Genomic DNA, 72,089 nt, shown 5'->3' with positions numbered 1-72,089 from the left:
GGTATTAGTAAAAAAAAAAGTATAACATGCATACAATATGAGATCACATGTTCGCATATGTAATAAAAAGTCTAGCAAATTCATTCAGCCACAAGTTTTCAAATCTTTTTTTATTTGCTTCCAATCCAGGATATAAAACCTGAAGGAAAAAAACCACAAAATCGAGTTTGCTCCTATATATATATATATCAAAGAAAGATTGCCCTTGTCAGTAAATGGGGATTATAGAGTCAAAACACAAATTAGTTTGGGATTATTTGGTATCAGATAGTCAAAGCCTTACCAGAATTATGAAAATCACATGGCTTAACTGTTAGCAAGGAATCAGTCTTATAAAGCAACAAATGCCATAGTTTAAAAAAGTGATCTACCCATAAGCATTATTTTAGTGCAAACACATGCCTACTCAATTGTATATTAATTTAATCTTAAATTGACTAAATTAAATTAGTTAACTAGTCAACTTGGCTTGGTATTTTTAGGACTATGTATGAAGAAAATTAATATTGTTCATTATCAATGGAGTGTCACCTGTAATAAAATTGAAAAAATGAAAAGGAAAGAGATTCCTTAGATGGAAATGCTATGGTGCATTGGTTCAAAACAACATGAAGTCACACTTGGATAAAGCTAGATGAGGTCTAAAAACAAAACCTTTGAGAGTAAATCTTAACCAAGAAAGTGAGTAGCAACACAAACTACCAAATCTCTCTTCATACTGTTATATGATGTGGTAGGTTAAACAAATTTTATGGTGTTAATAAATAAATTAAAACATGGATAACATTAATGTTAAATATTTTCCCAAACCCTTGCATAGGCATCTTTTTGGGATTCAGACTGACTCAAAGCCTAGGCTCTGCATAGGGCATGTACTAGACCAACAAAGGCCTAAAGTGTTGGAGAAACTAGCATAGGGAGTGTGGGACATGGTAGCCAACTATGTCAAGCCCTATACGTGTGTTTAAGGTTGTATGCGACCTAGGAATGCATTGTATTACAAGTTTTCATCTAGGGTCAGTTCCATGATCTGAATGGCACATCGAAATCTGTTAAGAGGCTATTGGAAACTAAAGAAATTTTGCAGAAAGATTTTCTTCTCTAGAGAGAATTATTGATGTCAGAGGAACATGTTATATGAGCTGGGTTTTTTTTTTTAAAACCAGTATTAAGAGAGGAGTCTAGGAAGTGTTGACAACTTTTATACAAGAAGTAGGCGAAGGTTTCTCTAGGCTCTTTGCACTTTTAACGAGCTAGCATTCTGGTAAGACTTATGTTTAATCATGTTATATCGCTCATGTTCCTTTTCTTTTGTGTCCATTGGTTTTAATCACATTGTGTTCTATCCTTGGTAACATTGCCACACAAGGTATTTGATGTATTACTTATACCATAAAATACATTTTGTTGTGTGGCTTCATGGTGCGGGTGATTTATGCATTTAAGGTAAATCAATGTCAATTTAAGGATGACCCAAAGTGGAAGATTACAACACCTTCCTCTGGGTAGATCCTACTTGTGGTATCTAAATAATGTTGATTCCAACCATGAGAGTTAAAATGATGATATGGAACTTAAGATCTTACAACCCAAACAGACCTAAGCAATCTAGAGTTTAAGTAGGATCTGAATTAGGCTAGAATCTTGTGAGCTTGTGATTCAATCCTATATTTCCTCATGGTTGCTACATAGGATCTCAATCCCAATAGCCTTGACCAGATGGAATAACTTCGCTTTCTACTACAAGTACATAACATTCTTCAAGTCATATCATTTAAGAAAAAGTTTCAATTGTATGAGATTATTTAGCTCCAAACTAAAAGGAGACCATTTTAACTTGTTCCTTTGTCATCCATCATATATTATTCAACCATCCTAGATAAATGCAGCTAGTTACCCTCAAATTTTCTGACTAGTTCATACTCTTGCTAATATTCACATTGCAGTACAAGCTAAAATCTTTATTTTCCATTAAAAAACAAGCAAGCATAGACTTCTCATGACCATGGTTTTTAGGGAACATACGTCATTGAAAATTATAGGAATTGCATAGCAACAAAGGATGATTAAGAAAGTAGAAGACCAAGTACCTCATGCCGAGGGAGAGCGCATCGTGGAGGCGCCGACGGACAGTAAGGAGATGATCGCTGATCTAAGTGGCTCTCAATCGGTCAGCCTAAGTTGACAGCAAGACCTCAAGACAATCTATCTTGTCTTTGGTGAATTAGAGATATAATTAAGCTCGAAAGCTATAGAATTAAGACAGAAAACTGAAACAGGAAGCTAGAAGCCAGACAAACAAAACATACGAAAACAAAAAAAGGCAAAGGCATGAGCTTTTAGTGGTAACCTGTAGCTTGTTATTATCCGCCCTCAGTTGCTCTAAAGTTCTCCGCCAGTTTTCCATCTCCTTCACCATTTTATATAGCAAATAACCCATGAATTCGAAGGAAGAAGCAAATGATCAAAGGATCATCATAAAGATAAATTGGAAGGGATTGTTTTTTTTCTTAACAAAAACAGTGAAGATCAGAGGCTTGAATATGCATATGCATCAGTATCTTGAAGATGATGTGGATGGAGCTGTTCTTACTTGTATGAATATTTGGGCACTCTAGAAACAGACACAAGATGCTTCCTCTTGGTTCCTTCAGTCCATAAGGAAGGATTTTCTTCTTCAAAGTCATTGTGCTTCGGTGACTCTTGATCCATGGTAGAGTCTGATTGTATTGAAGAAGCATCAACTCCATTGGCACGCATGGGGACAGTTGATGCTCTCCTTGAGCTGGTGATCCTTATCTGAGCACGCTTCTTCTGGAATCTGATACAAAGCAGAGCACCTATAGCTAGGAAGATTCTAATCAGTACTCCTGTTGTCACTCCTAAAATCAGTACCCATGATGGCACACCATTCATCTCCCCAATACACCGGTAATAGTAGCTGTCGGAGGTCCACTCCATAATATCTCCTGCAAGAAAACCCCTTTAATCTCATCGAATAGAACCAATTGAAAATCTTTTAAGCATGAAAAACAAAACTATGTCGTGTCACGGACACGACTATTCTAATATGAATCACCGGTGCATAAAGGTCAATATCAGTTGGCTAAAGACAAGAAGCAGAAGTAGATTGTTGTGACACGGATACCAAATGGATGTTCAAACAAAACGATCTTGGCCACTGAAATATATAAAAGTTAAACCCCAATCAGGATCATTCATAGAAAAATGTGGAACTAGACCAACAAAGAATCTTTGAATCTTCAATCAACCTCGAGATAGAAAAATACACTGCAACCTTACAAACGAAACCTACGATTAGAGAAGATGGCGATGTTTCACTTCATACCTAAAATTACAAAATTATGTCCTCTTTCTAGTATCATACATGAGGACAGAACACACATGAAAACCAAAATCTAAGAAATCATGAAAAGAAGTAGACAAAAGATCAAACAGAAAGGAACAAAGCAGGGGAGTAGAAAAGGAGCTTCATTCAGCAGGGGAGTAGGAAAGCAGTAATTTTTCCTACGAAAAACAAAATGAACCGGGAATGCCATCTTCCATAGAGGGCACGAGAATGGACCAGCCAAAAAAAAAATGTTTTGCCCAATAATCACAAAACCAAAGATTGAGCTTCAAGAAACCCTCGAATCCTTGCGTGGATTGAGACAAAAGCAACCTCGAGGCAAAGGTGAAATGACTAATTCATAAAGAAGATCCACCGAAGCGAAGCGATCTAACCTGTCTGGGCGAAACGAGCACGCCGCAATGACGGATCGAGCAAAGGAATCGTAGAGCTATGCCACAGATCTCATCTAAGGTTCTCTCCTCTCCCTCATTTGCTTTCCCCTTCGTCAACGCGAGCGAGGTCTTCTCCAGATGGGATGATGGTGGGCACCTACCCATCGTTCGGCCTATCCCATCGATTAAGAGGGTCAACGTTTCTCCAGTGTCTTCGTGACCGGCGAAGGGGAGGTTGGTGCAATGCAGATGGCGCTGGTTGCCCCAGCTACGAGTGGGGAAAATAAAGTTATGCAGCTTCCAGGATGACGACAGTGTGGTTGGACGAACAAGCAAGGGCTCCATGTTGATCCTGATCGGGAGAGGAAGAGGCGTCGATCTAGGAAGGGGAAGAGGGAGATGAGGCTGAGAGAGATGGTCGGACGGCCAACGGCGAGGAGGAAAGTGATGGTGACAGCGCGATATAGGTTTAGGTTTGGAGGGAAGAGTGAATTGTTGTAAATTTTGGCTAAGTATTGGTGGAAAAATTATATTATTTTATTTTGATTCATAGACATCGGATTTTAAAAACCGCTGTTAAAATCGGTGTCTATTAACAAAAAAAAAGGTGCTCATAGACATCGGCTAAAAAACCGATGTCTATGAGCGAAAATCTGCGCTCATAGACATCGATTTTTGGAAAAACCGATGTAAAATACTCAAAGACATTGAAATTTGCTTAAAATCGTTGTTGTTTTACCGATGTCTATGAGGATTTTTCTTATAGTGATTGTAGGGGTTCCAAGAAACTCGTCGACTATAATTGAAGGAGAGATAACCGTCTACATGGGCAATGCTACTAAGGTTGCGGCTATTACAGTGGGAGACATCTACTTATCTTTTGATAGGAATAGAAGTTTGGTTTTAAGAAATTGTCTTGATGTACCCAGTTTCAGAAAGAATTTAATTTCAGTTTCTAAACTGTATTTGGATGGATATTCTATTTCTTTTAATAACAATGTGGTTACAAAGAGAAATAGGGTTATTATCTATTCTGGTGCATTAGTTGGCAATTTATATACTTTAAATCCAATTTCTCCCACAAAGCAACAAATGGAAATTAAGAACACATCTTCTAATTCTAATAAGAGAAAGGAACCTTCAGAAATGAACCAAACATATCTTTGGCATTTAAGGCTTGGTCATATTAACTTAAGTAGGATTCAAAGGCTTATAGCTGATGGACTCTTGGGTTCATTAGAGTTGGAAAACTTTTCAACTTGTGAATCCTACTTGGAAGGTAAAATGACAAAGAGACCTTTTAAGGCCAAGGGGTATAGAGCCAAAGATGTGTTAGAACTGGTTCATTCTGATTTGTGTGGTCCTATGTCTATCCAGGCAAGAGGTGGTTTCGAATATTTTGTCTCTTTTATAGATGATTATTTGAGAAACGGATACATTTACTTGATGCGCCGTAAGTCTGAGTGCTTTGATAAGTTCGAAGAGTATAGGGTTGATGTGGAGAAATGTCATGGTAAAAGTATCAAGATACTACGGTCTGATCGTGGTGGCGAATACCTCTTAGGAGAGTTTAGGAATTACTTATCAGAGGCTGGGATTCAATCTCAATTGTCCGCACCTGGTACACCCCAACAGAATAGTATGACAGAACGAAGGAATAGGACTCTTATGGAAATGGTTAGATCGATGATGAGTTATTCAAAATTACCAAATTCATTTTGGGGATATGCTCTGGAAACAGCAGCGCACATTCTGAACTTGGTACCTTCTAAATCAGTACCCTCTACTCCTACAGAATTGTGGAATGGGTGAAAGCCCAGTCTGAGACATATTAGGATTTGGGGTAGTCCAGCACATATGCTAAAAGCAAATGCTGATAAGTTGGAATCTTCATTAGACAAGAAAAATTAAGTAGATGATTTGGGTTATTATGAAGAAAGAAAAGAAAACTAGCAAGAAACTAAAAACTTAAATGAAAATAAGAAAGAACTTGGATTGTCTCCCAAGAATCACTTGTTTTAGGTCATTATTTTGACCCCTTATATGGGCTTTTCAAAATATCGCTCTGACCAGAGTAAGAAACTTCTAGACTTTTCTTCCAATCATCTATTTTATTATAGAGAGAGTTTTCGTCATACGATCAATATAGTGTAGCATCGCTCTCTCCATCTTCATCTTCTTGTGAGTTCTTTCTAGAGGGCAAAGATGATTCAATGTGAGTTTCCAAATCCCAGCCTCATGAAAACCTACACACCAATAGGAAAAATATACCTCCCATAAGCATACTATATAAAATAGAACTATAACCATATTAAATTTGATGAAGCATGTATCGAAAATTGAATCACATTCAACAAAATCAATTATAGGTACCTCTATGAAATTTTCTAAAAGATCACAAGAAATAATAATCATATATTACTAAAAGGCACCTAAAAGTTCTAAACAAGTGGATGTGACTTCTTAGAAATCAAATGATGGTTCTAGCTCTAGCTCAGGTGGTAGTGTAACTAAAGGTGATGATTCTTGGGGCTTTGTTATCTCTGCATATGTCCCTATACTTATATCTATAACTTGTTCAATTCTTACAACTCTCATAGTATCAAGTGGTTGTGGGATCAAAGGAGGTGATTCTTAGGGTGTTGCTTCCGTAGTGCAAGACCCTACACTTTTATCCGCCCCATCATTATCATAAGTGGCGAAGAGTTCACTAACATCAATATCATCAACTAAGGATTGACAACTTCATTAGAAATTTTAAACTAATTATCCTCATCAGAAAATTCATCATCATTCAGTATTTCAATAAAATTACAAGTGGCTAATATCAGAAAATTCATCATCTTAAATTACATTAATAAATTTGCATGCAACTAAATTATCATCACAGAATTTGTTAATTTTTTCTTCACTCATATTTGTCACTTGCTTTTGATGGAAAGGGATTAGTGGTACAAAAGCATTCTGTTGTGTCATTAGAATGGATTTCTGATTCCTATCCACATTTTCCTTGTAATTAAGTAGCGGAGGTTCAAATTGCTTGTCTAGATTTGATTACATAAGCCACTTAGGGAATGGTACCAATGGCCTATAGATCTCTACTAGAGGGATGGAGGTTAGATTTTCTGATTCTCTTTTGTATTTCTCGTTGAATTCATACCCATCATTTTCCAAAAAAGTATTGGAATTCTAGTCACTTCTCAACTTGAAAACATTATAATGTTATTAGTCTTTAGTTGGGTGAAAGGGAGGCATTGTTTGAACCATTTTGAAGTCAAGCTTTCTAACTTAGCCTCTGATTGTTTGAACCTCTCATTCTGTAACTCATAATTTTAAAGTTCTTGGGTAGTTGTACTGCATCTTGTTCAACATACACACTTGCATTCATGGCTCGTACTTCTAGAATTATCAAGGAAGATGTCATTAAAGTTTTCACTTAATCATTCCTAGAGGTTCATCATCACTATATCAATTAATATATATGCTTCATCCAAACTTTTGTTCATCAAAGAACATTTTGCAGCTGAATCTAAAAGTCTCTTACTCAAAAAAGTAATCCTAATATATAAGATGTACACTATCAACCATTTATCTAAGTCATGATGAGGGCATTGTCTTAATAAACTTTTGAATCTATCCTATGCTTTAAATAGTGATTCTCTATCTACCTAAGTAAAATTTGTGATACAATTCTTCATGTACACTATTTTGCTTGGAGGGAAAAAAATAATTCAGAAATCACTGCTTTCATTGTTTCGATCCCAACTTGTAATGCTTTATGGACAAAGAGAATAAAACCAAGTCTTTGCTCTATCTTTGGTGCTAAAAGGAAATGCAATCAACTGAATAGCATCAGTAGAGACTCCCTCACATTATACCATGTTGCAATATTCAAGAAATGCTTCAAGGTGCAAGTATGGATTTTATAAAACTTCTCCTCCAAATTTGTGATCTTGTATTATAGTAATTCTGAGTCTAGTTGGAACTTGCTGCTTCGATATGAGGATCCACAATAGGAGAAAGTTTTCTTGCAAAAAAGGGTATAATAAAGTCTCTTAAAGGCCTATTGGACGTGTTAGTGTTCATTGTATCTAAAAAAAATTATAAGGAAAAAATAAAAATGTAGAATTAAAGACAAAAAGAAAAATGTATAATGAAAAACAAGAAAGAAAAAGAAAAATATCTAAAGTAACTCATATGTTAATCAACTAATATTAATCAAAAACAGTCTCTGGTAATGGTGTCAAAAATTTATCGTACAATCTGCAAACATATGGTCATCATTAAGTAATAAAAATTATTGATCTCATAGGGATTGTTGATTAAGCACTAGTTAGTTTCACACAGTGAATTATCTAGACAATCACATGGTGGTTTTTAGTCACTAACACTTGAAAAGGAAAGGAGAGAAGAGAGAGAGAGAGTGCAAGTGAGCAAAGAGGTGAAGGTGAAGTTGGTTCGGGAGTGATTCTAGGATTTCAATTTCATACTAGTTAATGTCCTTATGAATTGTTCATATATCTAACTCCATAATTACACTCTTGTAGAGATTCTAACTAAAGTCTGACACAATCCCGTACAGGTCACACAACAAAGTTAGCATCAGTCCTAGCGTTAATAAGTAAAAAAATAACTCTAGAAAGTCCGGTTAAAGGGATATCCTAAGACCCCCTGGTCATACATGTAAGGATCTAGTGCACTAAATACACAGAAGGTGTAGCAGAAAAACTAATTAGATCCTTTCAGAAGATTTATGTGAAGGAGAAAAATCATATATTAAGTTTGATGAGAGGGAGTTATACCTTTATTGTGTACACCTTTTGTTCTTGGCCAAATTACCCTAACTCTTTCTATTGCATCTTTTGGGGGAAAAAAATCCATCTTAGTCATTGGTTGATTGACCCTCTTATGTCATTTTCTCCGAATTCCCAACAAAAGTTTCAGATTAGGGACCCGGAGAAACAACTTGTACCCTTGACTCTCATTCTTCTTCCATCTCCAATGATGGCCTCACCTTCTTTGGACATGCTACCAAATTGTTATTGTACTTGTCGCATTCGAAGAAGATATTGTGTAAGTTTCTATACTAAATGCCTTACACAATCTTCCTCTACTTGAAGATCGGGGTGAGGTTAGCCTTCCAATCAACTCCAACACTTTATCTACCAAATTATCTCTTTCGCCGTCATCCTCCTGCTTATCATGGTTAGCAAACTATCTCTCATTGGATCATTTTCAAGATATGTCTCCCTCCTCTTGATAGCAATTAGAGAAACATAAAGATATTTTAATGTTTTTTTACAATATATTAAGTTTGAGAACTTAAACTCATGTTTTGCTAAATAAGAAAATCATTATATTATATATACAAATAAGATCCAAATTGATTTATATATACTTTGTTTTCAATGCTAAGAGCTGATCATTTGACAAAAGTTAATTGGGAAACATAAAAAAAGATAGACAACTCCATTCTCGATTGAAGGTTCTATATTAAGAACAACAAATACATAAATTACAAAAATGATAGGGTATGACCCAAATGTAGATATGTATGTATTATATTGCCGCAAAGTTTCTTGATATTTGGGCACTTTGCAACTATTACACACAAACGATCAATTTGAAGTTTAGCTATAATATTCCTTCTATATAGAAGACGACTCATATATCGTCTTTTTAGTGACTAAATTCTTACATGCATGTTGATGCCAAGGAGAAACTATATCAAAGCCCCAAAACAAGCCATGATTCTTTATATTTATTGTTTATATGATCCAATGACAGACAATAAGTGGTGGTTCACATGCTTCTGATCATTTAAGTAGTTGGCAAAGTCAACTAAGCTCAAGTTTAATTTAAAAGTTTGAATTATATATTGCTTCATGTGATATATGGTGCTTAGTCTACTTCAAGCTAATACAAAATACTCTTCCTTGGGTGATTGGAAGAACATGATGGGGCTTAGAAATTGGATTCGATTCGATTATCAAGCAAATCCATATTCATTTGAGTCGATTGATCATGATTTAAGCCATATGGACATCCTACAAGATTAGATGGTTAAGTCTATTTTTTTTAAGCTTCTTCTATTAAGAACCCATAATGCTTTGGTTCCTAGGTGAAGTTCAAAGCTGACAAGGAACCTACAAAAAAAAATATTGTTTGAATAATGATGATATTTAAAATATTATCTGTCTAAGTTTAGAATATCAATTAAGTAATCATGCATTAATAATTTATTAATTATCGATTAATTGCTCAATTAGTTAATAATTATTTACTGCCGCACGCATACATTAATTATACTTAATTTCAATTAATTAATGTGCCGCATGCATTAGTCAATTAATTAATATTTTTTTGCTGCCTCATTAGATAATTAATCCTCATATTAATTAATTGATCAATTACTTAATCGATCAATAATTATTATGTGCCTCATACATTGCTTAATTTCAATTAATTAACGTGCCTCACATCAATCTTTTAATTAATCAATTAATCTTTTTTCAATTAATCAATTGAGTTATTTTTACAGTCAAATTTTTAGAATTAATTTCGATTTCTTCATTAACCTTAAAATAAAAAACTTACAAAAATAGGAAAATAACAAAGGAAATAAAAATAAGAACAAATACAAAATATAATAAACAAATAAATAATAAAAATTTAGCAAAGGAAAACCCTAACTGTGGTTAAGTAAAGAAAAGTCTAAATGGGCCAAGGGGGACCACACGTTGATAAAGTAAAGTTCTAACTGCATTGAGGCAATAGGAAAATACAAGTGGGTCATGGAGGATCGCACTTGGTGATCAGAAATTCAACGGAAAGTTGGTAAATTCCAAGTGGGTCAAAAGGTTGACTGGACACTTAATAGAAAAGTCCTAACATGTCACAGTTGATTAGAAGTTGGGCAAGAGAACCCTGAACTCAGGTTAAGTGAGATAGAGCTGGACAATCGATTAGGTAATTGATTATGTCAAAGCTAATTAATCAGTTGATCGATTGGAAGCATGTCTTCGCGAAGTAGATAGGGCTCAAATAGATTGGGTAATCAATAAAGGTCAAACTCAATCGATCAAGGGAGAAGAAGTTTGTGAAACAGAAGGTGGTTGGATCGATTATTTAATCAATCAAGATTTGCACCAATCGATCAAGTATCGATTGGGCGCGTATCTTCATGACAAATAATAGCTTTTTGATTGATCAACTGATCGATCGGGAGGAGTTTTTCACAAAGCACGATAGCTTCCTAGTGAGAGCATGATTGACTTGATAATCGATTGGGAGAAACTCGTAAGTGAACAGTGAGCTTCGTAATCGATTAAGAAGGCCCATAATCGATTGGCTAATTGATTAAGTGACAAAGAAAAGAGCCATTGCAAGGTTTGGATGGCTGGATGCACTCGGATATGATGTAGCAATCAATTACGGGTAAGGTCAATCGATTGGGAGCCTTAATCCACGGGATATAAAGTTGTCAATGAAGATTCAAACGCAACACTACTTCTCCACTTTTCATTGCCGAGCTTTGAGCTTTGGAAGATAAGTGTTGCTATACTTTTCAACCGATCAAGAGGCGTTTACAAGCTATAAAAAAATAAACAAGGTTTTCATTTATATTATGTATTTTCTTCTTGTTTGCATTATTTTTGTTGTGTGTGAACTTGTACGAGATTTCTCCACCTCCAGAGTATTTCTCGAGAAGAATTATTTTTTTAATGGAGAATGTACTCTGTGTGGATCTTTGGATTAGTCATCTCGTTGAGATGGATACTAAGTCAATCTGGATATTAGTATTGCTTCGAGTGTTTTCTACTACAACTCATCTTTGAAAAAGATATTGGAGCTAATCAGCCCCCTCTAGCTCGTCGGAGTGTCCTAACACATACAATATATGCTCAAGGATGAGCATATGATGTAATGAAAGGTATAAGACTTCCATTGAGTTACTTTGACCAAATTAACTCTCAAGGAAAGTTTTTTTATGTATGTCAAAGGAGGAGAAAATGTGGGATTTAAGTTAGAAACTCACATTCATACTTTAACATGGGATGAATAATGGAGTTGAGCTAATATAGGTTAACTTAACTTAAACATATTATCAAACATCAAAAAGGGGGGATTATTGGGAGATTGTTGGTGCAATTATCCTCAGGTCAAGATTAACTAGTTTGACTAAGCTCAAGTGGATTCGAGTTTGAGTTTCGATGTTTGAACAATATGTGGAACAATATGTGAGAAGAAGTCAAGTAGGTCATGGAGAACCAAATACTTAACTAGATAAGTCCTAACTTGAGGTTAGATAAAGGAAAATCCTAACTACGATTAGGTAAAGGAAAATTCAAGTGTGTCAAAAAAGATCGAACGTTGGCAAAAGGAAAGCTCTAACTATAGTTAGGCATGACGAAAATCCGAGTTAAGGAGGACCGCACTTAGTGATCGGAGGTCCAATGAGAAGTTGACAAAATCCAAGTGAGCCAAAGGTTGATCAGACACTTAGTGGGTAAATCCCAACAAGTCACGATTGACCGGATGTTAGGCAAGGTAATCCTAGACTTGGATTAAGTAAGTTAGGGTTAGAAAATTGATTATCCCTTAATTGATTAGGAGATTCTTGTGAGATCACAGAAAGGACCCGAATCGATTGGTCAATCGATTGGGCTGAGTTTAATCGATTATACCAATTGATTAAAACCCGGAGATTCGCAAAGAGGAATTTGCAAAAACAAAGCTGAATCTATTGACCCAATCGATTCAGTTACTACTAATCAATTAGACAGTGCTTTATCACAAGAAGAAAGAATTGATTGAGACAATCAATTAAGAAGGCTTAATCGATTAAGACTTTTTACAAGTAAACAGAAAGTTATGGAATCAATTAGGTAATAGATTAAGGCTCTCTGAATCGATTGAGATAACTCACAAATTGATTAGGATTCAAAAAAAAAAAATCATTCTGTAGGTGTTGGACGGTCGATTGATGTGACAATCCATTAGAGACGTCAAGTGAACCCTAGAAAAAGATTTTTTGCAAAGGCTTGCATATAGCTCTCACACGCATTCTTCCGCCAGTGCTTGAAGTTGTGGAAGACAAGTGATGCTACACTTTCTAAGTTTTAAGAGGCATATACAAGAAACAAGATATCAAGCAAGCAAGGTTTTTATTGTATTGTGTATTTACTTCATTGTTTTCATTGTATTCTTGTTGTAAGTTTGTACAAGGCTTCTTCGTCTCAGGATTATTTCTAAGAAAGCGTGATTTCATAGTGGATGAGATCATGAGAAAAATAAATTCTTGGATTAATCATCTCATAGACATAAATATCAAGTAAAATATAAATGTTAGCATTGATGAATCTTTAAATATCTAAATTATCATTAATAAAATGATCGAATCTATTCCCCCTCTTCTGACTCCCAAACATCCTAACAGGTAAGTGAGTCGAAAGGAATATGGTTAGTATTGTAATTTCAGTGAGATCAAATACAAGTGCCAGATTCCCAAATGATGAATGCAAGATCGTCTCAGATATCTTCGAGATCTTAAAAAAAAACAGTCTTTTAATATATTATTAAAAATAAATAAATATTCACCCATCTTTTTTCATCCGAATTGGGATTGGTTGGTTTTAAAAAAAAAAATTTAATAATTTTTATATAAAATTTAATTTTTTTACTATAAAAATTATTAATTAAATTTTTTATTAAGCTTTGATATTAGTTTTTAATTAATAAAATTGTTAAATTATTAAATCTTAACTTCTGAATATTGTTAAACTTTATTAATTTTAGTTTTGAAAAAACTTATTTCCGTCCAAGCTATACCAACTATCTCAATTGCAAAACCTAAATTTTACATTAAAAATCATGAAGAGAATATAAAAGTCGTCATTTTTTATTTATGCGAAAAAAGAAATTACTTTGATATTTATAAAGACTAGCACTCTCAAATGGACAAGAAACTTCTATTTCTTGTCCATTTGAGATCAACGGGGTAAAAAAAAATTGATTATATTTCTAAAATATATAATTAACAAATCTATAACAATAAAAAATAAAATTGATTTTAAAAAAATAAAACTAAATATAAATAATATTAAAATATTAAAAATCATGGTCCCAATTTATTGAGATTTTAGACCTAAGTCTGGTAGCCTAAGCCTTAATGGTGGAGTGCACTCCACGTCAAATTTATTTTGAAGAATATTTTTCTTCAAAAAAAAAAAAAAAATGACCTTTCCTGGAACCCATCAATTATATATTCAAAGCGTCCATGTTAAGGCTTTATCCTCCCTTTCTTCTCTTTTAATTTACGTAGCCATCCTCATTTCTTCCTGAATAATGCACGCATCACTGATTTTTATTTATAATTATATATTCTTCTTTACTACCAGACAAAATAAATCACTTAAAAACAAATAAAAATTCATCAGATGTTAGTTTAAAAATTAGAACAGCGCATTTTATCATTTGTTAATATTTTTATTCGAATACTGTTATACCAAACATAGAGTAATTGTTATAATATATTAAAATAAATTCGTTTAATTTTTTATTAACTTAATTAAAATTATTTTAAAATAATTAAAAAACTATTGTACAAGCTAGTTAATAAGCACAAGTAACTACATACTGTGATATGACAGTAGGTGTCCCAAGCTACGGTGCAAGGGTGTCACATTTAGGTATATAGATCCCTAGTAAACGTACAAGAGTTTTTTTTTTTAAATGTAATAAGTTATCATGGAATATTAGACTTCTAAAAAAAATTTACTTGATGAGTAATATGTTTATTATTTCAAATTAATTTTGATTAATTTAATAAAAAATACTTTAATAAAAATAGTATACATTAATTATTTTTGAATTAAAAATAATTATCTTTAATATGCTATAATAACATAAAAATATGAATATTTTAAAATGGAAAATATAAATAAAAACACTATTTTATTATAAAAGTGATATTTTAACTAAAATAAAAATTAAGAATGCTTACCCATAAATACTAATTGATATATGATGTTTTGAGAAAAATTAAAAGGATGAACTTTTTTTATATCCTTTTTTATTGTAATAGTAAAAAGACTTACTTCTTTATTTATTATCAAATAACACCTCAATTTCATTCAGTTTATTTTATCAAATCCACTCTCAATTACGTAGTTATTACAATTATTTAACAGCTATAATTAATTTAATTGTCACAATATAATATTAATGTCCATAAAAATATTTACATCAATTTCTCTGATATTTTTTTTTTCAAATTTAAATAAATCGTCCATTTTATTAAATTTAGATAATTATTTTTCATTATACACTATATAAACTATTCTAAAAATTTTATTATATTTATTTTGTTATTATTTTTCTCTCTCCTCATATAATATCTACTTTTTCATTATTCAATTCATTCCTTTTATTTTTTTTTCTCTCTCAAATTAATAGTATTTTAATATTTAAGGAATGAATTTTATTTTCTTAATTTAAAGAAGTACTATTTATAAAATTTAAATTTATAGAATGAATAAAATAATTGATGTTAAACTTATTTTTTATATTAAATTTAAGATGAATTTTATGTTTAGGAAGGCCAAGTAATTATGATTTATAATTGTATTATCATTGTCAAATAAAAATATTTTTGAAAATAAAAATAGATTGAAGTGAGATAAGACATGATGCTATTTTGATAATAAATAAAAATAAGATATTATTTTTTTTAAAAAAGGCTTCAATAAATTCACATGGGAAAGTGAAAAACCACCGAGGACATCTTCTGACCCCACTTCCCTCTTCTCCGGCTATGAAGACGGGTGTATCCTTTCGCGTACGAATACGGAGAATTGTTTATTTCTTTTCATCATCGTTGGGTTCCATCTTCCGACGTAATTGGCCAATATTTTGTATCCTGTGTGGCCACGGCCATCCCATCACACCATCCTTCCTCTTTCCGTTCGGCTGACCGGAACCTGTCGACTTCGCGCACCTCCTCGCTCGTTCCTCTGCGATCCTTCTCCCTCACGTCGCCACTGCGTGCTCCGTCTCCCCGTCTACAAATACTCATCAATCGTTGATTTCTTAGCTTCCAAGAACCTCACAGATTTTCTCTCTCCGCCCGAAATGCCTCCGGAGGCAAGTAATTTTCAAGCATAATCCCCACTACTTGGTGCTTTCCCATCGCAGGCCGCCCACCTCCGTCCGCAGGTAACTTCGTCATTGCTTTGCTTCTTTTCCGCCCCTTCTTTTTTTCAGTTCTTAATCCTTCTCAAGCCAATGATTTGCCTGGCTTGTGTGTTTCTGAATCACATTGTATTTATTTTATGTGCTGCTGATCTAGCCCCCCACCCCCCCTTCTTGGCCGCCTTCTGTTGGACTGTAGTTTTGTTTTTAAAGTTTTTAATGAAGTTCGTGGGCGGCTGCTGATCTTTAAAGCTTGGGAATTTGGAATTCGGTGAGTTGGATCTCAGCAGCGAGGAAAGATCGGTTTTTGATAAGGATGATTGGGAGGAGGAACATCGGCAAGGCGTCTCCATTGTTCTTGCTGCTGCTGGGGTTTGGATTTTTCGTCGCTACCTATAATCTGGTGACGATGGTCATCCATTACCAGCAGCGAGAGTCCGTGAACAAGCTTCCTGTTGACGATTTAGGCACGGAGATGCCTAAGATTAGGCGATTGGGCGTTCAGAGGCAACTGTTTCACGTTGTGGTGACTGCGACTGATGCGGCATATAGCAGGTGGCAGTGCCGGATAATGTACTACTGGTACAAGAGGATGAAGGACGGCGAGGGGTCGGAGATGGGAGGGTTCACCAGAGTGCTCCACTCTGGGAAGCCTGATAGCCTGATGGATGAGATCCCAACTTTTGTTGTGGATCCACTCCCAGACGGTGTGGATCGGGTAAGATTTTTCTAGTGGTTTAATTTATTTTCTTTGTTCCTGTCACTTTCATTATTCTACAATGTTTGTTTAGCTTGCATGCCTTAAAACATGTTTGAATGACCAATCATAGAATTTATTAGTGCAATTCCCCATATACAAAGATTGGTAGATGATCTTGTAGGCAATAGGTTGGTGGGCAGGCTTATCTTCGTTAAAGTAATATTAAACTAAAGAAAATCAGTAAATCAAATTAAGAATGACTAAAATTTGATTATATATGAAACCTGTACTTTTAATAATCAAAATAAGTTTAAAATCACAAATGAAGTTATAATTGATAAGGAAACACTAAATACACAACAACAACTAGACCCATCTAAACTGCTTTGGCGGACTGTTTGGCAATGAAGAGTACCTAAGCGGCCCCCCTAATCTACTTTTTAACAAAAGCGGCCCGTTGGTGAATATCCTAGACCTTTTAGAACTATGTCTATATAAAATACTGGTTTTGGTTCCATCTGTTGTTAAAATTTGGTTTGCCTATGTTAACCTGTTTTACTTTTCTTAATTTCCTGTGTGGTAACTAAAAATAAAAGACGTGCATGTAGTGATTTGTTAAGAAGCCTAAGTTACTTGTGGTTGTTTTATGCAAAATCTATCCCACATAACTTACTCATATGCAATATATAGAGGACTTACAAAAACTTCTCAAGTTTATTTGCAGTTCATCTTCAAGAGGTGTAAGAATGGCATGCTAAGTGCCACTGACAAATAGTTGCTAGCTCTTTATTATTATTATTTTTTGTCACTTGGCTCATTGCAAATTTGCCATTAATGTAATTATAGTTGTTTTAAAATCAAATAAAATTTTCAACTGGAAATCATGTACACAACAGTCTCATTCACCATAAAATGCTACTTGTCTGACAGTATCTGATGAATGGTTGTAACTTCTTCTCTATTGAACTAATTATGGCTGCTCTTGTATTGCTTTAATCATTCTGAATGTGTTCTTGTGTACAACTTTTTGCAAATTTTTTTCCAATGAAGAATATAATTTCTTACTGCTTCATTGATGTGGTTCTAGGGGTACATTGTCCTAAACAGACCTTGGGCCTTTGTGCAATGGCTGGACAAAGCAACTATCGAGGAGGAGTAATCTATTTTCCCTTTAGAACATTGTGCCATTGACTTTATCTTGGTTACTTTATGAGAAAAAAGAGCTATCTGCGTTGAATGTGAAAAACTGCAGGTATATATTAATGGCAGAACCAGATCATATTTTTGTCAAACCGTTGCCAAACTTGGCTCGTGAAGATTATCCTGCAGGCTTTCCATTCTTCTACATTAAACCAACTGAACATGTAGAGATTGTGAGGAAGTTTTTTCCAGAAGAAAAAGGTCCTGTAACTAACATTGATCCTATTGGCAATTCCCCTGTGATAATTAAAAAGGTAAGTCATGACTCATTTGTTCATCAGTTTTTGTAACATGTATTTATGTTTTACACAGACGCTTATGCTTCAACAATCTTCTTTTGAACTCGATATTTGTGCCATTTATTGTATGTTAAATTCTTCTTCAACAATCTTCTTGGAACAATCTAACAAGTTTTTCATCCCTGTTTGTCTCACTCAGTCCATACTAGAGAAGATTGCTCCTACTTGGATGAACATTTCTTTGAATATGAAAGAGGATCCAGAGACCGACAAAGCTTTTGGATGGGTGTTGGAAATGTGAGTCCTAATATGTTATATTTTATAATTTAGTAATAGATTTTGATTGGCGTTGATATTCTAATTCCTTTTAAGCTCTAAAATAGGTATGCTTATGCCATTGCAAGTGCATTGCATGGTGTGCAACATGTTCTTCATAAAAATTTCATGATACAAGTATTTCCTCATTCTTTCTCTTCTTTGTGTGTTATTATATTTGCTATTGTATATAAAAAGTATATCTATGTTATTTATATTGTAATACTACTTTTGAGTTGTTTGACTACAGCCCCCTTGGGATTTGAAGTTGGGGAACACTTACATTTTACATTTTACTTATGGATGTGACTATACATTGAAGGTAATTTTCTATGCCAATTCATATATACATATTTTCCTCATGACAATTTATACGTGACATTCCTTACCATGAAGATGGATATGAGTTATGGCAATGCTTGTTTGTGTACTTAGTAGATCTGTTTTCATACTCATTGTTTCATGTACAATGCCAGGGTGAACTAACTTATGGTAAAATTGGAGAATGGCGCTTTGACAAAAGATTATATCTTCGTGGTCCACCACCAAGGAACCTAACTTTACCCCCGGCAGGAGTTCCTGAAAGTGTGGTATGTACTCACATTCACTAGATGTTGTTCTTTTGGTGTTACTATCATAATTTTACTATTTGCGATTCGAAGATGTAATTATTGGCCTATCTAAGTGTCTTCTATTTTGGAATTTTCAAAAAGAAAAAAAAACAAAATGTTGGACTAGTGTATACTTTTGCTTGGTTTAGAGTTTCCTTGTTCTTTCATTTACCTAGGATATTTTATGTTCTTAAAGAATCTATTAGTATATCAAATCCTTATACAGTTATATGCCATTCCAAATATATTAGTATATCAAATCCTTATACAGTTATATGGCAAAAAGTGGCATTCCTTTCATTTAGTTATAACACTTATGATAGTTTACTCTTCAGCTCTTGTAAGCTCTCATACCTTCATTGTTTCTAAATGCATTATTGCCAAGATGACGTTTAGATAAAATTTTAAAACTATTTTGGTTATGAATATGCAATAAGCAAATATTAATGATTAATCTAATCTCAGAAGCATATGGACCCCATGCAATTTAGTGGAAATGAATCTGTTAACTTGTGAATTCTTATCTGAGTTTCTATGGGCCCGCATGATCTGAACTCTGGAGATTAGTGGCAGGATAAGATTTATAGTTCTTGCAAAATGGGTGGATGTGTTGGTTATCTGACTAGCTGAGCTTGTAAAAACCTTGTGTAACATATCCGTTATCTTGTCATAAAATCTCATATTCACAAATTACATTTCCCAAAAAATGAAAATTAAAAGTTAAAACTAAAAATAAATTTTTTTTAAAAAAATCATATAATAGGTTGTGAAGGGAAAATTGAAAGGTTAATGCCTTGGATTTGTGTTCTTGTCAATTTATGGTGTTGCTGGTTGACATTGTATTTTGGGAGGAACTGAATGGTGCAACCATGTACTGTCTGGAAAGCATGCTCATTCCCATCCATTAACATGTATTACTAATTATTAGGAGCTTTTTTTGGTGATCCCAATTTTTTTTGCTTGATTTGAAGTCTTTCTAGAATCAAGTGGGAAATCATGGAGATGAAACCTTGGGCCTGTTTGCTCTATTACCTCAAGGTATTCATCAATGTGCAGTTCCTTTTTAGACCATATTGTTTTTGGAAAACAATACGATTAGCCTTGAACACGTTTTGTGATGCAGTTCCACAGTAAACATACTGGAAATGAGTGTACACTGCAGATTATATCACAAAGTGTGAAACTTTATATTAGGACAACTGATTACATGTGATAAATGATGGAGTGATGTGCTCAATTTCCTGAAGCAGCGGAATGAGCAGAAAGACGAGTTTAAATGAGCAGATAGCTAGTTAGCACAATAACAAAAAAGAGCATCTAAAAATTTGAAATTCAATATAGAGTAGCAAAAGGAAAACATTAAGAATCTGCTTGGACAATTGATATGCTTATTTAGGTAATAGTGGTTGCTATATGGAGCTTTCTACTACTTATATTGTTAGTGTGTGTGCATCTGTGAATATGCACATGACACAATAGCAAAAAAGAGCATCTTAAAATTGAACTATAAAATCCAATACAGAGTAGCAAAAGAAAAACATTATGAATCTGCTGGGGCAATTGATATGCTTATTTAGGCAATAATGGTTGCTATACAGAGCTTTCCAGTACTTATCGTTAGTATGTGTGCATTTGTGAGCATGCACATGATATAAGGTAGGCAGTCTGACAATTTTGAGCTATATCAAGGAGACTCCAGACAATTACTAGATTTTCAACAGGTTGGATTATGAGACTGGAAACAATATTGTAAATGATTGAGATATTTACTCATCCAGGAACATCACACATCTTTGGTTGTAGTTGATATGCCATAGCCAAGACATGGCCATCCATTTTTTCTCTTTCATAGTGATTGTTGCTTAACAATATTTACACTAGAATGATCTTCGTTTTTTACTTTCTCTTCTCCCATGTTTATTTTATAAAATTCCAGAATAGCTTCTATTTGAACTAATAAATGTGAATCTCTATAGTTCTTCTCCTAGTTATGGTAACACTTAGTCTTTATCCTTGTCATGAAAAGGACATAATTGCTCTTAGCAGGGTAGCCTGGATTGACAACTAGATGTTATCCTTTTCTGTAGTTATATGAAATTATCATCTCAATGGATAAGTTGCATGCTATTTATAAGCATAAGTCAGTTATAGTATTTCTTCTTTCACTCATCCACAAATACCCATGACTTTGCACTTCCAACCCTAAAGCATCTTGATTGCATAGTGACCCTCTGCTCTAACATTCCTGATTCTAAGTTTGTTGCAATAAAGAAATGGTGTGATAAAAAGAAAAAGAATGGAAATATAAGGAAGATGAATGTTGAATCTGAATAGCTGAGGCTATTAAGCTCACTTTAATTTTGAGTGTGAACTTATACCAATTTGAGCTGCTGTTTGTTGACTTTTAACACAGAGGAACAATGGGGAAGTAATAGCATAGAAATGGATATAGCTTGACATCCATAGTGCCTGGAACATGAGAAGGATGCTTATAGTACGTAACCAAATTTGATGACTGATGGCTCCTATTCTGAGAATCAACTTATTTGGTGTCAAGTAGTATTACAAAATAAAGGAAGAATCTAGTTATGTATCAAATTCACAAGTGGCTATACTGTCATGCAGATTTATTCCTATTCCAGTCATACTGGAAAATAAGAAATGGTTAACGTGCTTCTCCTAATCAACTTGTTTAAAATATATTTCCTCATAGGACCTCAAATATAATGATCTGTACTTCATCAGCAATAACAAATATGGAAAGCAGAAAATTGTTTCATAGGATCTCAGATATAATGGTTATTGGGTACTCCACATTTAAATATGATTCTTTTCTGCTGGAGACTCCAGCATCTGTTTAATCCTACTAAATATTAAATCATAGGAGATTTTATTCATGGACTTGATTATATAAAGCAAAAAGACAACTTTGAAATCATTAAAGTAAGCATGGAAGCTGAATTTTTTTACTTGCAAGAAATTTTAACTAGTTCAGAAGTCCCATGTTTCTGGAAGAAGCTAAAAGTAAAACGGAGAGAACTAATAACATGCATGAGCTAGAAATAATAATCCATGCTAAAACTCCTACAGAACCAATTAGCTTATCTTAAAGTAGTCTAGGTTCACGTAGTTGATGTAAAACCCTTAGTTTAATACAATAGTGTGAGTTGGATGCTAATGAAGAGCATCTCGGCTAATCATTTTGGGCTAGTGATTTGTGACAATTAGTATCTTAGGAGGCCTAATCTTAGGCTTGTTGTGTTGGAAATAGCTGTTCATATGATAGCAGGGCACCACTAAGGAACCTCGTATAGCAATTAATTAGGGGTGATTCTAGATTATGATTAGGTGTTAGATCTTGCTGAGGATGTCAAGCCTTAAATGGGGCATTATGATTCCCTAATCTAGTTTTACAAAGCGAATTGTGAGTTAAATAAATAAAATTTATAAAGCCTAGATAGGGAAGCTATCATTAAGTTGGGCTCATACATTTTGGCCAGTGTGACATGTTAATAGATTAGTTCTTTCATTTAGGTGGATCATTATAGTGGAAGTCGTCTATTAGGGGAAAAAAAAGGTTGATGGAGGCTTAGGCAAGATGGTAACACTACTCATTTTTAACATTAGTGTCTGAACCGTGTTTTTTTCGTGGGGAAATCAGATTATTTTCATTTTATTTTTCTAGAAAATAGAATTTAAAAATTGAAAATAAATAAAAATACTTATCATCATCTTTTGACACCTTTGAGATTTATTAAATGTGAATTGGTGTCAAAATGTAGCGACATATATTTGTTTCCTAGCATTTAGGCAGACCCAGAAGTATATTATCACTTCAACCATTTTTTTCCCCATGATCTAAATGAGCATATTTAAGAAACAAAGTATGGAGTTTCTGTATAGAGTTACTAGGTCCTAAATGATATTGGCTTTTCAAATGAATAAGGGCTATAAGTTTGGACAAGTTACAGATGTTAAATTTAAAACATTAAAATAGGAAATACTAATGGAACCAAAAGGATAAGTTAAAGCAGGACTTAGCTGCTTTAAAGGTAGCACTGGCTCAATGAAGCGACTGGAAGAAGACTGAAGTATTATGTTGCTAAACATGGTCAGCCATTCTTCACTGTAGCATCCACCATATAACCAATAGCTGCCATTGCACTTTTGTTCTTTCCTTTTATAGCTTGTGGTTGCTGGGATAATGCCAAACCTTGGATAAACACTCAAAAATTGGTTTTTCTCTTTATATTTCCCTTTTCTTTCTCCATGAATGTGGCCACTGTCAGTTCATTGTGTTTACTTATGCAACCTGCCTTGTAGGAGAGTACTCTTGTTATATGCATTAGAAGTACCAACCTTGTCATTCTTCAGCTTGCTAGCTAGATCACAATATTGAATACTCGGTACAGGTAACACTGGTGAGGATGGTAAACGAGGCTACGAATAACATCCCTGGGTGGGATGAAGGAAGATAGCCAGACCTAATTTCCTTCAGCTAACGTTGACAAGTACAGAAAGGAGAGCAAAAACACATACAACTCATAAAGCATTGAAGTTTTGTTAGAAGAAACAGAGATTTCCCTCTTGAAGACTAAAAGTTCATCAATGTCCATTCCTTGGCAGACTGTGGGTGCATACCATTCGTCCTCATGGACTTCATGATCTTCTAAAGCACACTGCTGTGACTCGAATAATTCTGCACTAGATAAGTTATAAACACTTTCATCCATTGTGCTGGTCTTTGTTTGCAATTTAAGCAAATTATGGAGATATTGGAATACAATTTGTGGCAAATATGTTAGTGTATATTTGATTCGGAAACACAATTATAGTATGATAAATAAGCAAGGGAGCAAACAAAAAATACATCAAATGCAGATTAGATTTACATAAAGGGCATCAATTTGTGATCTTCTATTATGCACATATACCAGTGATGGAGGAACAGGTGAAGCGCGCAAATTTAAATGTACTAGTTGAATGCATTGCGCAGGTAATAACCAGTCAAACATCACTAGAAGTTAAATCCTAGGCTAGGTCAAGTTTGACATAGTCGTGGAAGCTGACGCTGACCCAAAGAAGACTCTTGGACACTACTAGGTGTGTTGACCCCTAACTTCCCCTAATTTACATATCTCCAATTCATATCTCACTTAGTCAATCAAGTAGCAAGTACCATTTCTTTTTTAGACGCCTTAGATTGCCACTACTTTGGTATTTATCTCGTGTATATGAAAATTTTAAAAGCGTCACAACATAGTGAGGCAATCTAAGTAGAGAATTCTAAGAATAGTTTTCTATAATATCCAATGCATATCACCTAGGCACTTAGGCTACGTGTATGATGTAATCTAGTTGGTAGTATAATTAAGATTATATTATAATATTTATTACTTTAGTTGGTACAGTTTTGGTACCGTTTTAAAATTATAATATAATATAATCTGAATTACTAAATGAAATAAAATTTTATAATTTGTATTACAAGGTCAATATCAATTAATCTGATTACATTACGATATCATAATTTAATTAAAATTTAAATGTCAAATATACCTCTAATTTATTTTCGAAATCAATCGGTCACTGGCGTTGCTTTCATCGTTGTCGTCTGCCTGGCACCACCTCTGGGCACCGACCGCTTGGTGTTGCCTCCGAGCATTGCAGCCTCTGGGTGTCAGCCGCTACCGGGTGCTGACCGTTGTAGGCCATCGGCTACCTCAGGTTGTCGGTCGTCGACCGCCGCCTCTGGGCACCGTAGCTGGTCGGCCGCCTCCTCTTGGCACTGTCACCGGTCGGCCACCGTCTCTTAGCGTCAGCGGTCGATTGCCGCCTCCGAGCGTCGACCGCCAACCGTTGCCTCCAGGTGTTGTCGTCGGCCGCCACCTCCGAGCACCGTCGGTCACGACCATCGGCCACCGTCACCGGTCTCCAGTCGCCACCGCCGGTCACCAACATCGCTGTCCCCATCGTCGACTACCACCACCTTCGGGCACCATCGGCCGCCACCTCTAGCTTTAGCAGAGGTGCGGCGGCCGCTACCGTCGATTATCACTTCGACAGAGGTTGTAGGATATTTTTGTTATTTTATAATAATATGAATTATATTTCTTATAAAAAAATATTAGACGTCAAATAAAAAAATATAACCACTCTTATAATTAAAGATTATATACAATATATTATCAAATATAATTAAAATTATATTACATTACAAATTAGATTACATTACGACTTAGATTACATTACGCCTAATCAAACATAATTTTATAGAACAAATTCATATAATGTTAATGTCACAACACTTAAAGAAACAACAAAAAATGATATAAAAAATGATTGTTAAACTGAAAAACAACTGAAGGTCTAAACTTACTAGAATAATATCATCATCTGTATAAATAATCTTACTTCCATTGAAAGTTATGCCAAAAACAATAATATATACTGGTTAATCAGGTAATTATTAAAAAGCTGAAAACGAACCTGAAACAAGTACAAGTTTTGTACCGGAGCCTGCAGTTACTCTATCATGCATGCAAAGTTGATAAAGAATAGTTGAGCAAATCTTTAGCATGACTAGGGCTGCAATCGAATCGAGCCGGCTCGCGAGTTTTTCGAGCCGGCTCGAAAAATATTCGATTCGTATTCGAATTTATCGAATTCGGACCGAACTCGAACCTGTTCGAACTTTTTTTCGAGCCGAACTCGAACCCAAATTATATTGTTCGAGCCGCTCGCGAGCCGCTCACGAGCCTTAATATTTATTAATATAAGTTAAATATATATTAAATAAATAAATTTCGAGCCTTTCGAACCTATTTTCGAGTAATAATTCGAATAGTTCGCGAACATGTTCGAATATTTCGAGCCGAATTCGAACCCGAACCCTAATTCGAACCGAACTCGAACCAAATATTTTAAAATTTTCGAGTTTCGAATCGAGCTCGAACTCGAATATACCTATTTCGAGCCGAATTCGAGCCTTAAATTTTTCAGCATATTCGGCTCGATTCGATTCGTTTACACCCCTAAGCATGACAAGTTAAAAACCTGGAAAGTTAATGGTGTTTGCCATGGCAAAATAGAAATTGGCACTACCTATTAAATTCATTATGATGTCACCGATGACGAAAGAGGAGAGTCTTGGTCTTTTTTTTGTTATACTTAATCATATATTTTATTTATTTATTTATTTATTTTTTTTTTTTTGACAAATATGAGTAAATAGGCATTCAAATCATTTATTTATTAAAAAAATAATAAATCAAGTAACACCGAATTTAAAATTTAAAATGATTGGTTCGGTCTTATGAAAATTTTCCACCAACCGCTAGGATAAATTGAAAAATACTTGTGGTGGACGGCTTAGCATCTTATTGTTACAGGTCTTATTTAGAGAAAAAATCCTACAAATGCATCGAAGCTGAGAATCGAACCGTGAGTACCTGGATGACAACTTAACATTCTTCCGTTGCACCATAGCCTTGGGGGCCAAATCATTTACTTGAGTATATAGTGTTGGTGCAATAATACTTCAAATGATCCAATGTGACCTTAAATGTTGATGTTTGGACTAAATATTAAGTTAGGTATTGCTCTATATATTTAATATGTGTGTTTGAGTATGCAAGGACTTACAATAACAACATGAAGTTGGAAAAGCTTATGGCTTGACGTGATCAAGGTGGCACTCTCAGTGACTTGAAGGTCCAAAGAGATCAGAGAAAGATGGTATTGAATATCCAAGGGACCATAAGATAAAGAACACTGAGGTGGTGCTGGAGAAACTTTGGAGCATTGACCTAGTGCGGCTAGGTTGACAACTCGATGACGCGAGGGCCATAGAGATATGAGAAAGTTGCATGAGATAGATTGAGAGACTGTAGGACAAGGATCATGTAGATAATAAGGATAACAGTCGATGGAGGACTCTATATGAAGGATGACATGTGGAGAAGTATAAGGCTCATGCCGATCTAAGAGACCACGTAATTTAATCAAAGATGATTGAGGGGCAAAGTCAAATAGCGATGGTAAAACTCGGGTGAGTTGAGTGTTAAGTGACCCGTGTCTATGAGTACAAGGGTAGAACTCAATATAAATGAGTTTAACCTTAGAACTAGTTGTAGTCGGGTTTAACAGTCAATTGTTCCACAACAGTCAATCGATGACTAAGAACCTAATACCCCAAATGGTTTTAGTGTATAAGGTTGATGACTGGACTAATGATGGACATCAATTGATTGATGTTGGAGTCAACTAATTAAATAGACAATCGATTGATAATCCAAACTTGAAGTTGTGGAAAACTAGAGTTCGTGCTTATAGTCAACTACTGGATTTCAATTGACCGGTAGAGAAATTGTTGGGGTAGTTAATTGTTGGTTTTAGTGTATTAGTTGATTGTTGACCAATGGGGAAAGAAGAAAGGAGCGTTGTTGCACAATAACAGTCAAATTGAAAGGACCATGCGACTACTGGGAGAGACTTCTGTTGGATCGAAAAGAATTTAGATATCTCCACAAGGACATGATATTGTCCACTTTGGGCCTAAGCCCTCATGGTTTTGCTCTTGGGCTCTACCCAAAAGGTCTCATGCCAATGGAGATATCTTTCTCTTATAAACCCATGATCTTTTCCATGTGTTTTCAATATGGGACTATGTTTGCAACCTTGCAACCCCAACAATCCCCCACTCAAACAAAGGACCATGGGCTTCCCACGTCCGATCCTCGACCCACCAGGTCTTCCTGCCCCTCGGTCTACCCGACCTACTAGAACTTCCTGCCCCTCGGTCTACCCGACATACTAGGACTTCCTGCCCCTCGGTCTACCCGACCTACTAGGACTTCCTGCCTGGTGTCTGGTCCTCTTGATCCGAACATAGGAGCCCCCACTTTCTTTGTTCGAGGTCAATATTGTACTCACATGGTTCAATCAGACCATAGCTCTTGTGCACAGTCGGCGGTTAAACCTTCTGGCAGTCCGGGCTCTGATACCACTTGTTGGATCGAAAAGAATTTAGATATTTCCACAATGACATGATATTGTCCACTTTGGGCCTAAGCCCTCATGGTTTTACTCTTGGGCTCTACCTAAAAGGTCTCATGCCAATGGAGATATCTTTCTCTTATAAACCCATGATCTTTTCCATGTGTTTTTAATATGGGACTATATTTGTAACCTTGCAACCCCAACAACTTCTAGGAGACAAACAACAAGAGACGTTAGAAGCTTGTAGGCTATAAAAAGAGGGCTCATTGGAAGCTTTAAGGTTGCCTAAAATAAGGTTGGTCAAGTCTTATTAGAGCTTCTCTCTTTTCTATAAGATTTCTTGTAATCCCTTATACTCTCTTGTGACTATAAGAGGTTTTTTTCAACTCTAGTAGTTGACAAAGAAGGAGAAAGACATTGGAGCTTTTCAGGAGTGATCCATCGACAGATTATAGGCCACAGCGTAGGAAACTAGAGGTTCTAAACCACAATAAATAACATGTTTGTGATTATAAGTGCATAATTATATATTTTATTTTCGTTGTGCTAATCATATATGACCTTACTATTGAGAGTACGAGTAGTGTAGAATCATCACTTGCAGGTTGTATGATCAGTATTCACTCCATTTAGCTTGGTCATTCAGTCCTAACAAGTGGTATCAGATTGAGTCACTTTTAGAGGTTTATTTGCTAATCAAGCATAAGCTAGATGATGGAATTCAAGATTTAGGGGTGTTTTGTCTATGGAGAATATAAACGAAGACATAGTCGGGCATCAACTTCAACATTGCTTTAGTCATGAAGTATGGATAGGAGATTCCTAAAGAAAAGAAGGCAAGAACCCTTCAAAAGATGTGGAAAATGTTGGTGCAGGTAACACTACTCATAGGTTTTGATGTATGAACCAACGTTTAAAGTTAGAATAATTTATGATTTGATATGTTTGTTAAGTGTGCAGATTGAATTAACTTGATGAATCTTGAGAACCAGATACCGGATAGAAAATCCAGATGAGTCGAGAGTATTGGTGTAATTTCCCTTGAGTCAAGGTTGACCAGGTTAACTAAGCTTGAGTTGACTCAAGCTTGAATCTTGATGTTTGAGTTTCGATGTTTGACAATGTATGGAGATTGTAGGTCCAATTATCCATATGGGAGATTAACGGTCAAAGGTTAATTAGAAGAATCAAGTAGGTCAAGGTTGACCGGATACTTGATTAGAAAGTCCTAACTGGAGGTTAGGTAAGGGCAAGTCCAAAGGAAAAGTTGGCAGAAAAAGAAAATCTAAGTGGGTTAGTGTTGACCGGACACTTGGTGTGGAAAATCCTAGTAAGTGAAGTTAGGCAGATGGAAGTTCTAGTGAGTGAAGCCAGGTAGATGGAAAAAGTTCTAGTGAGTGAAGTCAGGTGAAAAACCCTAGTAAGTGAAGCTAGGCAGATGAGAAATTCTAGTAAGTGAAGCCAGATGATGAACAATCCTGGTGAGTGATGTCAGATAGTAAAAATTTAAGTGAGTCAAGTTTGACCGGACATCTGGTGAGTGGAAGTCCAAGCAGGTCATGGAGGACCAGACACTTGGCATGAAATGGTAAGTTCATGTGGGCCAAGGTTAACTTGACACTAGCACAAGAGAAAAAAGTCTAAGTGGGTCAAAGGATTGACTGGACACTTGGTAGCGAAGTCCCAGCAGGTCAAGGTTGACTAGATGCTAGGCAATGAGGAGTCCCGACAGGTCACGGTTGACTGAATGTTAGATTTGGTCAATCGATCAGGTGATCGATTGAACCAGAGCCCAATGGATCAGTTAATTGATTGGGAGAGTCCCATGAACAATGACAGCTCAATCAATCAGTTGATCGATTGGCAGTCGTTTGAAAGAGCACAGTATGTTTCCCAATCGATCAACCAATTGGTGAGCTACTCCAATCGATCAGTTGATCGGTTGTAGAGGAGTTTTCATGAAGCACAGTAAGTACTGTGCTGGATCGATTAGGAAGGAGCCCAATGGATCCCAGGGTCTTTGGGAGAGCACAGAAGTCATCTAGATCAATCAGTTGATCGATCCAGCTACCTCAATCGATCAGCCGATCGATTGAGGTATGATCATTGAGTAGGTTGCTAGTTTTGGACGGCTGGGATCGATTGAATCTGATGTGGCAATCGATTGCGAGTAGGTCTAATCGATTGGGAGCCCTAGATTGTGACAGAATAAAGTCGTTAGCGAGATTCAAAAGCATAATTGTTCACCGATCACTTACGCTCTTCTCTCCGCCATTGTCGCTCGTTCTTGAAGGTTCTTGGAGACAAGTGTTGCTGCACTTCCAAACTTCAAGAGACATCTACAAGCATATCAAGCAAGAAGAAGTTTTAATTTGTATTCTTATACATTTACTTCTTATTTCGAGTTGTATGCTTGTGTGAGTGTGTACGAGATTTCTCCACCTCTAGATTGTTCCCAAGAAGAAGTGTTTTCATAGTGGAGAGTGTGTTTGAATGTGGATCCTTAGATTAATCACCTCATCCTGAGGTGGATACTAAATAAATCATTTGTTTTAGCATTGGGGAGGTTTACTTCAAGTTTTTCCGTTGCAATATCATCATTGAAGCGAAGTGAGCGAGCTATCCACCCCCCCCTCTAGCTCTGGATGTCCCAACAAGTGGTTTTAGAGCTAAGTTGCTCTTTACTTAACTCATCGCCGGAAGGGAAACGAGCTAGAGGAATAAGAAGTTGAAACCCTAAAGTCAACAAGTCAAAGACATCATTAAGGGTGCTTAATTTCAAAATGGATTTCTGAGATGGGCTCAGATTTGACACTCGGATGCCTCCGTCGTTCACATTGATGAGTTTCGATCTTTGGAAACAAGGATCGAGAATTTCTTGATGGTAGAGATAAAGCAATAATTTGCTCTAATGGAATGCTTTGAAGCTCCATGGGATAACAAAAGCTAAATCGTCAAGAAGAGCAATTAGAGTAAGGAACAAATTCAAAGAAGTAAGGCCAATGACAAAGTGACCAAATTGTTGATCAATCTATTGTCGAGCAACATTTTGAGAAAGATTGGGAAATATCAAGACGCCAAGGAGTTTTGAAACCAATTGGCAAATGTTTATAAAGATCCCTCCACTAAACCAAATCAAAGCAAATCCAAAGAGGGAAATTCAATGGATCAAGAAGAAGAAGACTCATCCTCAAGAGAGCATCAAGACAAAGGCAAAGGAGAATACTCTTTGTTTGATATGCACGAGGATTTGGAGGTTGAGAGGTGCTCAATATCCGAGGAGAAAATTCAAGAAGTCTTCACCTTAAGGATTGAGGGGGAGCATCATTCGTTGACACTAGAGTAAGAAGAAGACCTCTGGGTCAAATGAAGAGGAAGATAGTGTCACCTTCAAAAATAAAGAAAAATCAAATGGAGGATCAAGTGATACCCCTACAAGAAAAGGCATAAAAATTTTAAATTGTAATAATAAAAAATCACATTATATGCTTTGAATATAAGGAAAGGGGACACTACAAAAGTAAATGTTCAAAGTTGATCAAGAAGAGGAGTCAAGTGGCACCAAAGGGCAAGGAGAAGCTAAGAAAGGTCAACCCCATGATACGGAAGGGCAAGGAGCATATTGTGTGCTTCTTGTATAGCCAAAAAGGACATTATCGGAGTCAATATCTACGGAGGATGATATAGACCAAGAGTCAAGAAGGAAGCTCAACTCAAGGGGGAGCTCCTAAGAGCAAACCCAAGGTATCATTTATTGATTCAATTCCTTTAGCCATGATAAAAAGTATGTTTGGTCTAATCTATATCATTTTAATGCTATTTATCATGAAAATAGGAAGCATGATAAAATTAAGAAAAATTATATAGCATATCATGCTAAGACTACCTTACCTAAGGTTAGGAAGGTAGGTAACAATTTGGAAAAGAAATCTAAAGAATGTAGATATATGTCGATGAAAAAGGAAACTCAAGGTTTTAATGAAAAATTAAAATTTGAGAACTTAAGGGAGGAGAATCAAGTCTTAAGGTCAAGACTTAATAGATTAGAAAGGGCCCTTAAGAGAATGGCAAATGGTGTCCAAGGGTCTAAGGACAAAAATCTAGGGATAGATAGACAAGAACTATCCAATGGTAAGAGGGGTTTGGGATATAAACCTCAAGCCAAGAAGAATGCCCCTTCTTTTCATAGTGTTCTATATAGAACTAACCCCAGAACTAGAGATCAAGTCAGGGTTACAAGGGAGATCATCCCTAGAGTTAACCTTGAAGAGACCAATGTGACTAAGACTTTTAAGAAGCTTAAGAAAGTCACTAAGAAGGACATACGGAAAATTATCCCTAGAGTTAACCTAGAGGAGCCTAAGAAGGTCATTAGGAAGGTAGCTAGAAATGTTATCCCTAGTGAGTACCTAGCACACCCAAGGAGCATCAATGTATTTTGGGTTCCTAAGAGTGTGTTCTCTACACCCTAGATGAGTTTAGAAAGTGTCAGCTCAAATTGGAAGGGTAGTTAACCCAACTATAATGATGTTGGCACATTGGTGCATTTTTGAGGTGTTATTACACCTTGAAAATAAGAAGGATTAATTGTTTACTCTTTTGGAAGAGTAAAATGTGTTAAAAATTTGAAGATTTGGACTTAATTAAAATTGACAGAAATAGAAAGAATAAAAAAATGTCAAGTTGTGATTTTGACATTCCCTTGGGAGATAAGGACAAACTTAGGTCTATTCTTTAAATTTATCAATTAATTAGGAAAATTTAGATAGATAATCTAGGTATATTATTTATATTAAATTACCATGATTGTTTGTCTATTATATGTCATGACATCATATTTTACATTCATATCAATATAAAAAATATCACATATCATGTCATACATATATCATGTAGTTATAATATGCTTTCTTTTAAAAATTATTCATTTTGATATATGTCATAAATTATCATGTATTATTTTAATTCCTTGCAATTAAGGACAATGACATTAGTTATCAAATGATATGTTAGGTGGATGATTAAAATTTAAATGCCTAGATAGATATGCATGAACTCTTATATTAGAGAAATCAATATTTATATCTCACAAAGATCATACGTTAACTTGTATGTATTTGAGTACACATTAGATACAAGTGAGATGTTAGGAGAATGAACAAAACTCAAGATGTTGATTTAGTGCATCCATTTGAGTTTTAGTTTCATCAAAACACATAAATATGTGTTATCTAATTGGGAAAGCTAGTGTACAAGTCATGTGTATTTTGCCCAAGGAACATGGTTGAAAATTAGTTTTAAAAATCATTTCAAAATGCTTTTGGAAAATTTTGGTGAAGGTTATCTTTTGATAGAAATCACCATTGTATAATTAGACACAAACTAGAGCAAAACATTAAAGTTTTTAAATGGTTTCAAATTTTGTGTCAATCTTTGAAAATGAGATGTATTTTCATAAAAAATTATTTTTCCATGATAGATATTACTTAAATAATGTCTATGCAAAATTTTATAATTTTTAGAAAACCGCAGAATTATTTAGACATTTATGAAATTTGGCCAAAAGATTATTTCAAAAAAATCATAAATCCAATTGATCAATTGATCAATTGGGGGAGTTCAATCGATCAGTCAATCGATTAAACTAGGCTTCTTGCGAGTAGAAGCTTGTGGAATCAATCTATTGATCGATTAACCCCTGCCTAGATTGATCGGTTGATCGATTCAAGTACTTTTCCGCGAGCAAAGCCTTGTTGAATCGATCAGTTGATCAATTGAAAGTCTTCAATTGATTGAGTCCCAACTTCAATCAATTGGAAAAGCTGATTTTTGGCTGTGTTGTCTGATTTCAGTCCATTATAATATGTTTAATCGTATTAACCATCCATAATCTTAGGAAATTCATTTATAAACATTTAAGGATAGTTTCTCTTGATGAAAATAAGAATGAAATCATTAAGGAGACTAATTTGAAGTTTAAGATGAGATTTAATTTCAAAGTTGGATTTTCAACCTCAAAACTTCAAATTTTGGATTTCCTAAAAGTTTAGGAATTCCTAGTCATTGTTGGCTCAATGATAGAAGTGTGGAGCATGTTTTTAGTGGGAGCTACTCCTTAAATACATGGTTTTGATTTTATTCCAAAATAATGAAACAATGGAAGGTTGAAAACCTTCGTTGTGAGAAATGCTCAAGGTTGAGTATTGGAAAACAATGAAAGATTGGATATCTTCATTGTGAGAAATGCTCAAGGTTGAGTATTGGAAAATAATGGAAGATTGGACATCTTCATTGTAGAGTGTGAATGCTCTAGGATGAACATTGCATGATGGGCTAATGCTCAAGGGTGAGCATTAGAGACAATGAAGGGTATGAGAAAATTATTGTGATGTTGTAAACAACAAGTGAGGTTGTAAACAACATGTGGATAACTCTTTAGGAGAAGAGTTTTTGATATGTGCCAAATGGAGAGAATGTAGGGTTTAAGTTAAGCCTTCATTACCCAAAGGGGTAGATACCCTCTTAGAAAGGGGGAGAATAAAGGAAACCCTTATTCATGTTTTGCCATGAAGAAAAGTTGAGACTATGGGATTAGCCTAACTTAAATGTATTGTCAAACATCAAAAAGTGAGAGATTGTTAGTGCAATTTCTCCTGGATCAAAGTTGACCAGGTTGAGTAAGCTTGAGTCTTGATGTTTGAGTTTCGATATTTGACAATATATGAAGATTGCAGGTGCAATTATTCATATAGGAGATTGACGGTCAAAGGTTGGCCGGAAGAGTCAAGTAGGCCAAGGTTGACCAGATACTTGATTGGAAAGTCCTAACTGGAGGTTAGACAAGGGCAAGTCCAACGAGAAAGTTAGCAGAAGAAGAAAATTCAAGTGGGTTAGTGTTGACCGGACACTTGGTGTGGAAAGTCCTAGTGAGTGAAGCTAGACAGATGGAAGTCCTGGTGAGTGAAGTCAGGTGAAAGCCCTAGTGAGTGAAGCTAGGTAGATGGGAAATTCTAGTGAGTGAAGCTAGGTGGTGAAAAGTCCTGGTGAGTGATGTCAAGCAGTGGAAATCCAGGTGGGTCAAGGTTTACCAGACATCTGGTGAGTGGAAGTCTAAGTGGATCATGGAGGACCGGACACTTGGCACGAAACGGTAAATCTAAGGGGGTTAAAGTTGATCAAACACTAGCACGAGGGGGAAAAGTCCAAGTGGGTCAAAGAATTGACCGAATACTTGGTGATACAGTCCTAGCAGAAGGTTAACCAGATGCTAGGCTATGAGGAGTCCTGACAGGTCACGGTTGATTGGATGTTGGGTTTGGGAACCATAAACTTGAGTTAAGCAAGTTAGAATTAGTCAATCGATTAGGTGATCGATTGAATCAAAGCTCAATCGATCAATTGATTGATTAGGAGAGTCTCGTGAGTAATGGCAACCTAATCAATCAGTTGATCGATTGGAAACTGTTCGCAAGAGCACAGTATGCTCCCCAATAAATCAACCGATTGATTAGGCTACTCCAATCGATCAGTTGAACGATTGGAGAGGAGTTTTCGTGAAGCACAGTAAGTACTGTGCTGGATCGATTGGGAAGGAGCCCAATCGATCCTAGGGTCTTTGGGAGAGCATAGAAGTCATCTGGATCGACCAATCAGCCTATCGATTGAAATATGACCATTATGCAGGTTGTGAGCTTTGGACAGCTTGGATCGATTGGATCTGACATGACAATCGATTGGGAGCAACCTCAATCGATTGGGAGCCCTAGATCACAACAGAATAAAGTCGTTGGTGAGGTTCAAACACGTAATTGTTCATTGATCACTCATGCTCTTCTCTCCACCATTGTCATCAGTTCTTGAAGGTTCTTATAGACAAGTGTTGCTATACTTCTAAGGTTCAAGAGGCATCTACAAGCTATAAGAAATCAAGTAAGAAGAGATTTTAATTTGTATTATTGTACATTTACTTCTTGTTTCGAGTTGTATGCTTGTATGAGTGTGTACGAGGTTTCTCCACCTTCGGGTTGTTTTAGAGAAGGAGTGTTTTCATAGTGGAGAGTGTGCTTGAGTGTAGATCCTTGGATTAGTCACCTCATCTTGAGGTGGATACCAAGTAAATCATTTATGTTAGCATTGGAGAGGTTTTCTTTGAGTTTTTCCGCTGCAACATCATCATCGAAGCGAAGCAAGCGAGCTATTCACCCTCCCTCCCCTCCTCCTCCTCTAGCTTCAGGTGTCCCAATAGAGAGGACCGGACAAACAGAAAGTCCAGATGTGTCAGAAGAACCGTACATCTAGAAAGAGGACTCGGTGGGTTAGTGTAAACTAGATATTGAGGCGAGGATAGACCTAGTGGGTTAGAGATCGGACGTCAACCATGGAAGTTTGACAAATGGTAAGTAAGGTAAGTCATTGGAGTGAAGAGAACTAGTGAGGACGAGTCTTAATTGAGACTTAAACGCTGATCCAACTTAGAGTCAACTCGAAAGTCTAAGTTGAGATTAAACTAAAATACTAGTCAAGTTTAGACATGATTTATCATGCATATATTTGTTCTAACTTTGTTTTATAGGATAAATATTATATCTGTACTAACATTATTTTGCAGGGATTGAATCTTAAAGTCGAATGGTTTCGTCGACTAATAGTATGGTTCAATCAACGAATCCTTAGAAATCCAAAATAGCTCAGATCCAAATCAGATTCGAATCAAAGCGTAGAAGGCAAAATTCGTTCAACCAACAAATAGAGTTTATTAGTCCATGTATCAGATATTGTTCAGTTAACGGATAAAGTTTATTAGCCGACGGATCAAAGATTTTTAATCAATTCATCGAGATTAGATCAGATCAGATCGAAAGAGAAAAGGTAATATTGGGTTCCATCGACGGATATGCTTGTTCAGTCGATGAATCTGTTGGTGCGGGTAGCACTAACGGTCTAACCCAGGTTTTGATGAATGACAAATAGGTTAAGTTAGTTGTGTTGTTGTCTGACACTTTGATCAAGTGTGCAGGAAAAGTCCAGCTAGGTCGACGGGCTGACCGGATAGCTGGCGAGAAGTCCAAGCGGGTCGACGGGCTGACCGGACGCTTGGCGAGAAGTCCAGCTAGGTCGACGGGCTGACCGGATAGCTGGCGAGAAGTCCAAGCAGGTCGACGGGCTGACCGGACGCTTGGCAAGAAGTCCAGACGGGTCGACGGGCTGACCGGACGTCTGGCAGGTAAGTAAGGTAAGTCACTGGAGGGGAGTGACTGCGAGGACGCGTTCCCGGGAAGGGAACATTAGGCGTCGATCCGGCTTAGATCCATTTTGGATATCTAAGTCGAGATCGTGACTAGATTCCGGTCTCGGAAAGACGGAATCTAATTCATACTCTTGATGCTAATTTTTATTACTTAGCGTATCTGTAAAAATGTGCTAACAAACTGTGCTGCAGGGTTTATTTACCTCGGACTAACACTGTTTTGCAGGTAGGGAACAGTGAGGGTCCGGGCGCCCGGAATGGCGCTGGAAGGATCCAGGCCGGAGGCAAATTTTATCCCAGGACGGCGTTGACACTTGGAGCATGCTGGTTGGGAGTGTTACGTCACACTCCAGGCGCCCGGAAGGGATCAGCATATAAAAGAAGCCCCAGGCAGGAGCTTCAACATATCAGTCTTCTGAGAACTCTGAGTCCAATCACTCTGCTGCTCTGCGCTCCAACAACGTTCACAAAGCTCCGACGACTCACTCCGGCTCTCTTTTTAATTCATTGTTTGTCGGTTAGCTTTGTTTTCTTTCTTTTCATTAGCAATATTTGTACGTAAATTGTAATTATCCGAATTGCTAGTGAATTGCCCAACGAAAGTACTCAAGGAGTACGGGCCTTCGAGTAGGAGTCGTCACAGGCTCCGAACGAAGTAAAAATCAACAGTGTTCATCTCTTTACTTCTTTACTTTTCCGCTGCGTCTTAACTCGAGATTTTCGAATCGATATTCACCCCCCCCCCCCTCTATCGAATCTAACGGTCTTACAAGTGGTATCAGAGCCGGTACCGCTCTGATTTGGTGCAACCACCAATCAGACAGGGGGTGAAATCATTTTTTTTAACAATTCAAAACTGATATTATTATCTTTTTGGAAGATTTTTTCTCGTTGCATTTAAAATCTAAATTGGTACAACACCAACTTAGAGTTTCTATTTCTCCCGCACTGCTAATCCAAGACGAAGTCTTGGGATTTTTTTTCCAGTTAATTTAGTGTGTGCAGGATAAGATGTCTCAACAAGAAGGCTTCAGCACAGTACGTCCTCCCCTATTCAACGGGGATGACTTTTCGTACTGGAAGAGGAGAATGGAGGTCTACATGAAGACAGACTACGACCAATGGATGAGCGTCACAAGGGCTTACAAAATTCCAGTAGACAACTCCGGGAACATAGTAGACCCTGAAGACTGGACAAATGATATAAAGAAAAAGGCATCAATTGAAAACAAAGCCATCAATACTCTACACTGCGGACTAACACGAGAAGAACTGAACCGGATCGGACCGCATCAAAACGCTAAGGAGCTTTGGGATAAACTAATCGAGCTGCACGAAGGAACAAGCGACGCGAAGGTAACAAAAAGAGATTTGCTGTTAAATAAAATTTTTAATATAAAAATGCAGGAAGGAGAAACGGCAAGTCAGCTCCACGCGAGGGTCAAAGATATCCTCAACGGTCTCCACGCGATAGGCCACCAAATGGAGAACCGAGACTTAATCAGGTACGCTTTAAATGCCTTTCCGCGAAACAATTTGTGGGCATCAATCGTAGATGCCTACAAAATTTCAAAAATTTATCTAAATTAAAATTGGATGAACTCTTTTGTGAATTAGAACTTCATGAGCAAACTAACGCCGGGGTCGAGAAAGGTGTAGCTTTATTTGCAGGTTCCTCTAAAGAAAAGAAGAACAAGCCCGAATCTGAAGAAGATTCCGATCAAGACTCTGAAGACGAAGAACACCTGGTGAACCTGGTAAGGAAAATGTTCACCAGGAAAAAGAGAAGCTTCAGCAAACAGGATCTTCAGAAGATCAGTTCGCCAGCCGACTCAAGAAATGTCACATGTTTCGGATGTAACAAAAAGGGGCACTACAAGAACGAATGCCCAAGATTGAAACTTGACAAACCAAAGTCAACAAAGAAGAAAGCCCTCAAAGCAACATGGGACGATTCCTCCTCAGACGAATCGGAAGGAGAAAGGCAAAAGCACCAAAGTCACCTCGCGCTGATGGCTCGCGAAGACGAATCAGAGGAATCGGAAGATGGGTCCGAACCCGAATCGAGCCACGAGTCCGCACTCGTTTCCGAAGGTTCCGAAGAGGTATACCTAAACTTAAATCGTAAATTCTTTAGAATTATCTCGTGTTTAAATAAAAAATTAGTTAAATTGGAAAATAAAAATAAATCGCTTCTTGAGGAAAATCAAAACCTCAAGGAACAATTAAAAAATTCGAATCCAACTCAAGATCGAACACTTGAGGAGGAGAATTTATCATTAAAAAATGAAATTAATAAGTTAAAAGAATTGTTGGAAAAATTCACAACAAGATCTAAAAATTTAGATTTAATTCTAAATAACCAAAAGGCATGCTATAATAAAACCGGACTTGGATATAAGTCAAACTCAAACAAAACCTTTAAATCATTATTAACCCAACACAAAGCAACTAAACAAGCTTGGGTCCCGAAAGCATGCTTAACCACGCAAGTAGGACTTAATCAATTCTATATACCTAAAGATAAAATACATTATATAAACTTGAATAAATCAGATCAAAAACTAAAATATAAATCTAAATTAAAATCAAAATTCAAAACTCAACAAAATTTAGATTATCACCAAGTTGATTATAACTACAAAAAGAATCGACACAAACCCAAAATCTAAATTAATTGCCAATAATTCAGGGGGAGGCTCCAGAATAGCTGGCACCTCCAAAACTAACCTACCCGACATGGTAACCCAAAACAAACTAACCCGGCAGGGTAATTAGGATTAGTTAAAGAGAGACCAAGTTTAACTTAACTCAGGGTACTGGTGAAGTTTTTGGATGATAGTACGTTAGGGAAGCTTGGGCATCGCATGTCTAGAAAGATATGGCTTCGATCTGGTGCATTTGGCCAAGTGGAACTGACCGAAGCTACCCTTAAACGAATCCTAACCAGTTAGACAAAGATTTAGTACTAAGTTCCGTGGATAGGACTATTCGGAAAACTTCGAAAGGTTGGTTACTTCTAATGATGTCCATGTGACTCACCAAGCTTAGAAGTTTATCCGAAGAATGCCTATTTGTGGAAACCAAAGCTAAGTCTGAATCTAACACAAGTTAAAACAAAACTCTGTAATCAAACTAATTTCATCTCACAAAATCATAGGATTCCTTGATTGATAATATAGATCGGGTGAGATGAATAAAACTTAAATTAATTTCAAAATTTTTAATTTTAAATTAATTTCAAATTTCAAATTTTCAATTTTAAAACTTAAATTAATTTCAAAATTTTAATTTTAAAACTTAAATTAATTTCAAAATTTCAATTTTAAACTTAAATTAATTTCAAAATTTTAATTTTAAAACTTAAATTAATTTCAAAATTTTAATTTTAAACTTAAATTAATTTCAAATTTTCAATTTTAAAACTTAAATTAATTTCAAAATTTTAATTTTAAAACTTAAATTAATTTCAAAATTTCAATTTTAAAACTTAAATTAATTTCAAATTTTCAATTTTAAAACTTAAATTAATTTCAAAATTTTAATTTTAAAACTTAAATTAATTTCAAAATTTTAATTTTAAAACTTAAATTAATTTCAAAATTTTGATTTTAAAACTTAAATTAATTTCAATTAATTTCAAATTTTCAATTTTAAAACTTAAATTAATTTCAAAATTTTAATTTTAAAACTTAAATTAATTTCAAAATTTCAATTTTAAAACTTAAATTAATTTCAAAATGTTAATTTTGACTAAAAAGATTATGCCGGATGCAAATTAGACCGCAAAAGCACAAGTGGTGGATGCCAACTACTTGGTCCATCCCTTGTCAGCTGGTTTAGTAGAAAGCAACACTGTGTTGCACTATCTACAACTGAGTCAGAATACATAGCTATAGGCGAGTGTGTTGCACAAATATTATGGATGATGCATACTCTAAAAGATTTCAACTTAAATATCACAAATGTAAAAGTATTAATTGATAATATAAGTTCGATTAACTTAACCAAGAATCCTGTACATCATTCAAGAACCAAACATATTGAAGTTAGGCATCACTTCATCAGGGATCATGTTACTAAAGGTGATATTGAACTCAAGTACATTGAGTCTAAATCAAATTTAGCTGACATTTTTACAAAACCACTCCCTGAGAGTGAATTTAGCATCTTACGACGACAATTAGGGATGTGCTCAATAGACTAGGAAATTTCAAAATACTTTCAAAAATGGTTTTATCAAATTATAGGTTAAACTTGTTTGTTTTCAAAACTTTCCATTTTTAGATTTTTCAAAAACAGTTTTGGCTTTAGACTAGTTTTGAATCCTTAGAAAGCATGTACCCATAGGTTTAGTTCTTGAGCATCTCACCAACATCTTAGGTTTACCTTGCTTGTGTTTGATAAACATAGAAAGGGGTGAGATGCATAGGCCAACTGTCTGGACTTAAGATGCTTATTTCAGTGCATCAGCATAAGTCTGGAAGTTAAATACAATTCAGATATTAATCAGATTAAAGTTCATCAGTCAAGTCAAACACTGACTGATCATAATCTGACTAACCAAGTGAAAGCTACTATCCTCTGATAGTTAGTTAGTACCTAATTGGTTAGACAGCTGGTAAGAGTTAAGTATCAAATTCAGAGGGAGGAATTAATTAAAAATTTTCCTTTATATAAAATATTTTAAATTTTGTTTGAAAAATGTTCTCCTAAAAATTTCTTAAACCTACTTTTGAAAACTAACTCTTATAAAACTAAGTTGTTTTTAAGAATTGGGTTTTACCTTTTATTGAAAATTGATTTTGAAAATTAGATTTAACTTAGTTTTGAAAATTGTGGAAATTAGATTTTTCAAAACTTAAGTTTACAAACTAAGCTTCTCAAAATCATTTTTCTTAATTTTGAAAATCAAAGTTTAAAAATCAATTTTCAAAATCAACGTGCTTAAAATTGTGAAAATTTTTTAAATCAACTCAAAATTACCAAACTCCTTTGAAAACTAAAAGTAAAGTTCAAAATCAATATTTACAAACTGAAATTTGATTTGCAAAAACTCAAGTGTTAAAAATTATGAAAGTTAGATTTTTTTTCAAACTTAAATCACTGTCAAAACTTAAGTTTTAAATTAAATCGTTTACAAACTTAGTGTTGAAAAATAAATTTTCAAACTGAGTTTTGGAATTCTGGTTTTTGAAAACTTGTGTTTGAAAATGAAAACTTAGCTAGCTTTCTAAAAGCTAAAAGCTAATGCTTTAAACAAATTTTCAAAAGCTTAAACTCCCCCAAGTCAACTTGACTATTTTTTAACTTGCTGTTAAAAAATTGTACTTTTATCAATATCTTTGAATTTTTTGAACTAAAACTTTTTATGCTTGTTTACCCTTGCTTACTTTTTGATGAATGCCAAAGGGGGAGAAGGGTTAGGTGGTTAAGTTAGCTAAACCAATTTGAAAACACAAACTGACTTTAAAACCACACAAATGCATGTTGTTTCGTACATATGCTTTCACTAACTTAACCAGGTTGTCATTCCATCAAAAAGGGGGAGATTGTTGGTGCGGGTAGCACTAACGGTCTAAGCCAGGTTTTGATGAATGACAAATAGGTTAAGTTAGTTGTGTTGTTGTCTGACACTTTGATCAAGTGTGCAGGAAAAGTCCAGCTAGGTCGACGGTCCGGATAGTGGCGAGAAGTCCAAGCGGTCGACGGGCTGACCGGACGCTGGCGAGAAGTCCAACTAGGTCGACGGGCTGACCGGATAGTGGCGACCAAGCGGGTCGGCGGGCTGGCCGGACGCTTGGCAAGAAGTCGAGCAGTCGACGGTGACGGATGTCCGGCGGTAAGTAAGGTAAGTCCTTTGGAGGGAGTGATGCGAGGGCGTTCGAGAAGGAACATTAGGCGTCGATCCGGCTTAGATCCATTTGGATATCTAAGTCGAGATCGTGACTAGATTCCGGTCTCGGAAGACGGAATCTAATTCATACTCTTGATGCTAATTTTTATTACTTAGCGTATCTGTAAAAATGTGCTAACAGTGCTGCAGGGTTTATTTGCCTCGGACTAACATTTTGCGGTGGGAACAGTGAGGTCCGGGCGCCGGAATCCGGCGCTGGAAGGATCCAGCGCCGGAGGCAAATTATCCCAGGACGACGTTGACACTGGAGCATGCTGGTTGGGAGTGTTCGTCACACTCGAGCGCCGGAAGGATCCAGCGCCGGGCATATAAAAGAAGCCCAGGAGCTTCAACATATCGGTCTTCCGAGAACTCGAGTCCAATCACTCTGTTGCTCTGCGCTCCAACAACGTTCACAAAGCTCCGACGACTCACTCCGGCTCTCTTTTTAATTCATTGTTTGTCGGTTAGCTTTGTTTTCTTTCTTTTCATTAGCAACATTTGTACGTAAATTGTAATTATCCGAATTGCTAGTGAATTGCCCAACGAAAGTACTCAAGGAGTACGGGCCTTCGAGTAGGAGTCGTCACAGGCTCCGAACGAAGTAAAAATCAACAGTGTTCATCTCTTTACTTCTTTACTTTTCCGCTGCGTCTTAACTCGAGATTTTCGAATCGATATTCACCCCCCCCCTTTATCGAATCTAACGATCTTACAGAATCAAACTGATTTCAGGATGGATCAGATTGAGAAGTTGGATGCGAACCTGGGAAACTACCTTGGTTTCGCTGACAGATCAGTAGGATCCATCGATGGAATAGTGACAATTTCAAAAGCTTAGTTGGATTACTGAGATTTGATCGGTTGGGATTTGGCTATAAAAAGGGGGCTCGAGGATAGTGTCTTGGCATCGATTTTTCAATGAAATCTCTCAAGTCTACTTAGTGCAAGTTCACTACACTAAAGTCTACTTCGACAAGAAAGCTCTGATTTCAAATCCTTTGACTCGTCGATAAATTTTGTTATTATACTTATTCTATTTAGTAGAGGTGTAAAGGTTGTTACACCCTCCTTCATTTGTATTCGATTTCTCCACTCAAAATTTTGGAGAAGATCTTTAGTGAATTGACCAATGGATATAATCCAAGGGATCGTGAATCTTGGAGTAAGAGTTAGCTTGGTTCCGAACTAAGTAAAAATTTAAGTGTGTTAATTCTTTTGTTTTTTCTTATTTCGCTGAATATAAAGATGCTAAAAAGCTTTGGCAAAAAGTTGTTAAATTTAATAAGAAATCAATTTTAAGAGGAGAAAGTTAAGGAGAAAGAGGAGGAACAGTCGTAGTAAGAAGAGTTTGAAGAGGTCGTGGAGAAAGACTTCAAAGAAAAAAAATCTAAAATTCTACAAGAATAAGAGGGCATACAAAGTCCACTCAATGACGAAGTAAATGATGAGTCAAGTGGAGAGTCATCTACCTTTTCAAGGTGAGGACGAGCAAAATTTAATTTATGGGAGAATTTGGAAACTCAAGCCTCAAGCACCTCCACCAATAAGAATAATCAGAGCATATCAATTGCTTTGGATGCAATGAGAAAAGGACATTGTAAAAATTCATACCCACTAAACGAAAAGGTTACTCTTAAACTGGGTGAATTAATAATCTCAACTAACATAAGTTGTAGGAAAGATAGAACCAAGAATAAAAATCATATAATGTGCTCCCAAGAGAGGAGTCACTAGTGTACAAAGTGTTTAAATAAAAATAGAATGTGCAAAACGGAGAGTCCGGTATATAAAGTTCTTGTGACCATAGGATCTTGAGAAAGGATTAATTGTGTGCAGTCTAATCTTATTTTACAAAAGACTGTTTTTGAATCTCGAATCTATGATCTTTATCTCACATGACAGTAATTTATTATTTCATGAATCCCCTTCAAATAAACATGGAAAGTATGGATGAGGACAACTGAAGGCTCAAATCAAGGAGAGCTTGAAAGGTAAATGAGAAGGTATATTTTTCTTACTTAAATTTAAATTCTGGCATGTGTAGGGATAATAATTTTATCCATATGGATATGACCAGGGTTAATTTGCATGAAAACTCTATGTCTAAGGTTCAGAGCAATCCAAGAAAGGGAGAGCCTAGGTCTAAGAAAAGTAAAGGGGGACAAAATAATTCTAGGATTCAAAAAATTAGAATCAAAGAGCTAAGGCTTTGAGATCAAAGCTTATGGACTTAAAGAAGACTCATTTATTAGTTCACCCTAATGGACACATATACATGCTGTCATACCACTATTTTGAGGACATTAAGTCCATCATAATGAAATGTTATTTTCACCTTAATGCACCTACAACAGTTTAAATCCAAGGTGAGACTTCTATTTTAAATATTTTAAATTTATTGATTTAAATGGTGCATGCTCTTATTCTCGTGTGAAGCCATTAGTATGCTCTTTGTAAGTAACACAACCACGCTGTAAATCAAAATTTGGACCCTGTAGGTCTTCGAAGTGAATTTACATTTTCACTGTGACGGAATTATAGAAGTCTAATTACAAACATTAGGCCACCAAGAAATAAGTCATTTGATGTATGTTGGATGTCCTGGGCTATGATGTAATGGTAAAGCATTTTCACGGTTAGTAAGTATTCCCGTATCAATTCCTAACTATGGTACACTGCAGAATGTTGGTTGCGAAGTGGCAAGGTAAACCACACTTAATCAAGTATCAACATATTCATTCTCAACTATGGCGCACTACGAAATTAATTTCTAGTAAGAAAACAACCTTGGAATGTTGACTGCAAAATGACAAATCATTTGCACTTCTAGATTTATCATAATGACCGGTGAAGAATTTTGTGAGACTACACTGGTGACCGACCTCTCAAATTAATCGGTTTAAAAAATTAAATATCTGCATTACCAAAAGGAAAATTAACATGCACCAATGAACAACAACCCATTTTTAGGGAGTAATAATAGAAGAATGGGTAATTTGTTCATTTCACTTTTGGTTAATTCTTCCGTTGAAGTGTGTGGAATGAATTTTTTGCCTTTCATCTTCCTCGCATTGCATATTTCCCATTTAGCAGTGTATGTCCAACCAAACCACACGTAGCTCGAGTCGACAAATAATCTATTAACATTCTTGTAACGTAATAAAGAACAAACTGTATTTATCGTGTAACCTCACTAATGTTTAACACACTATAGGAGAGTCAGGCTGCAATGTCATGCTCTAAAACATTCAGATCTATTGTTACAATACATTGACCAAGAAACAGCTCAGAAATACAAACTGTTAGACTCAAACATTAGCATCTTGTATTTATATCTCCAAGGACCATCATCAAATAAAAGAACTCATGATTCAAACTCAAGATGGGAGGTCGATGGATCAGAAATTATAATATTAACGGATAAGGCAATGCCTGGCCCTTTTCGACATGGCAAGAGTGGAAACTTTCACAGTGAAGCTACAAACAACATAAAAGAAAGAGTTAAGGGTGTTGTATTCTAGTAAAGATAGTGAAATTCACTCTTCGTTGATGTGCCATGGAAACAATTATACTTTTTTTTGCCATTGATTACTGCCCAATCTTCACGTCAGAAAGTTGCAACAATAATATTATCGAAATGGAAAATAAATACCTCTCATTTGTCTTCCTCCTCTGAATCAGACTTTGCAAAAACAGGCTCCGGCTGAGTTTCTGCATATGCAGGAGCAATAAATTGAGGATCTTTTGCGGCAGCATCAGCATATTTAAGTATAGCTTCTCTTGGATCCTCATCCATCCAGGTTTCTTTAATTAAGCCACCTTGCTGCAGTGATAATTATCACGTTTAACCATGAAACCACTTCAAGACGGAAAACAATAGAGACGTAGATACAAAATGGAATATGGTTTCACAGATTAACAAAATAACATATACCTACCTTCATAAGATACTGAGTCAACAAACTGCCTTTAGTTGTTCCGACTCTTCCACCAAAGCCTGGACCATTGACAGGACATTCTGGCTTGTGGGACTTGAATGGATCTTTCAGTGCCTTTTCTCTTTGTCGTTTGCGGCTCGGAGCATCTCTAAATAGCGGCAATGCATGTGGATTATGAATAACCGGCTGCAGCTCATAGTCATCAACAGATTTTTTCCTTGAAGCTCGTCCAACACATACAAGTGCACCTCTCTGACTAATGGAAGGATCGTAGAGTATATGAGTCTCACCCACTTTCTTGTCTCCCACTGTCGCAAATACCTATAGAAAAAGACAGAAGAGAATAATCTTGGAATAACAGCAGCATCCTTTTTAAGACTATTTGCGTCAGACAATTTACATCTAAAAATAACCAAAATGTACCTGATTGATCTTTGGATGCCAAGTACAACAGACAACACTGTATGTCGGTGATATTCCTACTCTTGAAACAAGTTCAAGTTTTATACGGTCATAAAAGCAAAGTAAACCTCCAGTTGTGCCCTCCTTTTCGACTGATGTCCCAGTCAAAATCAACTGCTCATCCGGACTGAATGCAGCATTTGTCTGAGCATAATTATTTGGAAGATCTGCAAATACTGCAAGTGGTGTTTTTATTTTCCTCAGATCCCAGACCTATGGAAACATTGACAATAGTAAAATAACTTCCAAATAGAAGAACATACGAAATAAATTAAATTGGTAAGAGCACCACCTTCAATGTACTGTCTGTACTCCTTGATAGAAGGACCTGGCCATCTGCAGAAAACTTGAGCCCAGTAATATCATCTGCATGAGCATTCTCAACATAAATATCAGGTCTGCTTCCCCATCCCGGCTTTATGTTCCATATCTGTAAAAAGAAAAGACAATTACTTTGAAGTATCAGTATTTTACTAAGACACAATTGAACCATCAAAACTAACAAACATCAAATGTAATACAAAATTGAACTACTCTCCCACCTGTATGGAGCCATCTCCAATGCCACCAACAATGCGTTTGCCATCATGGTCCCAAGCACAAGCAGTTACCGGGATTCTCAGTGGTCTAACAAGTTTAGGTTTTATCACCTGCAAGTTGAAAATTTTATTAGGATAATGATAATGTCTCTTTGAAAACCAAACACTAGAATGATCAATCCCATCCATATTTAATAAGGACAACATTTGAATTTATCAACAAATTAAGAAATTATGGAATACAATAGAAATCCAAATTCCTAGCAGCACCTAGTGAAAAGATGTATGCATCCAGATCAAAATTGCAATATTGTTCCACTATAAAGTTTCAGCGGTCTCTTTAAATGTTTAAAAGACAGTAACTGATATTCTTCGGTAGGATACACAAGGAAAACTCAAAGACTAAGATTCTATTTAATCCACAATAAATTCATGAAAAGGTATAGATAATGGTGTGTATAAATAATAAATTAGTCCAATGATCTAGACCATTTTCAGATCAAGAGTATGCCAAGAACAATTTATTACATTATTCTCTTTTACTTTTTGAGTAATAAATGTTCTATTTTGTCCAAATGATTATCAGACTTGGGTTTTCTATTCGGATTGTAAGAACCTATATATGAGACCTATAGCTATTGAGCTGGTCATTTATATTTTTTTTTTAAAAAAAAAATTCCTGGGATTCTCTATTCCTCTGCTCTATTGATGCAAGATCAACACTCAATAAATGTGCCTACATCAAGTGATAACAGTCAGATTCTGCGAGATTGCCATATGAGGCGAGATTGCTATATGTGTCAAGCAAATATCATGTGCTAATCGTATGATGTCTTGGTCAGTATTGGTGGAGTAAGGTGGAGTCAAGAGCAAGGTTCAAAATTTCAAATTGTGCTGCAATTTCAATCTTTGGCTAAAAATATATTGTTTTTGGTAACATGGCAGCATCCCGACATAAGATGCTAGTGGCAGACTGAAGATGGAAAAAGGTAACAGATAAAAAAATGAAAATTATATATCAAACTTTGGACTTTGAGTGTCATTGGAATGCTCCAGTTTTAACATTATGTCGTAGTTAAAAAGTAAATAAAATAACAAATATTATTTCAATTCATGCGTATATTGTATCATGCCAAGGGGTGTTAAGTGTCACATGACATGATATTTATCAACATGATTGACATAGAGATACAAGAGAAATTAATTGTTGAGTGGCAAGACGACTCTAATCCGTCAACCTCCAATTGTTGTTGCCCATCATAGCGGGAAGGGGTGGAGAGGAAGAAACTATGAAATGATTAGAAGAGTAGAGAAGGCATTTATGAGAAAGATAGAGAAATAAGTGAGGAAACAAGGAAGCAATGAGACAATGAAAGGCATCATCTCATTGGCTTAACTTAGGAATTAGTTGAGTTCGAATTCAAGTGAGGAGGTAAGGATGCAAAACTCATAGAAACACTAATATTGCAACTCCCATCTACAACTCTACAGGGTCAAAGGTGGAGGGCTGGTGAGAGTTAATGTGTAATAAATAGCAATTATAATATACGTATACAGTAGTTTAAGAGGTTATATGTTTCGAATATCTGGATAAATATAATTGCATAAGTTATATAAAATGTGTATCAATTTATAAAATACTTGTAATTATACTGAAATTAATATGTTTTCATTATATTAAAGTTACAGTTTAATGCTATCATATCACCTGAATAAGTTAAGTAGACGTTTTTTTATTTTTAAAAATAAAAAATTCCTTAAAACATCTTAAATACATATATTATATCCCGTGAACACATAAAATATCTTGAACACTATAACCCAAAAGGGAAGCTTGAACCCTAGAGGAAAATCTTATTAGCTTAAACTCATTAAAACCCAACCCCTAAATTCAAAATCTTAAACCCTAAATACATATAATATACCCCGTGAACATCTAAAATTTTTAATCTGAAATACTATAATCCAAGAGGAAAGTCTGAACCCTAGAGAGAAAATTATATTGACTCAAACTTATTATAACCCAACTCCTAAATCCTAAAATTTTGAACCCTAAATACATATAATATATCCCAAAATAAAACAAAAAAATTTAAAACAAATTATTGAAGGAGTCCAGGCGCCTAGATTCATTCCAGGCGTTTGGACCAATTCACACACGGGCGCCTGGATTAATTCCAAGCGCCCCAAGTCCAGTCCGAACGAATCCACAGGGTAAGGTCCACATAGCATATCATATATATATATATAAATTACAAAGCTTATATTAGTTACATAGACATTTTCAAGTGTAAGAACTTGTGCACAAGTTATTTTATATAATTATAATTTAGTTATTACAAATTATCATTATTGTGATAATATGATGATAAAATTAATAAGAATTTGTTTGTTATTTCATGCTGAAATAACTTAAATGATGATAATAAAAACACTCATATATTTAACCATATAATTATTAAAAAATAATAAAATTCATTGCAATGATGATAATTTAAATATACTGATAATAACTCAAATATTAGACATAAGTTAACTATAATGATAATACCTTAAATATATTATTAATAAAAATGATTTAATATAAAAGCTTAAAAAATAGAATATTCATTCTTAAAATATAACCTATTAAATTTTGTAAATTGTTTTTAAAAAATATGTCATTTTTAATCAAATATATTGTTAACTTTTTATTTATGATAGTTAAGCTATTTAATTTTTAGATTAACAATATGATTTTAAATCATATGATAGATTTACCTTAGGTTCCATTAAAAGGGAAGGATTTACTCTCTCTGGTCATTGTTAGAGAGTTTTTTTTATAAATATTATTAAAATTACATACCGGTTTTTTATCTTTTGTGAAAAGATTTAGGTAGAAAAATGAAACCACAATAGCAAGATCAGCTTGAAAATTGATTCAACTAGCAATGCAAGTTACATACTTATTTTTCATCATATTTAAATTGTTTAACTTTCAAGTTTTTTGACAACTATTTTGAGTTGAACCAAAGCAAACAAATTACATTTTGAGGGTGGGCAAATTAAAGTTGATGGGCTTCGGATGAAACTCATTGTGAAAGAGAGGTGCCTACGCTCACATGGGCCAAACCAAGATCAATTAGGATTTGTTTCAATTTGATTAGGCTCACATGTGAACCCATTACACACATGATCTTTGTTATGATAACCATGGTGCTAAATTGATTATGAGTTATTAACAAACTCGATATGAATGGAAAATCAAATCAAGCTTATGATTATTGGAAGATACAAAAGAGTCAAGTTAAGATTAATATAAAGCCTTCCTACTAAATTTCAAGTACATCATATGGTTTTCCATCACATTAAAGCTCAAGAACCTATGTGTATCCAAGTCCAAATCAAAGTGGTTAAGCAAGATATATTGATGGGCATGTGAGAAAACTAATTTCAATCTCAGATATCTGCGAATCATTCTTTAATTTAGATCTTAGATATCTCGGAATCATTCTTTAATTTAGATCTTAGAAAACCATGATTGCCAATACTGATATTAGTTTCAGTATTAGATGTTCTAAAAATATAGGTATTGATAGTATCTAATTTTAAGATCAAAATTGATAAATATTTTAAAAATGAGAATATATTTAAAAAATTAATAGCAAAAGAGCACCACTTTTTATTGGTATCGTCGACACCCCTTTTTTGCAAAAAAAAAAAAAAAAAAAAAAAAAGTCAGTGCCCCATCCTATATTTTATTCTGAAAATACCCTTATTTTCAAGTTATTGCAGTACCTACAGGGCATAGCTATTATAACATTAAAAAGGATTACTACACAAAGAGCATTATTATATCAAATATTCTAAATCAACTTGGTTAAAATTGCTCAAACCCAATCAAAATAACTCTAACTTAATCAAAATCTTTATAGTTTCTACAGTTGTCGCAGCTATCACTTGTAGCTACTACAATTATAACAGCTAGCATTCATAGTTGCTACAATTGTAGGAGCTATTTGTAGTTGGGTAGTAAACTTTGTCACCCTCATTCCAAATGGAGAGTATATCTAATGTGGTATAGCAATACCAAGACCAAAATAATTAAACTTGTTATAAAGTAGTTGGGTAGTAAACCTTTAAAGAATGCTTAAGGCAATTGTTCAAGATAATTTTGTAGTATTAAAGTTTCTCAACATTCTCACTTCCTCTCCATTGTTGTTTCAAGATTGTAGGTACACAACAAGACTAGTTAATAACGGCTAAGTTTTAGGGTATGTACTAACCTGTTTTTGACTTGAGAATTCAGCAACATCCCAAATACGCAAGGATCCATCTTCGGAAGAAGTTAAAATTGTCTCCTTTGATTTAGGATTCCATTCTCCACCAGTTAACCCTGATATATGCCCCTTGGTATTCTTTAAATCACGAATGTACATATCTCCTTTTATGAATTCACCCAAGGTAAGCCCATCTCGATCATATATCTAGTGTGAAGTAAACATTTATGTCACATAACATCTATTTGAAGTATCTCAACTAAAAATGTTGCTCCCTTTTGGGATTAATGGCATAATTCAATTTACCTTGGCTTGTGCAGAACCTGTTACACACAAAAACCGATCTGAGGTAGGACTCCAACTTAAACTTCTGACTTGGTGTCCTTCAAATGGCTCCAGCTGTCTAAAAGACTGCAACTTGGAATTCATTCCTTGAAAGTCATACATGCGAACAGTGTAATCATAACTGCCAGAAAGGACCCTTGATCCTGAATGATCAACAGCAAGAGCTGAGATAACCTAAGGAACAGATAAACAATTAGAAAGAGCAGAGATGACCTAAAGAACAAATAAACAATTAACAAAGCATTAAAAAGATATTAAGTCTACATAGATAATCTTGTAACCTGTTCCAAATATAGCAATCCCCAAATAGGAGTATGTATGACCAAAATAGGAATGCATTATTCAATATTGAGTGAAAAAAATATGTAACCTTGTTGTGACTCGTGAGGACAATTAAAATTTTATCTCTATTTTCTATCCAAATCAAGTGAGGATGTCCTAAAGATGCTTAAAATATTAGACAATGTTTATTGCGCAAAAGCATAACAAGACTTTCTCGCACTTTGTAGCATTCTAAGAATGAACTCACAAAACCATGTGTGTTCCAACTATTTTAGAATCAGCTCCATCATCTTATCACTTCACTAAGTTCTATGCAAGACTATGTATTCAGTAAACTTCAAATCAATTAATTATTGTTTATTGCGTTAACTAAAATGTTTTTTTGTCTCTTCTCTACTCCTGACACCTCCCATTCAAATTAATTAAACTTTTCTAACTATAGAATATAATTTATTTTCTCTTATTTTATCATTTATTGGGCTACTCCTAAATGTTCTCAGATATTAGTATTGTGTTTTCTTTTATCCTTTCTAGTAACACAATATTTAGCATTCTCATATGAGAAACTTTGTATGTGTTGCTTCATAACTATCCAACACTTCAATCTATTAAGTGTAGCAAGTCATATCATATTATTATAAAATTTTCCTTCTAACCTAAGGGGCATGCAACCATCACAAGACTCCAGAAGTTCCATTGCATTTTAACCAATCAATCTTTATTGCTTGTGAAATAATAGATCTAAATAATCTAAAATTAAGCCTCCCTGGCAACAATAATAGTTTTTAAAATTCGAGATGCAATCAATTATACAATCTTGCTCTTCAAAAGTTTCCTTGCCGTCATTTCTCAATTTCAAAGCTAACCAAGAGGAACGTATGAAACCACATTGATACATAATTAAACTTATAAGACATAAAAAAAAATGCAAAAGTATGACCATACCTTGGTATGCCCTTTGAGCATAATCTCGTTACTGAGGGGAATCCGAGGTAGATCGTTTACATCTCTATCGAATTCTGATGAATCTGAGTCAGAATCTGAACCCATTTCCTCAGAAGGCAGCGGGGGCCGTGGGGGCCCAACCATCAACCCGTCGTGCCCCTCCTGGGACTCCACCTGCCCCTCCTGGGACTCCACAGGCGCCGGTGGAGGTGGAGGACCTATCACGGTACCTTCATCCTCTTCCGGGTTAGGGTTAGAGGAGGTGGAGGAGGAGATGCGTAGGGTAGCAGAGTGAGCGGAGGAAGAATTGGCCTGGGGCTTGGACGGCTTCCCGAAGGAAAGGGGGAACTGTGCACGGAACGCCTCCTCCATGTCCCTCACTTCCTTCGCCGGTGTCGCGTTACTTCAACGGATATTTAGGCTTCGCCGGGAGGGTGGTCGCGTTAACAGGGATAGAGATTTAGGGTTGTAAAGGAAATTTGTGTTGTTTAAAATTTTTATATTTTTAATGTTGTTTAGTTGATTAATAAATTTAGACTCCGTTTGGTTGGGTGTAATCTTACGTAATCAAATTGGTAATGTAATATAATCTTGATTATATTATTATATTTGATAATGTAATGTATATAATCTTTGATTAATCATTACTATATTGGTAATGTAATGTAATGTATGTAATCTTTGATTACAAGGATGATTACATTTTTTTGTTTGGCGTCTATTATTTTTTATAAAGAATGTAATTCGTATTATTATAAAATGACAAAAATATCCTGCGACCTCTATCGACGGTCGTCCCAAGATCCGACAGAGGTGCGGCGGTCGGCGGTGGCAGCGGCGGCGGGTGGCAACAGGGGGTGACGGTGACGGCAGTGGTCGCCGAAGGCGTCGGCCGACAGTGGTCATCGGCTGCGACGGCCGCCAGTGGTCGCCGGGGCGACGGCCAACGGGCGGGGCCGGCGGGGGGCGACTGCGTTGGGCGAAGACGACAATGGACTAGGGGTATATTCGACATTTAAATTTTAATTAAACGGTGACCTCGTAATATAATCGGATTACATAATATGTACTTTGTAATCTAGATTACAAAACTTCATTACCTTTTGTAATCCAGATTACATTACATTATAAGTTAAAATTAAATCAAACAAAATAATCAGTCTTGTAATGTAATCCTGATTACATTACAAGGCAGATTACACCCTACCAAACTTAGCCTTAATATTATAAATTTATTTATTTATTTTAAAATTTTATATATTTATTTATAATTTTGTTAAGAAATGAATATAATTGATTAATTTTATTGATAAATATTATTTATGAATATTATTTAAAAATATATATAATTTTTATTTATGAATATTAATAATTTTTTATGTATTTAATTTTTTTAATTTTATTTAATAAATTATTTAATTTTATTTAATTAACGGCAATTTACCAAAGGGCGCACTTGAAAATCTGAATTTACCAAAAGGCGTACACTACTTTGGTATTTACCAAAGAGCGCACTTTTTTAAAAACATTTCCTATTTTACCCTCTTGATAATTTGACTTTTTCTATTGTTTTTATTTTTTTCATTATATTTCTCTCACTTCTCTCTCTCTCTTCTGTCGGCAGAATATAGGAATAACATTAGTCAATCTTTAATCACATTTTAATACATTTGAAGAAGTCAAAATAAATAATGGACATCATATTTGGACTCCTTGCAATTTTAGAAATCCACAAGAACTGAAATGGGTGCAATCGGAACTTTCTAGGTCGATCAGTGAGTTTCGGTCAAAATCCACTGATGGACCTAGAGAGCTCCGATTGCACTCATTTCAGTTTCTATGGATTTCTAAAATTACAAGGAGTTCAAATATGGTGTACATTATTTATTTTGGCTTTTTATAAATGTTAACAAGCGAAATCAAAGAATCGGCATAAAAGCCCCATATCATACCCAACGTGGCCCTGATATCATTCCATATCAGGCCCACGTTGGGCTTGATTTGAGTCCATATCAGGCCCAATGTGGGTTTTTTTGCCGATTCTTTGATTTTACTTGTTGACATCTATAAAAAGCCAAAATAAATAATAGACACCATATTTGAACTCCTTGCAATTTTAGAAATTCATAGAAACTGAAATGAGTGCAATCGGAGCTCTCTAGGTCCATCAGTGGGTTTTGACCGAAACCCACTTATCGATCTAGAAAGCTCTGATTGCACCCATTTCAGTTTCTATGAATTTCTAAAATTACAAGAAGTGAAAATATGGTGTCCATTATTATTTTTGGCACTCCTAGTGGTGGACCAGAGGTTTTGAAAAACCCTAAATCTCTCTTTCTTTTTTTTTTCCTTTTTTTTTTGTTTAGGCCTGATATGAAGAGATATCATGTCCACGTTGGGCCTGATATCTCTTCATATCAGGCCCAATGTGGGCCTGATATCTTCCCATATCAGGCCCAATGTGGGCCTGATATGGGAGATATCAGGCCTAGTAACAACAAAAAATAAAAAAAAGAAATAAAGAGAGATTTAGGGTTTTCAAAACCTCTGGTCCACCACTAGGAGTGTCAAAAATAATAATGGACACCATATTTTAACTCCTTGTAATTTTAGAAATTCATAGAAACTGAAATGGGTACAATCAGAGCTTTCTAGGTCGATCAGTGGATTTCGATCAAAACCCACTAATGGACCTAAAGAGCTCCGATTGCACCCATTTCAGTTTATATGGATATCTAAAATTGCAAAGAGTTCAAATATGGTGTCCATTATTTATTTTGACTTTTTATAGATGTTAATAAGCAAAATCAAAGAATCGACATAAAAGCCCACGTTGGGCCTGATATGGAATCATATCAGGTCCAACGTGGGCCTGATATCATTCCATATCAGGCCCACGTTGGGCCTGATTTGAGTCTATACAGGCGAGATTTGAGTTTTTCAATATCTTTGGTCTACCACTAATAATGGACACCATATTTGAACTCCTTGCAATTTTAGAAATCCATAGAAACTGAAATGGGTGCAATCGGAGCTCTCTAGGTCTATCAGTGGGTTTTGACCGAAACCCACTAATCGACCTAGAAAATTCCGATTGCACCCATTTCAGTTTCTATGAATTTCTAAAATTACAAGGAGTTAAAATATGGTGTCCATTATTATTTTTGGCACACCTAGTGGTGGACCAGAGGTTTTGAAAATCCTAAATCTCTCTTTATTTCTTTTTATTTTTTTATTTTTTTATTTTTTGTTGTTACTAGGCCTGATATCTCTCATATCCACATTGGGCCTGATATGGGGAGATATCAGGCCCAACGTGGGCATGATATCTCTTCATATCAGGCCTAAAAAAAAAAGAAAAAAAAAGAGAGAGATTTAGGATTTTTCAAAACCTCTGGTCTATCACTAGGAGTGTCAAAAATAATAATGGACATCATATTTTCACTCCTTGTAATTTTAGAAATACATAGAAACTGAAATGGGTGCAATCGGAGCTCTCTAGGTCCATAAGTGGGTTTCGACCAAAACCCACTGATGGACCTAGAGAGCTCCGATTGCACCCATTTCAGTTTCTATGGATTTCTAAAATTGCAAGGAGTTCAAATATGATGTCCATTATTTATTTTGGTTTTTATACATATGTTAACAAGCAAAAATCAAAGAATCGGTAAAAAAACCCACATTGGGCCTGATATAGACTCAAATCAGGCCCAACGTGGGCCTGATATGGAATGATATCAGGCCCACGTTAGGCCTGATATGGAATGATATCAGGCCCACGTTGGACCTGATATGATTCCATATCAGGCCTAACGTGGGCTTTTATGTCGATTCTTTGATTTTACTTGTTAACATCTATAAAAAGCCAAAATAAATAATGGACACCATATTTGAACTCCTTGCAATTTTAGAAATCCATAGAAACTGAAATGGGTGCAATCGGAGCTCTCTAGGTCCATCAGTGGGTTTTGACTGAAACCCACTGATCGACCTACAAAGCTCCGATTACACTCATTTCAGTTTCTATGAATTTCTAAAATTACAAGGAGTTAAAATATGATGTCCATTATTATTTTTGGCACTCCTAGTGGTGGACCAGAGGTTTTGAAAACCCTAAATCTCTCTTTATTTTTTTATATTTTTTATTTTTTGTTATTACTAGGCCTGATATCTCCCCATATCAGGCCCAATGTGGGCCTGATATAGGGAGATATCAGGCCCAACGTGGGCATGATATCTCTTCATATCAGGCCTAAAAAAAAGGAAAAAAAAGAAAGAGAGATTTAGGGTTTTTCAAAACCTCTGGTCCACCACTAGGAGTGCCAAAAATAATAATGGACACCATATTTTCACTCCTTGTAATTTTAGAAATTCATATAAACTGAAATGGGTGTAATCGGAGCTTTCTAGATCGATCAGTGGGTTTCGGTCAAAACCCACTGATGGACCTAAAGAGCTCCGATTGCACCCAATTCAGTTTCTATGGATTTCTAAAATTGCAAGGAGTTCAAATATGGTGTACATTATTTATTTTGGCTTTTTATAGATGTTAACAAGTAAAATCAAAGAATCGACAAAAAAGCTCACATTGGGCCTGATATGGACTCAAATCAGGCCCAACATGGGCCTGATATAGAATAATATCAGGCCCACGTTGGGCCTGATATGGAATGATATCAGGCCTACGTTGGGCCTGATATGATTCTATATCAAGCCCAACGTGGGCTTTTATGCCGATTCTTTGATTTTACTTGTTAACATCTATAAAAAGCCAAAATAAATAATGTACACCATATTTGAACTCCTTGTAATTTTAGAAATCCATAGAAACTGAAATGTGTGCAATTGGAGCTCTCTAGGTCCATCAGTGGGTTTTGACCGAAACCCACTGATTGACCTAGAAAGCTCCGATTGCACCCATTTCAGTTTCTGTGGATTTCTAAAGTGCAAGGAGTCCAAATATGGTGTCCATTATTTATTTTGACTTCTTCAAATGTATTAAAATGTGATTAAAGTTTGACTAATGTTATTCCTATATTCTGCCGACAGAGGAGAGAGAGAAGTGAGAGAAATATAATGAAGAAAAGAAAAACAATAGAAAAAATCAAATTATCAGGAGGGTAAAATAGGAAATGTTTTTAAAAAAGTACGCTCTTTGGTAAATATCAAAGTAATGTATGCCTTTTGGTAAATTCAGATTTTCAAGTGCGCCCTTTGGTAAATTGCCGTTTAATTAATGAATCATGTTACATGCGAATATAAACAAAATATTTACTAAATTAAACATATATGTGTTGGTGCAACCTTAGGTCAAGGTTGACCTGGTTGACCAGACTCGAGTTGACTTGACTCGAGTTATGTTTTGATGTTTGACGAGTTATGACGATGTTTGACGTGAACAGAAAAGTTATATCTTGATGTTTGACAAGGATACAAGCTTGGAAGATTGTGGGTGCAACTCGTGGTCAAGGTTGACCTGGTTGACCCGAGGTGAGTTGACCTGACTCGGAAAAGTCCAAGCAGGGAGCTTGGCACGGGAGAAAGTCCAAGTATGGAGACTTGGCACGGAGAAGTCCAAGTATGGAAGCTTGGCACATGGGAAGACGGAGAGAGCTCGGTAGCTCGTTCTCCGGACTGTGGTCAGAAAGGGCTCGGTAGCTCGTTCTCTGGACCGGATGTGGAAAGTCCTGGTGAGTGAAGCCAGGTGAAAATCCTAGCGAGTGAAGCTAGGTGAAAGTGGAAGTCCTGGTGAGTGAAGCCAGGCATTCGGGAAAGTCTTGGTGAGTGGAGCCCGTTCTCTGGACCGGATGTGGAAATCCTGGTGAGTGAAGCCAGGTAAAAACCCTAGTAAGTGAAGCTAGGTGAAAGTCCTGGTGAGTGAAACCGGGCAAGGGAAAATCCATATGGATCAAGGGTGATCGGACATTTGGTGTTGGGAAGTCCAAGTAGATCAAGGGAGTGATCGGATACTTGGCACGAAGAGGAAAGCCCAAGTGGGTCAAAGGGATTGACCGAACACTTGGTGGAGAATTCTAGCAGGTCAAGGGAGTGACCAGATGCTAGGAATGATGAACCAACAGGTCAAAGTTGACCGGATGTTGGTGTAGAAGCCTGAGGTTTAGGGTTGGGGAGTTTGGATCGGTCTGGGGACCGATCCAGTGATACACTGGATAGCCTGATCGGTCACGGACCGATCGGTAACCATCCGAGTAGCCTCATCAGAGTTATCGATCGATGCGGGAGACCGATCGGACAACGATTAGGGCGCGAAAGTTCGGGAGAAGAGCTGATCGGTCTACGGACCGATCAGGAGGTTCCTGATCGGTGCCACCACGATGGATTCTGATCGGTCCATGGACCGATCGGGGAAACGATGATCGGTTATGGATCGATCGGAGTGGACCGATCCACATGGAGCCTGATCGGTCCACAGACCGATCCAGGCACTAGCCGTTGCGACGCAATGGCTAGATTTCTTCTGTGTTTCTTCGTTTTCTTCGCAGGTTATAAAAGGAGGGCTGCTGCTACGAGCCTTAAAAAAATTCTTCTTCTTCTTCTTCTTCCATTGGATTGAAGCTTCTGCTTCTGTGTTTGATTCACGGGCTTTGTTGAGCTCGCTTCCGAAGCTTCGCGTGAGCTTCCAGTCGTCGATCAGCTGCTGCGTTTGGGTTGTGAAGTTGCTGCTTCATCGCCTCCGATCGACAGAGAAGGCAAGCGAGTGTTGCATTCATATTGTTGTTTGTATTTGCTTCTTGCTTTCCTTGTACTCCTTTCTTGTTGTTACAAGTATTGTGGCGAGGTTTCTCCACCCACAAGGAGCATTTATTAGCCGGTTCTCCGGGGACTCATCCACCGACGGATTGATAGGCTTCGTCCACCTTACGGACACGCCGAGGAGTAGGAGTTTATCTCCGAACCTCGTTACATCGGTTTGTTTGAGGTTTGTCTTCTTTCCCTTTCGTTTCTGTGTTTATTTTCCGCTGCGCTAACACGTTTTGTAGAAACGCGACGATTTGGGGTCGGCTATTCACACCCCCTCTCTAGCCTCCGTACGAAGGATCCTAACAAGTGGTATCAGAGCGAGGCGCGCTCTTCGTCGGATTAACACCCGTGGGAGCACAAGCTAGAGAATGGATCGACTCGGAGAAGACATTACGTTTCCACCCTTCTACGAGTGCTGCGACTTCGCGTATTGGAAGGTAAGAATGAGGTATTTTCTTATGTCTAACCTTAAAAATTGGAGTTGTGTTCAATTAGGTTTCAAGCCTCCGATGGACAAGAAAGGAGAAACCCTAGAGAAGAAGGAGTGGACCAAGGAGCAAATCCACCAATCAACCATCAATGATGAGGTAACGAAAATCATTGAATTCTCTTTACCTAATGATGTTTTGTGTAGGATAGGTGGATATAACGATGCCAAGGAGTTGTGGAATAACTTGGTAAAGTTCCATGAGGAGAACTCCACTTCAAGTCATGAAGAGGAGTCAAGTGAGCCAAGGAGTTCACATCATGGAGGAATGGATTTAGAAGTTGAGGGCCACTCAACATCTAAAGAAGAAGAGGAGAGTTCTTCTTCAAGTTCGGAGCAAGAAGAAGAAGCTTCTACCTCCGGAAGGGATGAAGGAGAGAGCGTTCATCCATCCTCAAACCTAGGTAACTCAAGCATTTTAATTTCTAGCAAATTACACATAATGTGCTTTGAGTGTAGGGAATTTGGGCACTACAAGAGTAAGTGTCCAAAGAGGGTTAGGAAGTCTCCACCGGCGCCAAAGGTCAAGAAAGCCGGAGTCCCGATATGCAAAGGCAAAGAGCACGTGGTGTGCTTTCAATGCAAGCGAAGGGGACATTATCGGAGTCAATGTCCGAGGGGGAGGCAATCTCACAAGGACAAGAGACCGAGCACGTCGATAGGGGGAGCTAAGGCAAACCCTAAGGTAACATTTAAGGCACATTCTTGCAATAATAATAAGACTCATGCTAGTAGTTTTATTGCAATTGTCAAGAATGATAAGCATGATAATCTTAGGAATCAATATATGTGCTTAGGTGCCAAACATGTGAGCCTAGATAAGGATAACACTAGGAAAGCCAACCCTAGAATTAACTCATCTAAGGCTAAGGAAAACCTAGGTAGGAATCCCAAATCAACTAGACACATGCCTAGGAATGCCTCAAAGAACAATGACAAATTAAAACTTGAGGTATTAGAGAAGGAGAATCAAGTCTTGAGGTCAAGACTTGATACTTTGGAAGAGGCTCTTAAGAACTTGGAGAAGTCATCTCTAGGGTTTAAGGGTCAAAAACCAATGTCCAAGGACAAGAAAGGTTTGGGTCACAAACCTAAGTCCCAAGTGGTCAAGCCCACTTATCATAATGTTCCATTCGATTATGGAACAAAATCTAGGGCTAGGAAGACCATCACCAAGGTCACAAGGGGAGTCACCCCTAGAGTTGATCTTGATGAGTCCCAAATGACCAAGGCTTTAAAGCCTAAGAGGGTCATTAGGAGGGTTGCTAGGGAAGTTATCCCTAGTGAATATTTAGTGAACCCAATGAGCTCAAATAGGTATTGGGTTCCTAGGAGCATCTTCTCTACCCCATAGATGGGTTAGATAGTGTCAACTCCGATTAGAAGGGTAGTTAACCCAACTTTGAGGAAATTGACGCTCAAGGAGCATTTTCAAGGTTTTTGGGAACCTTTGAAAATGAAATGGAATATTTACTCCTTGGAATAGTAAAATGTGCCATCATGGAAAATGATGATGTTAATTTCAATTGGCACAATTTGGGAAAATCTAGAGAACTCTTGAGGAAAAATGAAACATGCCAAGATTTGAGAATAAATTTGATCTTTAAGTGGCATGAATGAATCTAGAGTTCAAGAAGTGTCAAAATTAGGATTTTGGCATATTAGGGCAATCAAAGGTTAAAGCTTAAGTATTAGCTAAGGCTAAGGATACTTAGATAGGTAATTTAGGTATGTCTTATTCATGCTAAATCTTGCCATGATTGTTTGCCCTCACATGTCATGACATCATATTTAAGTTTATCTTTTGAAATGTCATGATAATGCTTAGGTTAGTTTTATGTCATGTTTATTTAAGTTCCAAACTTTATGCCATGACATCATGACATTGGCACATGCTTCTATTTATGATATTATTTCATGCCATGTCATCATTGTTGGGATCGATGGACACGGCTAGAGAGGGGGGTGTGAATAGCCGCCCCAAATTCTCGCGTTTCTTTCTACAAACTAGGGTTAGCGCAGCGGAAATAACTAAATAGAAACGCAAAAGAAGAAGCAAACCTCAACACGAAGATGTAACGAGGTTCGGAGATGATACTCTTACTCCTCGGCGTGTCCGTAAGGTGGACGAAGCCTATCAATCCGTCGGTGGATGAGTCCCCGGATAACCGGCTAATAAATACTCCTTGTGGGTGGAGAAACCTCACCACAAACTTTGCAACAGCAATACAGGAGTAGAAAGCAGCAAGAAGCAAAGTACAATACAAATGTATAAAACACCTTCGCTTACTTGCCTTCTCTTCGACTGGATGAAGCAACAGCTTCAAGCGACGCCTACAACAGCAGGAACCCAGCCGAAAGGAAGCTCACGCGAAGCTTCAAGCAGAATCGAGCTCAGCAAACTCAAATCACAGCAGTAGAACTTGCAGCAGCAAGAAGAAGAGCAAGAAGAAGACTCTTCACAGTAGAAGCCCTCAGCCTCTTATACCTGCATCCACCTGCGAAGAAGAGAAGACAGAAGAACTAGCCGTTGCGTCGCAACGGCTAGATTCCTGATCGGTCCACAGACCGATCAGGCTTCGGTTCCTCGTCTGATTGGCGTCTCCTGATCGGTCTGTGGACCGATCAGGGAACCTCCTGATCGGTCCATAGACCGATCAGGCTTCGGTTCCTCAGCCACTGATCTATGCCTGATCGGTCTGCCGACCGATCAGGGTATGGGTGGATCGGTCAACAGACCGATCCACGGCTTTCTTCTCGCGAGGTTGCGTTGCCTCCTGATCGGTCTCCAGACCGATCAGATTACAATCAGTGAGCCACTGATCTGATTCTGATCGGTCACTAGACCGATCAGGGCAACCGCAGTATCACTGGATCGGTCACCAGACCGATCCAAACTTCTCAGCCCTAAACCTAAGGCTTCCACACCAACATCCAGTCAACCTTGACCTGTTGGTACATCATCCCTAGCATCTGGTCACTCCCTTGACCTGCTAGCACTCCCCGCTAAGTGTCTGGTCAATCCTTTTGACCCACTTAGACTTTTCCCTTGCTCGGCTTCACTCACCAGGACTTGCACCTAGCTTCACTCACTAGGGTTTTCACCTGGCTTCACTCACCAGGATTTCCCGACTGCCTAACATCCCAGTTACTCCTGTTGGACTTTCCCTTGCCTAACATCCCGTTAGGACTTTCCCCTGGCCTCACTCACCAGGACTTTCCACACCGCCTAACATCCCGTTAGGACTTTCCCTCGGCTTCACTCACTAGGATTTTCCACACTTTAACATCCCTTAGGACTTTCTCCTTCGCTTCACTCACGACTTTCCAACCGCCTAACATCCCGCTTAGGACTTTCCCACGTGCTGCTACCGCTTGACTTTTCCCTGCCAAGTCTCCGTACTTGGACTTTTCCTGCTAAGTCTCCATACTTGGACTTTTCCGTGCCAACTCCTGCTTGACTTTTTCCCGTGCCAAGTCTCCGTACTTGGACTTTTCCAGTGCCAAGTCTCCATACTTGGACTTTTCGCGTGCCAAGCTCCCTGCTTGGACTTTTCCCGAATCAGGTCAACCAGGTTGCACCTACAATCTCCCAAACACCTATTCTTGTCAAACATCAAGAATACAACTCTTCTACGAGTGTCAAACATCAAAACACAACTCGAGTCAGGTCAACTCGAGTCAGGTCAACCAGGTCAACCTTGACCTAAGGTTGCACCAACAATCTCCCCCTTTTTGATGTTTGACAAAATCCAAAATCAAGTTAGGTTAACCCGATAACCTAACTTAGGTTTTCCAATGTTCTTCCTTGAACATTCTTCCAAAACCTACACTTTCCCCCTTGGGACATCTCTCCCCCTATTTGACACACATCAAAAAGAGGGAATCAAGGTCAAGAGTTTCTTCCCAATGAAAGTCCCATACCTTTCATTGAAACCCTTAATTTCCCCCTTGATACTAAACTCAACACTCAACTTAGTGACAATTCCTTATCACTAATCCTCAAAAGTCTTAAGGAGTAAAAGCTCCCCCTAAAAGTCAACTCCCCCTTGACAATTAGGTAAGACTCCCCCTACAGGCCAACTCCCCCTTGACCATTGCACCAACAATGTCTTGGAGAGTTTCAATCCTTTAGAGATCCGAAACTCAACTCCCAAAAACTGAAATTTCAGACATCCAGTCGAATTTTCAGCACATTGGCACGCTATCAGACCTCACTGGATCGGTCACTAGACCGATCCACAACACTCTGGGTCGGTCCTGTGACCGATCCAGCCCTCCCTGGATCGGTCCAGTGACCGATCCAGACTCTGATCACAGGGATTTCTGATTTTTCTTCTCCCGAAATTCAGAAACCCCTAATAAATTCCATAAAATTCCAAAATTTGTGAAATTTTGAGGATACATTCCTCATACCATATACTATCATGGAAAAATAGTTTTAGATGAAAATAACTTTCATTTTTCAATCTTGATACGAAGTTCAAAAATTTTGAAATAGTTCAAGTTTAACTCAACTTTGTATCACAATGTTCAATGATGAATGCAATCACTAAGATGGCTTCATCAAGGTTTTCCAAATCAATTTCAAAATGATTTTAAACCTTTTAATTTAGGACCATAATCTTAGGGCTAAATGTACATGACTTGTACACAAGCTTTCCCTATGATCCTCCATTTCTTGAATTAGGCTCATCTAGGTACAAGAACTATGCACCTTGATCCTAATTCATGATCCTAATATCTCACACACATCTAAAGTGTATCAAACACATTCATGGCAATTTTGATATGGGTTTAGGTATCTTAGACTAAGGTCTCATGCATTTTCTAAACACAAATTTGATCTCAATATCAAAATGTGTTTTTCATCCTTAAATCAATTCAATTGATTATTAATGCAAGAGATGATGACATGGCATAAAATGGTATCATAAATGAAAACATGTGCCAATGTCATGATGTCATGGCATAAAGTATGAAACTTAAATAAACATGACATAAAAACTAGCCTAAGCATTATCATGACATTTCAAATGACCATAAAATAAATATGATGTCATGACATGACATATGGCAAACAATATATGGTAAATAGCACATAAAGGTATAGAAAATACCTAATTCTAGCTTTAGTTGCCATTTTTGATAATTTTGATCATTTTACCATAAATTCTATATTCCTAAGTGTGATAGACCTCAAATCATATACCAAAGATGTTTAGATCACTATGTGCCAACTAGATTGATTCTAGAAAACTCCTCAAATTTGACTGACACATTCTAATCACCTTAGGAATAATTGTTAATTTCATTTTCAAGGCTTGATTACCCCTTGAAAATTCCTCAAATGCCACCTTTTGCTATGAATAGATTAACTATCTATCCAAATAAGGTTGGCACACTCTAATCCATCTAGCGTGATGGAATCACACTCCTAGGAACCCAATGCCTATTGGAGCTCATTGAGTTCACTAAATATTCACTAGGGATGACTTCCCTAGCAACCCTCCTAATGACCCTCCTAGACTTTAAAGCCTTGGTCATTTGGGACTCATCAAGATCAACTCTAGGGGTGACTCCCCTTGTGACCTTGGTGATGGTCTTCCTAGCCCTAGATTTTGTTCCATAATCGAATGGAACATTGTGATAAGTGGGCTTGACCATTTGGGACTTAGGTTTGTGACCCAAACCTTTCTTGTCCTTGGACTTTGGTTTTTGACCCTTAAACCCTAGAGATGACTTCTCCAAGTTCTTAAGAGCCTCTTCCAAAGTATCAAGTCTTGACCTCAAGACTTGATTCTCCTTCTCTAATACCTCAAGTTTTAATTTGTCATTGTTCTTTGAGGCATTCCTAGGCATGTGTCTAGTTGATTTGGGATTTCTACCTAGGTTATCCTTAACCTTAGATGAGTTGATCCTAGGGTTGGCTTTCCTAGTGTTATCCTTATCTAGGCTCGCATGTTTGGCACCTAAGCATGTGTATCGATTTCTATAATTATCATGCTTATCATTATTGTTAACAATTGCAATCAAACTACTAGCATGTGTTCTATTTGAATTGCAAAAATGAGCCTTAGAGATTACCTTAGGGTTTACCTTAGCTCCCCCTATGGACGTGCTCGGTCTCTTGTCCTTGTGAGATTGTCTCCCCCTCGGACATTGACTCCTATAGTGTCCCCTTTGATTGCATTGAAAGCACACCACGTGCTCTTTGCCTTTGCGTATCGGGACTCCGACTTTCTTGACCTTTGGCGCCGGTGGAGTCTTTCTAATCCTCTTTGGACACTTACTCTTGTAGTGCCCAAATTCCCTACACTCAAAGCACATTATGTGTAATTTGCTAGAAACTAAATGACTTGAGTTACCTAGAGGTGAGGATGGATGAACGCTCTCTCCTTCATCCCTTCCGGAGGTAGAAGCTTCTTCTTGCTCCGAACTTGAAGAAGAACTCTCCTCCTCTTCTTCTTTAGATGTTGAGTGTCCCTCAACTTCTAAATCCACATCTCCATGAAGTGAGCTACTTGGCTCACTTGACTCCTCTTCATGGCTTGAAGTGGAGTTCCCCTCATGGAACTTAGCCAAGTTGTTCCACAACTCCTTGGCATTGTTGTATCCACCTATCCTACACAAAACATCATTAGGTAAAGAAAATTCAAAAATCTTCAATACCTCATCGTTGACTAGGGATTTGTGGACTTGTTCCTTGGTCCACTCCTTCTTCTCTAGGATTTCTCCTTTCTTGTCCGTCGGAGGCTTGAAACCTAATTGGACACAACTCCAATTCTCAAGATTAGTCATAAGAAAATATTTCATTCTTACCTTCCAAAACGCGAAGTCGTCGCGATCGTAGAAGGGTGGAATGGTGATGTCGTCTCCGAGTTGATCCATCTCTAGCTTGTGCTCCCTCGGGTGTTAATCCGGCGAAGAGCGACCTCGCTCTGATACCACTTGTTAGGATCGATGATCGCGGCTAGAGAGGGGGGGTGTGAATAGCCGCCCCAAATTCTCGTTTCTTTCTACAAACTAGGGTTAGCGCAGCGGAAATAACTAAATAGAAACGCAAAAGAAGAAGCAAACCTCAACACGAAGATGTAACGAGGTTCGGAGATAATACTCCTACTCCTCGGCGTGTCCGTAAAGTGGACGAAGCCTATCAATCCGTTGGTGGATGAGTCCCCGGATAACCGGCTAATAAATACTCCTTGTGGGTGGAGAAACCTCGCCACAAACTTTGCAACAGCAATACAGGAGTAGAAAGCAGCAAGAAGCAAAGTACAATACAAATGTATGAAACACCTTCGCTTACTTGCCTTCTCTTCGACTGGATGAACAACAACTTCAAGCGACGCCTACAACAGCAGGAACCCAGCCGAAAGGAAGCTCACGCGAAGCTTCAAGCAGAATCGAGCTCAGCAAACTCAAATCACAGCAGTAGAACTTGCAGCAGCAAGAAGAAGAGCAAGAAGAAGTTTCTTCACAGTAGAAGCCCTCAGCCTCTTATACCTGCATCCACCTGCGAAGAAGAGAAGACAGAAGACTGTTCCCCGATCGGTCCATGGACCGATCGAGAACCTCCTGATCGGTCCACGACCTCAGATTTCTGATCTCTGAATCTTTCTGGACCGATCGGGAACCTCCTGATCGGTCCATAGATCGATCAGCGCTTTCTCCCTCAGATTATGCCTGATCGGTCCGCCGACCGATCAGAAGCTGTCGCACCGATCCACGGCTTTCTTCGCGAGGTTGCGTTGCCTCGATCGGTCTCCGCATCGATCAGACACAACCGCGAGCCATCGATCGATTCCGACGGTCACCACCGATCGTGGCAACCGCAGATCATCCGGATCGGTCACTGCACGATCCAAACTTCTCACCCTAAACCTAAGGCTTCCACACCAACATCCATCAACCTTGACCTGTTGGTACATCATCCCTAGCATCCGGTCACTCCTTGAACTCACTCACCAAGTGTCCGGTCAACTTTTGACCCACTTAGACTTTTCCTTGCCAGCTTCTCACTGGACTTTACCAGCCTTCACTTACTAGGATTTTCACCGCTTCACTCACCAGATTTCCCGCCTAACATCCCGTTAGGACTTTCTCACTACACCGCTTCACTCACGGGACTTTCCAACCGCCAACATCCCGCTTGGACTTTCCTCGCGACTTCACTCACCAGGACTTTCCACACTGCCTAACATCCCAGTTAGGACTTTCCCACTGCCTGGCTTCACTCACTAGGATTTTCCACACTGCCTAACATCCCAGTTAGGACTTTCTCACTGCCTGGCTTCACTCACCAGGACTTTCCAACTGCCTAACATCCCAGTTAGGACTTTCCCACGTGCCAAGCTACCTGCTTGGACTTTTCCCCGTGCCAAGTCTCCGTACTTGGACTTTTCCAGTGCTAAGTCTCCATACTTGGACTTTTCGCGTGCCAAGCTCCCTGCTTGGACTTTTCCCCGTGCCAAGTCTCCGTACTTGGACTTTTCCAGTGCCAAGTCTCCATACTTGGACTTTTCGCGTGCCAAGCTCCCTGCTTGGACTTTTCCCGAATCAGGTCAACCAGGTTGCACCTACAATCTCCCAAACACCTATTCTTGTCAAACATCAAGAATACAACTCTCTTCTCGTCAAACATCGTCAAACATCAAAACACAACTCGAGTCAGGTCAACTCGAGTCAGGTCAACCAGGTCAACCTTGACCTAAGGTTGCACCAACAATCATCTCTTGCATTAATGATCAATTTAAATTGATTTAAGGATAGAAACACAATTTGATATTGAGATCAAATTGGTGTTTAGAAAATGCATGAGAACTTAGCTTAAGATGACCTAAACCCATATCTCACATCAAAATTGACTTGGATGTGTTTGATACACTTTAGATGTGTGTGAGATATTAGGATCATGAGTTAGGATCAAGGTGCATAGTTCTTGTACCTAGATGAGCCTAATTCAAGAAATTGAGGATCATAGGGAAAGCCTATGTACAAGTCATGTACATTTAGCCCTAAGATTGTGATCCTAAATTAAAGGATTAAAAATCATTTCAAAATTGATTTGAGAAACCTTGATGAAGCCATTCTAGTGATAGCATTCATCATTGAACATTGTGATACAAAGTTTACTTAACTTTGAACTATTTCAAAGTCTTTTGAACTTTGTATCAAGATTGAAAAATGGAAGTTATTTTCATAGAAAACTATTTTTCCTTGATAGTATATGGTATGAGGAATGTATCCTCAAAATTTTACGATTTTTTGAATTTTCTGTAATTTTCTGTGAATTTCTGAATTTCTCCCGGGGAGAAAAATCAGAAATCTCTGATTTCAGAAGCTGGATCGGTCACCGGACCGATCCAGAGAAGTCCTGATCGGTCTGGTGACCGATCAGTGACGATGGGAATCGATCCAAGGGGTTCCTGATCGGTCTGGGGACCGATCAGTGCGTGCTGAATTTCTGATTTTCAGCAGGTGTCTGAAATTTCAGTTTTTGGGAGTTAAGTTTCGGGTTTCTAAAGGTTTGAAACTCTCCAAGACATTGTTGGTGCAATGGTCAAGGGGGAGTTGACCTTTAGGGGGAGTCTTACCTAATTGTCAAGGGGGAGTTGACTTTTAGGGGGAGTTTTTACTTCTTAAGACTTTTGAGGATTAGTGATAAGGAATTGTCACTAAGTTGAGTGTTGAGTTTAGTATCAAGGGGGAAATTAAGGGTTTCAATGAAAGGTATGGGACTTTCATTGGGAAGAAACTCTTGACCTTGATTCCCTCTTTTTGATGTGTGTCAAAAAGGGGGAGAGATGTCCCAAGGGGGAGAATGGGAGAATGTTTTGGAAAACCTAAGTTAGGTTATCGGGTTAACCTAACTTGTTTATGGGTTTTGTCAAACATCAAAAAGAGGGAGATTGTTGGTGCAACCTTAGGTCAAGGTTGACCTGGTTGACCAGACTCGAGTTGACTTGACTCGAGTTATGTTTTGATGTTTGACGAGTTATGACGATGTTTGACGTGAATAGAAAAGTTGTATCTTGATGTTTGACAAGGATACAAGCTTGGGAGATTGTGGGTGCAACTCGTGGTCCAGGTTGACCTGGTTGACCCGAGATGAGTTGACCTGACTCGGAAAAGTCCAAGCAGGGAGCTTGGCACGGGAGAAAGTCCAAGTATGGAGACTTGACACGGAGAAGTCCAAGTATGGAAGCTTGGCACATGGGAAGACGGAGATGGCTCGGTAGCTCGTTCTCCGGACTGTGGTCAGAGAGGGCTCGGTAGCTCGTTCTCTGGACCGGATGTGGAAAGTCCTGGTGAGTGAAGCCAGGTGAAAATCCTAGCGAGTGAAGCTAGGTGAAAGTGGAAGTCCTGGTGAGTGAATCCAGCATTTGGAAGTCCTGTGAGTGAAGCCAGGCGGTGAAGTCCCGGTGAGTGAAGCCAGGCATTGGAAATCCTGGTGAGTGAAGCCGTAAAACCCTAGTAAGTGAAGCTAGGTGAAAGTCCCGTGAGTGAAGCCGAAGGAAAATCCAGATGGATCAAGGGTGATCGGACATCTGTGTTGGGAAAGTCCAAGTAGATCAAGGGAGTGATCGATGCTTGGCACGAAGAGGAAAGCCAAGTGGGTCAAAGGATTGACCGAACACTTGGTGGAGAATTCTAGCAGGTCAAGGGTGACCGGATGCTAGGAATGATGAACCAACAGTCAAGGTTGACCGGATGTTGGTGTAGAAGCCGAGGTTTAGGGTCGGAGTTTGGATCGGCCGGGACCGATCCAGATACATCGATAGCTCGATCGGTCACCGCACCGATCGAGAACCATCCAAGAGTTCATCAGAGTTATCCGACGGCCTCGAGACCGACGATAACGCATCGAGGCGCAAAGAAGTTCGGAGAAGAGAAGCTGATCGGTCTACGGACCGATCAGAG

At 37.1% G+C, this 72,089-nt stretch overlaps 2 protein-coding genes and 1 non-coding gene across 5 annotated transcripts; 2 read left to right on the top strand and 1 right to left on the bottom strand.

Annotated features, from left to right (window-relative positions):
• Window positions 1-7,338: 7,338 nt before the first annotated feature.
• LOC122003174 lies at window positions 7,339-7,444 on the top strand. Its single transcript, XR_006117839.1, has one exon. It is a non-coding gene; the product is annotated as a small nucleolar RNA R71 (small nucleolar RNA).
• Window positions 7,445-15,650: 8,206 nt separating this feature from the next.
• On the top strand, window positions 15,651-23,798 carry LOC122001949 (hydroxyproline O-arabinosyltransferase NOD3-like). Of its 3 annotated transcripts, none has more exons than XM_042556944.1 (9): window positions 15,651-15,960; window positions 16,136-16,654; window positions 17,724-17,791; window positions 17,889-18,090; window positions 18,275-18,372; window positions 18,459-18,528; window positions 18,641-18,712; window positions 18,867-18,980; window positions 23,414-23,798. In XM_042556944.1, the coding sequence occupies exons 2-9, from the start codon at window positions 16,253-16,255 to the stop codon at window positions 23,477-23,479; spliced, it is 1,092 nt and encodes a 363-aa protein (XP_042412878.1). In that variant the 5' UTR covers window positions 15,651-15,960; window positions 16,136-16,252; the 3' UTR covers window positions 23,480-23,798. The 3 variants fall into 3 exon arrangements, with proteins under 3 accessions (XP_042412878.1, XP_042412877.1, XP_042412875.1); XM_042556941.1 differs by having other exon boundaries at window positions 15,652-15,960; window positions 16,094-16,654; XM_042556943.1 differs by having other exon boundaries at window positions 15,651-16,654.
• A 22,506-nt stretch (window positions 23,799-46,304) lies between these two features.
• LOC122001948 (WD repeat-containing protein 70-like) lies at window positions 46,305-54,384 on the bottom strand. The gene is made up of 9 exons (XM_042556940.1): window positions 53,918-54,384; window positions 52,652-52,864; window positions 52,352-52,552; window positions 48,090-48,197; window positions 47,840-47,977; window positions 47,509-47,760; window positions 47,086-47,406; window positions 46,800-46,970; window positions 46,305-46,624 (listed from the first exon to the last, which is right to left on the bottom strand). Exons 1-8 carry the CDS (start codon window positions 54,287-54,289, stop codon window positions 46,803-46,805), a joined length of 1,773 nt encoding a protein of 590 aa, XP_042412874.1. The 5' UTR covers window positions 54,290-54,384; the 3' UTR covers window positions 46,305-46,624; window positions 46,800-46,802.
• Window positions 54,385-72,089: the final 17,705 nt, after the last annotated feature.

This window comes from Zingiber officinale, chromosome 7A, assembly GCF_018446385.1.
Source record: "Zingiber officinale cultivar Zhangliang chromosome 7A, Zo_v1.1, whole genome shotgun sequence".
NCBI classification, from domain to species: Eukaryota; Viridiplantae; Streptophyta; class Magnoliopsida; order Zingiberales; family Zingiberaceae; genus Zingiber; species Zingiber officinale.
The sequence above is the reverse complement of the archived record's forward strand: the minus strand, read 5'-3'. Positions and strand labels throughout refer to the sequence as shown.

Excerpts from the sequence above, each read along its gene's own strand:
- LOC122001949 (XM_042556944.1), top strand. The coding sequence starts at position 16,253 with ATGATTGGGAGGAGGAACATCGGCAAGGCGTCTCCATTGTTCTTGCTG. Across the intron at positions 18,091-18,274 it reads CCCCTGTGATAATTAAAAAG|TCCATACTAGAGAAGATTGC; the intron begins GTAAGTCATGAC and ends TGTCTCACTCAG. Across the intron at positions 18,373-18,458 it reads TTTGGATGGGTGTTGGAAAT|GTATGCTTATGCCATTGCAA; the intron begins GTGAGTCCTAAT and ends GCTCTAAAATAG.
- LOC122001948 (XM_042556940.1), bottom strand. The coding sequence starts at position 54,289 with ATGGAGGAGGCGTTCCGTGCACAGTTCCCCCTTTCCTTCGGGAAGCCG. Across the intron at positions 52,553-52,651 it reads CAGGTTCTGCACAAGCCAAG|ATATATGATCGAGATGGGCT; the intron begins GTAAATTGAATT and ends ACTTCACACTAG. Across the intron at positions 47,761-47,839 it reads GTACAGACAGTACATTGAAG|GTCTGGGATCTGAGGAAAAT; the intron begins GTGGTGCTCTTA and ends ATGTTTCCATAG.